This window comes from Dipteris shenzhenensis, chromosome 1 (genome assembly GCF_047967505.1).
Source record: "Dipteris shenzhenensis isolate YYH24624 ecotype China chromosome 1, Dip_SZ_1.0, whole genome shotgun sequence".
Taxonomy (NCBI): domain Eukaryota; kingdom Viridiplantae; phylum Streptophyta; class Polypodiopsida; order Gleicheniales; family Dipteridaceae; genus Dipteris; species Dipteris shenzhenensis.
Genome location: NC_141596.1, coordinates 23,536,253 through 23,608,341, shown reverse-complemented (window position 1 = coordinate 23,608,341; position 72,089 = coordinate 23,536,253). Strand labels below are relative to the sequence as shown.

Here is a 72,089-nt window from a genome sequence, read left to right as displayed (position 1 = left end):
GGCTTGCAGGTCAGATTTAATCCTCATGGATGCTTTGTTGAGGATATGAAAAATAATGGTCGCTTGATAGCAAAAGGAAAGAAGAAGGGCAGGATGTTTACGTTGGATGTAGACATGCTTGAATTGAGTGCAGCAATGTTTGCACATGGGACCGGTGTAGTTGCAGATATTGATATCTGGCACAAACGCATTGGTCATGTTCATATACAATGACTTAAATCAATGCAAGCCCAAAATATTGTTGCAGGATTGCCTAAATTCAAGGTTGCAGAAATGCACAAGGTTTGTGAAGCCTGTCAATTTGGGAAACAGGCAAGGAAACCTTTTCCTAGGCATGCTCAAGAGAGTAAAAAGCCATTGGAATTAATCCACTCTGATGAGTGGACTACTAAAGCTACATCTATTGGAGGCTGTCACTATTTTGTCACATTTATTGATGACTTCAGCAGAAAACTTTGGGTGTATTTTATGAAAAAGAAAAGTGAAGTGTTTGGGCACTTCAAAGCTTTCAAAGCTATGGTTGAAAAAGAAACAAGCCTGCAAATAAAATGCCTAAGGTCAGATGGAGGGGGAGAGTACCTCTCAAATGAGTTTGCAAGGTTCTAGCAGGAGCATGGTATAAAGCAGCAATATTCATGCAGTCATACCCCACAGCAAAATGGAATTGCAGAAAGGAAAAACAGGCATATTGGAGAGGTATCTCGGGCTATGCTAAATGAAAAAAATCTACCAGATTATTATTGGGCTGAAGCAGTTGCTACAGCAGTTTATATAATGAACAGGACTCCCACTGCAGCAATACATGGCATGACGCCAGAGGAGATGTATACTGGTAGGAAACCAGATATTTCTCATTTGAAAATTTTTGGTTGCATTGCCTATGTCCATGTGCCAGATGAGTTGAGGTCCAAGTTGGATCCAAAAGCTGAGAAGTGCGTCTTTATTGGTGATTCTCTGTAGCAGAAAGGGTATAGATGCTATAACCCTTCTACACGAAAGTTCACAGTGAGCAGAGTTGTTGTTTTTTATGAGATGAGCAGCTGGTATAAACCAGTAAATGTAATGATTGATGTAGATGCACAAAATGGTAATGCTGCACAGAATTCACAACAGCAATCACAAAATATTAGTGGACCTGGAGTGTCCTCTAGTAGTGGTTCACATACTTCGCCATGGACAGGCAGATTGAGATCAGGAGAATCTCCTCAAAGCAATGCAGAGAGTGGTATGTAGGTATCATGAAAAGGAAAAGAGAAGGTAGATCAGCCCATGTTTGATGTGAATGCAGGTCACTCTTATGTGGATGGTGAATCCAGTGGCTCAGAACAGAGCATTGATGATGAGTTGGGTATTCCTTCTGTTGTTACACCTGGAGTAAGGAAGACCAGGGATGTTTTGAGAGCACCTGGAAGTGAGCCTATTTTGCGCAGGTCTACCAGGGTTAGGTATCCTGTGGATAGGCTGAAATATGATGGATTTACAGCCATTCACTATGCCTATATGGTCAAAGTGATACAGGAACCAAAACCCACTTCTTTTGAGCAAGCCATGGGAAATGAAAAATGGGAGAAAGCCATGGATGAAGAAATGGATGCCTTGGATGCTAATGCTACATGGGAATTGGTGCCTTTGCCTAAAGACAAGAATGCAATTGGCTGTAAGTGGGTTTATAAGATCAAGCACAATGCAGATGGTTCTGTGAATAGATACAAGGCAAGATTAGTTGTCAAGGGGTATGCACAGACATATGGCATTGATTATGAAGAAACTTTTAGCCCGGTTGCAAGGATGGCAACCGTAAGAGCAGCCATTGCTATGGCTGCATCAAAAGGATGGTCTTTACATCAGATGGATGTAAAGAATGCCTTCTTGCATGGTGATTTGCAAGAAGAGGTCTTTATGGAGCAGCCAGCAGGTTATGTTCATGCTATTCATCCTGAGTTTGTTTGCAGGTTAAAGAAAGCCTTGTATGGCTTGAAGCAAGCACCTAGAGCATGGTCTGACAAGATAGGATAGTATCTTGTCACTATTGGCTTTCAGATTTCCAAGGCAGATTTCTCACTCTATGTGAGAAAAACAGAGAAAGGGATTATGTTGCTTGTCATTTATGTTGATGATTTGATCATCACAGGTGATAGTGATGAAGATATCCTTCATGTGAAAATGCTATTGAGGCAGAAGTTTGAGATGAAGGATTTGGGAGAGCTGTGTTATTTCTTGGGCATTGAGGTGATTAGATCACCAAGTGGGATACAGCTCTTGCAGAGGCACTATGGATTGGACATGCTGTCCAAATATGGATGATAGGCTGTAAGCCTATTTCAGTTCCTTTGGAGCAGAATGTGAAGCTGAGCGTAGATGCAGGTGAGCTTCTGGAAGACCCTACTATGTACAGATGCATAGTAGGAAGTTTGATTTACATGACTATTACCAAGCCAGATTTGAGCTATGTTGTTGGGTTGGTAAGTCAGTTTATGCAGGCTCCAAGGAAACCGCATTTGGATGCAGCTAGACGCATACTCAAGTATGTGAAGTCCACATTGCAGTATGGACTATTTTATGAGGCTGGGGTTCAGATACAGTTGCATGGATACACTGATGCTGATTGGGCTAGTAGTATTTTTGATAGACGATCTACCAGTGGATATGTGTTCTCTTTTGGGAGTGCTGCAGTCACTTGGAGCAGCAAGAAACAACCTACAGTTGCCTTGTCGAGCACAGAGGCTAAGTACAGGGGTGCAACAATGGCTGCATGTGAGGTAGCTTGGTTGCATAAGCTACTCTATGATATGCATTAGTCTACAGATGGGCCAGTTGTCATTTATTGTGACAACATGAGCAGCATACACTTGGCAAAGAACCCAGTCTTTCATGCTACAACAAAGCACATTGAGGTGCATTATCACTATGTGCAGGAGAAGGTTTTACTAGGTCTTATTGATCTAGTTTATGTCAGCACAGAGGATCAGGTAGCTGACATATTCATGAAAGCATTGGGCGCAGAGAAGCTGCGCAAGTTCAGAGACCTGCTTGGTGTGTGCATGAATTGGGATTGAGCTCGAGGGGGAGTGTTGAGATATTGAGCTCCACTCGCGATATGCCAGGGTGACCGTTGTGTATTTATGTCACTGACTTGTTAGCTGGAGATGCGGTTGGTACACCACCCACAAATAATAGCTAGATGACAGCTATCCTTATCTACTCTAGTTTGTGGCTCAGTTAGTAAGCCACCTTAGTTAGTTGAGTTTGGTTTGAGACCCACATATAGGGTTCTTCTATTTCTTTGTACTAGAGTTCTTTTGGCTTTCACAACTAAGAGGAAAACTGTTTTCAGCCTCCACCTTTGTGTGTATTCCCCCATTGTGCATGTGAGAAAGCCGCAAGTGAGACTCCTTCCCTCTCTCCCACTATCTTCACAGCGCCATCTATTGTATCAGTTTTATAGTAATCAAATTTTTTATTCTCCATACTATCAGCTTTTCTCCCTTGCATATGAGATCCTGTTATCTATTGAGCACAGACGTTGTATTGTTTTCTTACAAAGAGAGCAACAAGATCAAGACAAGCACAAGAGGGAGGGTAGTATACATGAACTTGATGAATTGCAGAAGCATAAACTTTTAAACAATATTATGTGTTTAATTACAATGAGAATCACTCGCAGAACCTGCAAACGATCGAAAACACAGCCAAAACTATACACACCAATATGCACGATCTTTCAAAACTCACAAACGGAAAATATAACAAGCGTGTTGGGTGCAGTCTACTCCCATAGGAGTGGTGCTCATATTCCACTTCCTATGTGTTTGATTGATTCAATAATTTTGAGCAATAACTGATACAAACTCATCTACATCTCCTCCATGCATGAACTAGAGATAAGCCACACACCTTTCCAAAATAGCTTGCCTTTTTTAGAGATAGAGTTTGCTTTTCCCGCTTTAGATAATATGCTTAGGCTAAGCCTCTAATATTCTAAAAATTAAAATATGTACATGAGTATTTGTAATTTCAAAAACTAGGCTTTTGGAAGTAAGCCTTGTTTATTCACCACATCACTAGTTACGCCTTACGTGCACAAAAATGCTTGCCGCCAATGGCCATCGCCCAAATAGTTACTCTTCCCCTGAATTCATAACATCCATCAATAATGCAAATATTTCAAGCATAAGAGACCTTGGAATCAATCACCAATATTATTCAATCTTTCAGCATTTTAGCGATGCAAAATCAACAAATCATAAATGGATGGTGCACACATGCAACACAGACTATCGCATGGTGCACAAACTGCTACACATGCATAAAATCATACGGATGGTGCACACACGACTACACATACTGTCATCATGTAAGTGGTGCACACACTGCTACACACTCATATGGCCATAGGCATATATATCTAGTCATGGGTACGGATGGTGCACACACTGCTACACATACTGTCGCTTCGTGACAGTGGTGCACACACTGCTACACATACTATTGTTTGTCGTGTAAGTGGAGCACACACTGCTACACACTCATCACATAAGTGGTGCACACATTGCTACACACTCATACGAACAGTGAGCACACACTGCATCAGCTATGCGACAAAATGCTAGATCCCCATAGACCCAATTGTAAGTGTATTTGTGTAATGAAATACTCGAAATGAAATAATTGTTTCTGTCCATGACAAACAGTCTCTTTGTTTTGGTTCAAATATATATCCCTGGCAACCAATGGAGTGCATACTGGGATTCTTTGATGCTTTACATAGTGCTATTGGGGAGCTACAGTACAGAGGTAGAAAATCAACAATGCTAGATGAATCGAGTATATTTTTTTATGATCACTTTTATCAATTGATGGACAATGCTCACTCACATGATTTATTAAAAAAGCAAGATCTCCCAGCATGTAATACAGTTGATTGGCTAGTCCATGATGGTAGCATCACAGAATCATACAGAGCCAAACTATTTTCGAAAGTACAGCATTCCCTGAAACCAAATATTGCTACCAAGATAGTTAAAATCAACGTTTTCATGCCACTTAGAGTTTTTATAGAACTTTTTCAGGATTAACCAGTTAAAGTTTGTAAGACAATGTTGACTTTCAGAGCAAAATGTGGATAATGGTTGGGATAGAATGGTGGCCAACAATGTGTATTGTGAGGTTGCCCATAACTCCATCAACATTAAGTACATGATTGCCTTGCAAAACTTTATTCTCTCTTTTTACTATAAATGCAACAGGATGATAGGCACAAAACTTGTGGCTATGGACCAAGACGAGAGGTCATCAAGTCCAATAATTATTGAAATCAATGTTATTGAGAATGACATCCTTCTAACATCCATCTCACTGGGACAATGCTGCACTCTCTATCAGTTATACAATGACATTATTATGGAGACTGAGAACAACATCCATTAAAAATTTTTATTCATTTTGAAGAATAGGAAAGTAAGTTGGTTTCCACTCTGTGTTTCTCCTAATTTGACCACCCTATGTTTCTCCTAATTGGATTCTCTTTACATTTACATATTGCTAAAACTTTATTTTTGCAGATACTTCAAAGGAGCGAAAGCAAAATTCAATGCAAGGACATTGTAAATAGAACAATTCAAATATTACAAAGCTATTGACTCCAGGTATTACTTGCAACCGACAAAAAAAAAGTTGACATTTGATGTATTAATACAAAATGATAACAAGTATCATCTATTTTTCTATTATTGCTCAAAATCTCTCTCTTGACTTTTTTATAATGGAGACTCCTACTGAGAATCTTCCACATGTTGCTCAGGTTGTTGTTGCGGATCTTGTTATTGTACATCTTGATTCTCTACATCCTGTTGCTGCACATCCTCTGTCGGTATTGCCTCCTCATGCATCGACTCCTCCTGTCGCTTTGGTGTCCCTGCCTCCTCGTCCATGGGCTAGGGCTCGGGGGCTCGACCTCATGCTGCTTTGATGTCCCTGCCTCCTCATGCATAGGATCAAGCTTTTGGAAAAGATCAACTATAGGCTCTCCTTCCACATCCTTAGAGAATTTTTCAAGCAGCTCATCAACACCGACACCTTCTAGAATATCTTCTAGATTGCTAGTGACAAGGACATTCTGAGCCTCTTGTTCAACCCGAAGATCCTTAGGGCCTTTTGAGCCCTCTCCTATATGGACTAGTCGGCGATCTGATGCTGGACAAGGGGAAGAGAGCTCTAGCAGCTTCAAAATTGTATTTTCTCTGAAGCTATGTACATATTCAGAGCCAAAACTATCCTCTTTCATTTGCAATAAAAACAAATAATGTTTTCAATCTTTTTTGTATCAATGCATTGAATTTACAACTTCTCATATAGTATGCAATGAAAGTACTCACAAATTCAGGCTGTTTCTCTGAAAAGTATGTTTCCATCATATATTTTGCACTTATTAGAGTTCTCCATCCATAGGAGAAAGGATCCTCCTGTTGTGGTGTGTATTTTGTCACAATAGAAAGCTAAGATGTATATTGGACTATGAAGAGTGCAAAAATAAGAGGGAGATAAAGATAAGTGACAATGATTACTATACCTGCAATGGCATTGGTTGCATTGAATCTAACATCTTTAACTTTGGATCATGGAGGTCTAGTGCATCCATTAGTCTTTTGAGACAATTGCAATGGGAATGAAGGGCAAAAAAATATAAAATTCATACTTCTGCATGTAAATGCAATATGGCTGACTTTATAGAGCAAAAGTATGGGCAATGACTGACTTACAATTCTAAATCCTGGTGGGTACCCTTTAAGGAGTTGAAGGTATAGCATAACGTTTGCTTTACATGTATATGCACCAAACTCCAATGATTGCCACAAGAGAAACAAATAACATGAGGGGATTAGACCAAGAGAGTGTAAATTTAATTTGAACATATAAGGATTTTGTCAATATAGGGTAGTATTAGAAAAGGTCAGGGAACATACTATGAGCAATATGGGAGGAGAATCATATCAACCACATCCAAGTTACAAAAATGAAACCACTTGGAAATGCTTTTGGTTGATGTCTTATTATCCTTCAACTTGAAAGATATAGCTGGACTCTTCAAAAAACTACAAAAAATAACTTCGCTTAGCTTATGAAAAAGTGAATGCTACAAAGACATAAACACAATTGACATAGAAAGATATACTTACTATAGAGCTGCAAGCATGATTGTGCAAGTGAGATGTGCTAAAGCCATGATGCAATATTCTGCCAAGACCCAGGTTAGGTCATCATCCACAATCTGGATAGCTACTCTGATCCTTGGTCCAAGTTGTAGGAGCTTCTGTTGAATTTACACCATCCTCACTAATGTCTAGGATTGCAAGACAGACACTATTTCTTTGGCTCTTTCCCTAAGGAACTCTTCATAGGCAACCTTACCTCTGGTCTCATGTTGGTGAAAGACCTCTAGGATCTTGACTCCATCATCTTTAGGTTTCTTAGCTGAAGGTATCAACAAGATATCTCTCATTTTGAGATCATCCCAATCCTCTGCATTAAGGATCTTGTCATATTTATACCTGACCCTTACAAGTGTTTGGATGTCTTTCTTCATGATAGTGACCCTGTGTACATGTGATACTACCATCATGGTGCCATGAAAAACTCTATAAGCCACTCTTCAGTAGCTTCTTGGAGAGCAAGTAGTGCAGTCCTTTGCCATCTAAAGTCCACATGCCAGTTGATGCATATTGCCCTCACAAGTCTCTAGAATGGTGCCGACATGGGTACTACATACCCTATGGCTTTCTGAGCCTTCCTAATCTCCATCAGAATAGATTTGCTTTGGCTCACTCTTTTCTTCCTATTCCTTGCTAGCATGTGCACAGGCTCCCCTTTCTTTGAGGATTTTGATCTAGATGGAGCTGTGGTAGCCCCTGTAATGTCAGGTCCTTTGCCTTTCCTTCTGACTGTTGCTTTGGTTCTTGCCATAGTCTATTATGTTCTTCTCCTGGAAAAAATCCCAAACATAACAAGGAAATCAGCCACCCAAGAGTTTGCTTGAAAATGCAATATGGTGCAAAAATATAGAGAAAAGGTTGAAATCGCGTTTTTCAACAAATATTTTTTTACATACTTCAACAACACACACCATGCGAAAAATTTGCTAGAAAATGCAATATGGAGGAGAAATACAAAGAAAAAGCTCAAATTGCGTTTTTCAGCAAATTTAGTCGAAGCCTAATCTAATCAATCAGTTGGACTCCACCATCCTCCTAGACCTTAGAATGCATATGAGATGTGCTCAACAAAAACAACTCATAGAGTGTCTTTGAAGAAAGCTATGGAATGGTCATTTCACCTTAACAACAGGAAAAACCAATGACTGGTGAAAGATTGCTAACCTGGGCTTGTGTGTAGAGCTGGAGTTGGAGTTGGGGAGGTGTGAGATGGATCTGGGGAGGTTGTGGCTAGAGTTCCAATGGGTGGTGGAGCTAGTGAGTTTGGCATTGGAGCTGCAGTGGGACTCTGTGATGGAGGTGGTGAGGTAGTGAGGTTGGAGCTCGAGCTGGTGAGGTATAGTGAGGTTGGAGCTAGAGGTGGTGAGGTTGGAGGCAACTGAACTAGAGATAGGGATGAAATGAAGGGTAACTCTACTTAGAGGTGGTTTTGTCTCAAAATTTGTGCAAGAAATGATGAGGAAATAAATGCACAGGTACCTAGAAGACCATTTTCCACACGTGGCTGACAAGACAGATGTGACATGCATTGAAAACTGTGCCCTTTCCTCTTATCTACACTTTTCTCCATCCCTCTAGTAGTTTTGATCTACACTTTCCTCCATCCCTACACCACATCCTTATTTGCATCACTGCCATCATCCCCCCCCTTACTGCACCTGTGCAAGAGCCATAGACAAGTCACTAGGGCCAACCATGGATAGAAAAAATCCAGGTATTCATACATCCCACTTTGGAATCTACTATATTTGTGGACAATAATGTTTTCTTGATCTATGATTGTATAGACGTCACCTTTCCTTGGGTCCCAGTACTTGCTCCATAGAGGATAATATTTTTTTCTAGAAAATGTGATTTGAGGCTCTTTTCCATAAAAACACCCTATATCATGTTTATTCACAAAACATGCTAGCTGTGCAAGAATTCGATAAAAAATGCGATTTGGAGCAATTTTCTCGAACAAACATGAACATCGCATTTTTTAGCAAATTGTTCTCCAAGAGTTTGTAGAATGTTTGAGAAAGACAAGTTTACAAAATGTACTAACCTTATTAGTATGTAGATAACAAGAGCTTGATGGTGATGGTTGTCAGCTTGATGTATGTTGAGTTGTAGTGGGTCAGTGTGATAGAGCTAGTGAGGTTGTGGATAATAGTTTGATGGGTGTCAGCTTGATGGGTTAAGATAGAGTTGTAGTGGGTCTAGGGGAAGGAGTTAGAGCTGTATTGGGTCAGTGCAATAGAGTTGTTGAGGTTGTCTGTCACAAGCGTGTAGAGAGGAAGATGAAACTAGAGATGGAGATGAAAAAGGGAATGATTAAGTCTGGAAGCTTGGTCTAAAAATAGGTGCATGCAATCACTAGATACTCTAAAAATAGTACCTTGAAGACCATTTTTGGTATGTGTGGCTGACAAGTGTGACTTGAATAGATATATGTGCCATCTCCTCTTATCTTCACTTTTCTCCATCCATTCAATAGTTTTGAATCTTCATCTTCTTCCTCATCTTCATCTAGACAACACTTTAGACCTTGCTTTTCTCCCATCATCATCCCCACCTACCTATACTTGTGAAAAAGCCATGGAGAGAAAGGATACAAGTACTTAAATACACCACAGCCTTGATCTACCTTTCCAACTATCTTCTTGATCTATCTAATTCTTGCATCATCTATTAGGCATTTGCTTCATCTTTTGAATGATCAAGACAACTATCTTAAAGATTTACCTGAATTTGTCTGGACATGATGTTTTATATGAAGCTTGGAGATTAATACTGTGTTGCCATGGAGTTTTCTAAAAAATGTGATTTGAGCCTTCTTTAGCTTAGGAATACCCCATATCACGTTTTTGAGAAAATTTCTCAATTCTACTAGATTTGTTTTTGCATCAATAGGACTTTTTGCTAGAAAACGTGATTTCAATGTATTTAACTATAAATATAGTCACATCGCATTTTTCTACTACAAACTTTCAAAGAGGAGGAACTAACCATCTAGGTGATGCAGGTGATGCACCAAGCCTGTCAGGAAGACCATTGACCTCTCAACTTATGCTATAAGGGAGGAGGAATCTCTTGGTAAGAATTTCTTTATGAGTGCTTCTGTTTCTTTTTAGCTATATGTGCAGGACTCATTTTTTATTTTGTATGATGTAGTCAAGAGAACAAATCCCAATGACAAGGGTCAAGACAAATGTGGATAGTCAATTGCTAAGGGAAAGGAGGAGGAAAAGAAGTCACCCCAACTGTAGCTCTTTGAATTTTTATAGAAGTCAGAATGCCAAATGCACTGTCACAAATCCCATGAGATGTTCAATAGGGAGATGGATTTGCGGTCTCTTCTGACACAGCACAAGGATTTTCTTTGAGAGGTGTATGAATCCTTCCACAAGCTGACAGTTGAAGGATCAAAAGTTGTCAACAATAAGACTTTTGTACATGTCAAGGACATTGCTGCAAATGACAGGATGAGGTATCAAATGCACAAGCTACTTGACAGTTTTAAAGATTGCCACAAGGGAATCTGCACTGTACACAAGGGCGATTGTATGATACTTGAAGAGTCACTTGCATTTGCCATGTATGTACACTATGCTGATGGGTCAGTTCAGGACTCAAAGGATAGCAATGAGGAAGAGGAAATAGAAAATAAGTTTAACCTACCAGAAGTGGAAGACAAGATCAGCCCAACACAAGAGGAGCTTGTAGTTGCAGCATTAGACCTAGTGGCCTTAAAAATGAGACCCTAAGAGATGTTGTCATAGTGGATGATGTCAAGGCTGAGAGCTCCGACCTCACTGTGCCCATTATTCCCTCATCCAATATTGAGGGAAAAGAGTATGTCTTGTTCCTGTTTAATTTGAGAGAAGATTATGCAATTGCCCTTATTGCACAATCTTGTAGGGTTGAAAAGGAAGTAAGGATGCAATCCTTTGTTAGAGCTAGAGGACAAATTCAACCCTTTGGAAGCATTGCCATCTATTTTGAGCAAGCCAAAATGTATGAAGAGATGGATGAGACAATCTTTGAGGAAACCCAAGCACCAATGAACCTCACAACAAGCTTGGATATCAGTCACAGTGTCGAGGGGAAGGAGGAGATGGGTATCTCCTTGTTTAATAATGATATACTAGAGAAAGATGAGAATATTGAGGTAAGGAACCTACCTTTCTTAAATTTGGAGTTTAGATATGCAATTTGATGGTTTTTTTTAAATCTTAGTGTGTTTTGTGTATGGCAATTGTTCGTTGAAGATGACACATTCCTCCTGAGGACAATTGGAAGTAGAATCCCTGGGCTTGGTAAACTATCAAGCCTTTCTCCATGCAAATCCAATATATAGGAAAACTAGTTTCTCAATGATCCTACATAATGCATGCAATGTACAAATGTGAACATTGCATAATGGGATCTCAATAAATGCTTTGAAATTTTTATCTACTTTATCTCTATTGGGTGCTCTTTTCCACCATTTAGAATCTAGGACATGCGCTGGTTTGTTGCAGTACAAGCAAGGAGATTTTGAGTTACCCCCTTTGCTTATATTGAACATACACTTCAGTTTCTTCAGGTCACCTGCCATATGCCATTCAATTTGAAAATTACCCTTCCTTGGAGCATGAAGATGGTGTCCTTGGACTTGACTCTTGATAATTGATGGTATATCTATTTGATGAAATACCCAACCAATAAAGTATTGCATGATCCTTAGTCTTCACCTATAATTTAAAACCACAGGTTTGCAAGATATATGATATAAAATTTATTACATTTCGAGTAAAGACTAATTTGGAAGGCGATAGTTTACATACCTCAAATGCACCCAACCACCATATGTGCTTTTTTGATTGGACACTGAAGTACTTTGAGCTGGACTTTGTGATCGATTAATCAAGTGCTCAATTCATCAAAGTGATAGAAACTCTCTCTATCTTTTTTTCCTTGAGAATTTCACACTCATCGAGCTTCACAACAAACTTCAAAACTCTTTTACATTCTTCAAATGTGATACTGTAAACTCAACCATAAGTCTCTACAATTGTTCAGGATCTACAAAAATATTATTCCAAGCACTATATGTAGTGCTTCCCTTTTCACTTTCATATACACTTTCGATATGAAAGCACTGTCCAATAAACTTATCAATTTCTTGGTTGAGATGACCTCGTTCCTTCCACACTTGTGCTGGTGTTGGTAACAACAGATCTTTCAATGATGACAGAACTCTAAATATTGAAGCATATCCCTTTTTTCTTACTCCACTCACATCAAGAGCCTCTTGAATTTTTGTGACATTAGCTTTACTTTCCAATACAAAGTCTTCAAGAACTTCACGTTTTACCTTCTTAAACTTCTTTTCCTCCATCATGTTCTTTGCAACAACAGTGGAGAGACTAAACCCTTCATTTGTTTGACGGGATCAATGTTTTCTTTTTGAGGTCCTAAAATTTCCCTGCAACAAGTACACTTTGCAATATTACACATTTTCTTGCAAGACAGACACACATATACAAATACAATGGCTAAACAAGATGTACTCTTACCTTGCTTTCTGTACTTGCCCTTACATCCTCTAGTGCCAGCTTTCAACTCCGCAATGTTTCGAATTCTCTTGCTTCATTGTCTCTCTCCAAGAACCGTTCTCTTCATTCTTGCTCTCCGTACCTCATTTTTTGTCTTTGAATGCTCTTCGATTTCCCTTTGCCCAGTTGCTCTTTCAAGTCTGGATTTATCGACATTTCTTGTGCCTTCTCCATTCTTTCTCGGACATACAATATCTTGTACATTTTTGCAGTTGAATGTTGAGTCGAAATGTATCCATACATTCCATTGTTCCCGTTACCCACAAACCTCAATAACGTTGTCGGATTAGAAAATGGAGGGCTAGAATTTCTCAATGGACATTTTGGGTAAATCTGTCCATCGCACCATAAGTCGAGATGTTGGGAGCCTGCTGCTCTTCTCATGTTTTCCTTTTTCTCATCATTTACAAGTGGAACCTTTCCTCTTTTCTGTAGCGGTACATATTTTTCTTCTAAATCAATGTGCAAATGGTGTAGTCGCTTCTTTTGAGGTTCTTCTTCAACAGCCATTTCGTGAGGGTTGGTTCTTCATCTTGTCTTCTTTATATAAAACTCATCTAATCTTTCATAGTAACCATTCAAATATTTGAAAAAAAATGGATTAGTGATGGCATGATGGGTTCTTTATTAGAGGCCACCCTCGAAAGAGATGCGGAATCTATATGGAGAGTTTAATGCAGCGTCTTCTTAATTATTTGAAAGAAATTTTTCATTCCTCCCTGGACTGACACACTTTTGGTCTTGAACTAACAAATATCCGTATTTTATTGCTTTTTCCACATTTTAGAAGAGAGATAAAAGAGAAAATAGTGAATTTCTTACAGGGCCCCAAAATGAGCTCCCTTTTTTCCTAATGGTCTGAGAACTAGTGGTCTCAAATATGTAAGCTCTAGATACTAGGTCCAATTTCTTTTGATTTCTACATTGGGGTTAAATATATTCTTTACTAGTTCCACGCAAGTCTATGATGAGTAAATTCTAGCATTGGTAGGTTTCAATTTTTGGGTCATGACTAGCTTGTTACTACATTAGCTAACTACCACAATCATGTCTATCAAGATAAAGGCTAGGAGTTACACTAGTTGAGATGAACTACCCAACCATAGAGCTCATCATGCTCGCTTCAAGCATATAAAGGCCACAAGTTCCATGGAATGAGTAGAGATCTGCATGCCCTAACACCATTGGCACATTGAGCTAACTAACTAGACTCCCATACCTATGGACAAGTAGTAATTTGTATCTTCCTAAGGAGGGCCCATGGCCTCAACTCCCACGCCAATATAAATCTGATAATTAAGACTCACAATCTAGTTAGTACTTAGTGGGAATGTGCATGGCCCAAGCACTCATGCCAATACCCACGGCCCAAGCACTCATGCAAATATATGGAATTAGGCCATGGCTACATATATCATGATTGTTTTCTAGAAAAAGTATTGAACTATTTTTATAGCAAGAGTCCAAAGCTCACCTAGATAGGCTAACTTGGCTCCCAAAGTAAGACTTCTAACCTCATATAAAGGTTAAAACCAACCATATGGTAATTATTAAGGCAATTACAATAGTAGGGGCAATTTTAAACAATAAAAACCATTAAACCACTAAAATTTTCATATAAGTCCTTGGAAAAATAGAGGAGAAGATAAAGGAAATGAAAACATCTACAAGAACAATGGAAACACTCTAAGGGGATTGTGGTATACATGATCCTAGGAATCAAAACGCCCATAGATCTATTACAAGGACATAGATCCACGTATTTAAGACATTACAATTATCTTGATGATGAGAATAAATCATGAACCTAAGCAACATGAACTACTAGAATGGCTAGTAGATTCTAGTGGCACTGCACATATGACAGCCATGAAGAGTGGCTTTCAATACTGCAAATTAATCAAAATCTCGAGGAGCATATGTTTGTCACTAATGGTCTTATTCAAAGTATTTTGGCCAAATCAGGGTCATTAGTGACGTTTTGCATGTTATGGACTTGACTCAGAATGCATTGTCAATGATGGTTTGATAATAACTATGACATCTTATTCAATAAGAAAAGGAGTCTTGACTAGTGAAGTTAGTCTCAAAAAAAAATGACCTTGTTGCCGAAGGATTGATTTTCCCTCACACCAAAAAACATTGCACTATCTAGTAATCAAACTACAATAATCATTCTTTGGTAAAAATAGTATAAACACTCTATGTCATGAAGCTGGATAATATAGTCCAAGGACTATCACAATTGTAGTGTCTAGATCAAGATATATGAATCTTCTTTTTACATGGATAGAAATCCTTTTCCTCAATCCAAAGAATTGATCATAGATGTCCTTATATTAGTGCACAATAACATTTGGGGGGCTAAGCCTAGTATCAATCACTTGGCAAAAAAATTTACTATATCACTTTCATTGATGGCTTCTTTAGGAAAACCTAGATTTATTTCTTGGAAGAATTTTCAAAGTTTCAATTTTTTAAACTCCTTATCAAGAAATGAATTGGCAAACATATCAACATTAAGTTGTGACAATGATGGTAAGTATGAATCTCACAAGCTTAACAATTTATATGGATATCACGACATCAAAAGAGAATTAACATGCAAGTGCATCAATCAAGAGAATGGCATTGTAAAATGCAACAACAGAGTTCCCAAGCTCCCCATTATACAATTCAAAAGAGCCTATCAAATTCTTATTTGAACAAGCTTGCTACAATGCAATTTATATACACACTATAGAATATGACATCAAAATGGGTCACAAGAAAAGATGAATATTTCAAATGTAGAAATTCGCAAATTTCTTTTTAAAGCATGTGTGTTGTACATCTACATCTCAAGTCACAAAGAGCTACTACACCTGAAATCCAATCCCTCCCATTAAAGAACTCCTTAGCATAGTCCAAAATTTGATATTGTGAACAGTGTACTTCAAGTGTATCTACACATCAAAAGCAAGACTATAGACAACAGTGATGCTTACAAGGGAGAAAGCCTATCAAAAAGGTCATCAAAGGAAGCTCCGCTCGTGGGGGGGGCTCAAGTCACAAATAGCTTCAGCACCTAAAAGGCAATCACACCATCAAAAAAAATCCTCGACATAGTTGAAATATTGATATTGTGAACATTGAACTTCAAGTATCTGCATATAAGTGGAAAAGTATGAGGCTATATTATTTCCACATATGAATCAATTGGGGACTTTGAAATTAGGGGAAGTTTTAGTGTTGGAACACATCTTTAATCGAGTTATAATACTTGAATGCCTTTATTATCTTTGTTGCAATAGGAAGATAGATGTTGTTTAAATAAGGGCATGAATGAGGTCCATTGACCCATTTTGCTCCTAGTATGCATCAATCATCAGACATATCATTTGCTTTTTTATCTAGGCACATTTTGAAATTGTTGGCTTTTGGTGCTACATAAAATTTTGTAATAAGCCCAATGTTGTTACAATTGTAATATTTCCTATCATTGAATTTTCCTTAGAGAATGCTACGAAGTATGATTAGGGACATGAAGTACATCCACACAACAACTATATCAAAAGCAAATGGAGACCACAGACAACATTGATTATTACAAGGAAGAAAGACTATCCAAAAGGTTGTTAAAGGAAGCTCCTTATAAGATTGTGTAGAAAAGGCTCTAAGTTTCATCATTTGTTTTTGGCTCCCCTTCAAACGCCACCCATTACTTTATCACAATTGGGTGGACAATTGTAAATGATGTACTAGATGTCGAGCTAGCTGCCATGTCAGAGGTTGCATCAATGTTGAGTTGGTTGCCAAGTCACCAACCACCATAACTCTTAATAAGCAAACATAAACCATATGACATGGTGAGTTGCATCAAATGATGACTTGGTTGCCTTGTCACCAACCACTAGAATTCGTAATAAGCAAACTTAATCTATAAATGACATGGTGTGAATAGGGTTTTTAAACAAATTCATGATGGTAAATATCATAATGTTTGATTACATATGGACTCTATGTCATTTTCAATCCTCAATCACTTCATAGTCTTTTCTCCCACAAAACCATTGGCCTCAAGAGCTCTCTAGTTTTGTGGGGAAAAAATGCGGGAAAAAAGGCAAGGGGCCACATGCCACCTTGGAATTGAAATTCCCATTTGCAACAAAACTGCCACAATGTCATAAGGCCTTAGCATACAAGAATGCCAGATGTTTGACAGATCTCAAGAAATTCACCACATGTTAGACAAAACTACCACAATGCCGTAAGGTCTTTATCGGAAAAAGTATTTTGACCCCATGAGATGTGTAGCAAAAATCCACCATCCTTCAAAGTTCAAAATACACACGTTGTCATGCTCAGGATGCGTCTAACGTCCAATACACATGGTTTCATTAACTATCCCAAACAACAAGCTTCAACTCTTGAACAGTCACACTCATTACTAATAGAAATATTACAAGAGATATATTTTCTCTATCATAGAATGATAAGATTCAAACTATAATCAATAGTGTGGCAATGACCGGTTAGTAGTTTCTTGAGCAAGTCCCAACAGTACTTTTAATATGAGTAATAGTACTGTGCTTACCCCACAAGTGTGATCCTTTTTATAGCATCCATTTTCAGTGCACACAACCAACATCACAATAAATTCATGCAATGTACCAAGGGTCTAAATACTATGTCATGCAAGGTAGAGAAAATTTTGACTGCTGAATGTTTGCAGTCTATCTCAAAAGTTGAGTTTTTGCGGACTTTGTAATAAACACGGATAGCTTGCATTTCAAAAAGATTGCAACCATAGCTTTTAGGATTTGACAGTATGCTCTTCTCTCTTTCCAAGCGCACCATGATCATTGTGTTCTCCCATCTTCTAAAGAGACCTATCCGGATCCAATGCTCAACATGAAAGAAGCCTTTTCCATCATAAAACCTTGACAAAAAGACAAAGTTTGCAATTTTTTCAAGTAGAGTATTTTGACAATACAACCAAAAAGAGTCAACCACTCAAAACGGACAACTCTCCTTTTCCCACTTCCTTTCACTTAGTAGACTTACTCTAATAGGATTGAGACAATTTCAATCTGAGTCAACTAACAATAATTGTCTACAAAAAAGAAACAATCCATATAAAACACCTCACCACCCAACCATAGAGCCCCTATCCCCAAGCATAAGAGGTCACTAAAATCCATGGCCTGATCTTAGCTCAATAGATATTATGTTCCATACCATAGATACCGCCTTCGCACAAGGAAGGCATGCCATGCCTATGGACAAGCTCCAAAATATCCAAGCATAATGATCATTCAATGTGCATATCCCAAATTCCTAATGCCAATATATAGCCTTAGGTCATGTCTTTACATCCCTTAAGCCTCTATTCTATATTATAGTTAAGGTTGTAATAGTGTTCTACTTTCTTGTTCGAAGGCATAAGCATTGCCCCTTATGATATCCCCACCCCCCATAACTCAATCATACAACTTTGCTTGTGTTCCGACAACCTAGATTTAGTGAGTATAGTGCCCCCAAGGAAAGAAACCATACCTTTCTTGCCTCAGTGGGTTCAAATCTCAGGGCTTCCATGGTCCCTCCTAGCTAGGAGAGCAAAGAATCCCCATCCTCACACTATAAAATTTGAAGGCATTAACATATTATGCTAGTATACAAGGTTGGTAGCCCTAAAAGCTTGTGTTCATGTAGATGTGGCAACAATATGTCCTTCATTAAGTGCCCTGCTATAGTATCTAGGTGTGCTGGTTATTCCCATGCAGAGGAACCCCTATCTAAGAGGAATATGGAATCAATTGACCAGCTGGCTCAAGGGTGCAAGGTTCAATGTCATGAGCTCTTGGAGACATGGAATTTCAAAAGATGTGTGGCATGTCCTCAAATTCAAAAACTATTTGGTCTGTTGTTGGAGGATATGTATGGCAAGTGAGAAATAATACATCCTTATGCAAGAAAGGTGTTGCTCTCAACCCAAATGGAAGCCAAGTCCTTTTACAGTCTCAAACTTACCAAGGCAAACCCATCATTTGTAACGTGTTCTAAGTTTAATGAACATAAGGGTGATAAGCTAGGTTGTGTCTCTTACAATTGTCCTAAATTCTCCTAGGAGATTGCTACTATGTCTAATTTGTACGCAGCTTTACTTCATTCAAAATATTTTTTATTTTTATTGTATAGGTCTCAATACATGACTCATTTGACTAGATGCTTTAAGACACTCACAAATGCTTAGGGTACTACAATATGCTAGCACATACATTTTTCATGGATATAAAATACTTCCAAAAAAATTGCCACTTTTTGTTTGTGAACCTGTGAGTGACTAATGCCCAAAAGAACAGGAAATATCGAGCGTGAGGTAATTCTATCATGAGGGCCATAAAAGTGAAGAACGAATACAACTATGATTCAACCAAAATCACATGGAACCAATTCGATTCGCTTTCAGTATCTAATTGAAAGTACGCATGATGTCCAAGTTTAATTTTCTCCCTTGCTGGAAATATTTAACTAATTTTTTGTTAGAGTTAATGGATGAGAAGTGGAGAGCTCAAGGCGGGCAGAATGTGAAGAACATAGTAGCACACAAGAAGGGTAGTAGAAAAGCCTTATATAGAAAGTACAAAAGCTCTTGAGATCAGCTAGTACAACTCTCCACCGTCCATTGACTATGACTTATCAAATCTAGATACACACACGTCCACATACACACTCATATGTCCCATATCCTAATTACATCAATTTGCCCAACATACCCCCCTCAAATTGATGGCTTAAACCCTAGCAATAGTCCATGGGAAACTTCATGGCTTGCCCACCTGTAGTGACAACACTCATGATCCCAACTTGGCACTCACTCTAGTTGCATCGCCAGTAGACTTATTTGGGCGTCCTCACCCCAATATGATCTCAATCTGAATTTGGTATCTTGGTTTCCAATACCCTTGGGGTTTCTTTGGCAAGATGACTAGGAGTAGCCCTAGACACTTTGAATTACTCAAAACAAGACAAACTCACACTCTTACCCAAAGCAATACAATCATTTTAGGGGGACTACCCAAGGCAGAGAACCATTATTCCAACACACTCAGCTTTCAAAAGCCCATTCATGTTCGATAAAATTGGCCCCCTATGTAGCCTCAATACCTTTTCTTCTTCATCTTCATTGTCTTCAACAAGGTTTGCAAAAAGCCTTTTTTTAAGTTAAGCAATCCTTCTCAAAATGGCCTAGTTTTCCACAATAACGACCCTTGCTTTTATCCTTGGAGAAGACCTTCGATGTTGATCCTTTGGATGTCTTCTCGGTGAAATAAGCTTCATTATAATGATATCCTTGCTATTGCTTGATCTTCTTTTCTTTTTCCATGAGTGAGCCAACAATATCCATGAGCTTTGGAGCAAGGAGATTAGTAAGTGTTGTAAAATGTTACATAGTCTTCCTGCGGTAGACTCTTTAATAAAATTGATATACACTCATCTTTATCCATATTTACTTTGACTCTTGCGAGTTGAGTAGTCAAACTCTTCATTTGATTGAGATATGTAGCAAGAGATTCACCTTTGTTTAAGTTCAATTCAAAGAACTGCATGAGGCTAATCTTGAAACTTTTGGCTTGTGTGTCAAAAAATTTCTCCAATTCTTCCCAGGCCTCGAAGGACGTGTCTTTTTCATCGATGTGATGGATGAATTCTTCACTTAATCCAAAAGCAATAATTCCAAGAGCCTTCTCATCTTTCCCTATCCATATTTCTTTTGCTCTCGTGTGGCTAGTTTCTACTCTTTGCCATTTGTAATGTTCCAAAGTCCCTTCCTCAAGAGTGAACTTTACCTTGGTCTGCCAATTGTGAAAAGGATTCCCATCAAATTTGCCTAGCTTTGTTGAATTCGCCATAGGGGAAGATCTTACTGTAATACAGCAATGTCTAATCCCTTACAAACTGATTTTCTGATGCAGAAATGTTGGGGCTGAGTGGTCAAGAAAATGCTCCTCTTGAAAATAGTAAAAATATGTATAGTCAAAGAAAGTCATCGATTTGCATCTTCAATGCAAAAAGAGGAAGCCATGAGAGGATCTAGTCTCTTGAAATGTTTCCATGCTTTTAAAACTGCAAGCTTAAAGTTAATGCATAATCCTTAACACATATTTTCACTCATTGCAAGCATTACACTTCCCAAAGCTATAAAAAATCTTCACCAAAATAGTAGAAAGTTGGAGGACTGATTTCTCCACAATATGAGAACCATTCAAGGGGCTTTTTATGCCAAAAGAAAGCCTTTTCAGCAGAGAATAAGCACAGCAAAGGAGAGGTGAAATGCCGTGTTAGGTCGCCATAGCCAGGCTCATGAAGGGCAACATGTTTTTCATCCATTTCTCCTCAACCCGTGAGCCATTTGAGCTCAAATTGGGATATAAGCTAGCTCTTAGTAAGCTCCATGCATGGCTAAAAGGAATTAGACTGATTCGTTGTGTACAGCCCAAAATATTGAAAAAGTTGTCAGAGACAAAGTGAGGCAGCGCACACAGTAGAGGATATCTCTCTAATTCCTCTGAATGGTAAAGTTGCCTATTGGAGGGTAAAAGCCTGCCTAAGTTTGGTGGGCAATGGAGCTCCGAGGTGGGAGAACTAGCTCAAGCAAGAAAGGGGAGAAATTGCAAGAAGAAGAGGGCAGTGGAGAAGAAGATGTCCACGTGGGCTCAAGGGGGATGCACAAGCTCTGATATCAACTGTTGGAGTTGGTGGGTGAGGAGTGGGAGAGCTCAAGGTGGGTAGAATATGAAGAACATCGTAGCACACAAGAATGATATCTTTATTCAAATAGAAGAGCCTTTTATAGAGGCAAGTACAAAAGCTCTTGACATCATGGATGAGATCAGCTGTTAGACTTAGCCAACTCTCCAGCATCCATTGACTATGACTTATCAACTCTAGATACACACGTCCACATACACACTCATGTGTTCCATAGTTACATTCAATTTGCCCACAACAATTTTCCCCTTTGCAAAGGTTTACATCAAGTTGCCCATAATAACCACTTTAAACATTACAACTTTTCTCGCAAAATGAAACCCTTTAAAATCTGTTCTTCAAAAAGTTACAATATTATACAAGTACACGACAAATAAGACAAGGAAAGTTTGTACAGGCCATCCCATCACCATGTTATACATTTAACTAGAATGCTTGGCCAGCTGCTAAGTATATTGTAAGTAGCTAATAATAGGCCAGTTGATCTAACGACTTAGATGGTGCCACATGGCTTCGTAGGATTTTAGAGTTTCATAAAACTCTCTAGTGCTGGCCAAGTAAAAAGGATATAAATTCAAGTGACATATTTGGATACCCAGATGGAAGGCTCCTCTCAGTAAAAAAGGAAAGGCATTTATGAGCCCTCTGTATCACCGTCTTCTTCTGGCATCACATAAAATTCAATGTACGACACACGGCTTTGCTGCTGGTTGTTAGCAGGATCCATCTGCTGTTGCTGCGCAGGTGTAAGTCGAACAGGAATCAAATGCTGAACTTTCAACAAGCCCATTCGTCCTATAGTCAGCTTGCTTCCCCGGTTATCCTTCAGTATGTTTCCAGGAATACTTGCAGTTGTTGCTCGTAAAAATTTGTATTTGTATCTAGTGACATACAAAGGTTCAAAGAAACAATGATTTAAGAATGCCAGATAAATCCAGAGTATACAGATCTCCGGTCGCTTTTTCCTATGCCCTTTATTGAGATTGTAAACTCCCCAATATCAAACTTTGCGATTCAAACCCCTCTAAAAGCCCTAAAAGTTTAGCAGGCATGCCCCTTCTTTATTTCTTTTTGTTCTTTCTATTTTCACAAGCATGCCCTTAATGAGTCCACCTAGAAAAAAAATGTACCAGATTCAAGAGCTATAACTCACTTGTAAGAGATACGGCGATCACATTGAAATGCAATGAACAAATCCGCTTGTGCATTGTAAAGGAAATCGATCTGTTTGAAAGACAGAAAACCTAGAACAAAATTAACTGTTTCGCATACAGAAAATGTATTGTTTCTCTGAAATAAAGGCTAGAGCATCAACAGAGTACAATTACCAAAGCTGCTTGCCTACCTGCAGATCTCCATGCCCCTCGCCCCTAAACATCACACTTGGGGGTTCGGGACATATGGTAATTTGAATGCTTGATCCTGGCCATTCTAAATCATCGATGGCTTCTTTGAGAGCAATAGACTGCAGCAAGTTTTTTTAATTCAAAGAATGCTAAAGCAAAAAACAGCCAATGCTTGACACATGAAACAATGCTCCACAAATAACCAAGGCATGACAGTTTCAATAGCCAAGTCAGAGAATGAGGAAAGAAGCATGAGACATGAGATGTTGTCCATGATTTCTACCTTTACTGCAAAACTTGGAGGAACCCCAGCACTCTCATCTTCTACGCTGTAGTCCCTTGGGATTGTATCAGGAATTCTTGTTCGGATTTCTGCATATATACATGTGTCATGTGCATCAATCAACCTGCCAGGAATAATTTTTTGCAAGGTTACAATCAAAACATAAGACACAGCGCAATGCTTTCAGTTGTCTCAACAGCGATAAGGTAAGTGGTAAACCAGTTGCAAACTGATGGAGTCCTCTCAGCATTGTAACATTTGGTTTGACTAAAAGCTATTTAGATATCATAGCTTGGACAGAAGTTAATGTAAACAGGGAAACATGACATTTGGAGAAACAAAGTTTGAGATTTCATCACAGGATCTAGCATGTGGAAATTTTTTAGGCAAACTTCATTAGTGCTTCCACCAGCCTTAAGATATAACACTCCATTACAGAGGAATTAACAAAGAAATGTCTTCAAGCATGCAACTGGAGCTCCAGATAACATTGAAGGCCAACTTTCTGAGATACTGAAACAAAAAATTTTGATAGATCGTGCACTCCTCATGTCTCTCAAGGATGCTGGACCTGATAAGCCTTCATAAAGAACTTCATCTCGGGAAAGAGAAAAAAAGAGAGTCCAGGACAGTGCTCACAGAACAGGAAAGAATAGACATGGAAAAATGATTTGAGACAGCAGGTTATAGAAACATTGTTATGTCAGTTAAGTCTTACAGAATGAAAATGATTCTTAGATTACTCCTATACCGGCCACACCAACGATTCCTGTATCTCAGAAGGGATATTTATCAACTAAAATCCTCTAAGAACAAGTTTCTTGATGGATTGGTCCACCTGTCATCAGCAAAGGAAACCAAGAAGTAATTTAGGAGAAGGAAGGTGGCTCTTTCTTGATCAGTTCCAGATCTCAACAAAAATCAAAAAAATACATTGTCCTATAAACTGGATGAATTCCTCCTTGTTGAGCAGAAAGAATTAAGTCGTTTACTGCATTCAAAAGACTGCAAGTGATGTTTCCATAAAAAATGATCACATGAATGTTCAAGTTTTGGTGCAGATCCACCTTCAGCCTCCAAGAGTCCGAATCTCAATAGGTGAGCTTGAAGAAATTCAATCTCAAGTCGACCTCAGGCTAAGGAAGCCTTCACTTGCTCTGATGTGCTCTAAATTGATGAAATTGAGACTGTCGTTCCTCAATATCGAAGTTATTGGTGTGCACAATGACGTGGTTGCTGCTAATGCACCAGGAAGTTAGTTTGGTTTCTCTGATAGGAGAGGCTTCCCAAGGCAGGCTTCTCAGGCATTGAAAGATAGCTTCACCCTCAGGCTCACAAGTCTTCATATATGTGGACCCATTACAGCTAGGATGCAAGACTTTGGTAAATATTGATGAATTTAGAAAACAACATAAAGAGGCTTTTCAAAATAGAAGGTACTTATGCCTGAGAAACAAAAACTTTATCATTCTACATACACCTTTTTTGAGTCTCTTTCTCAATCATCCCGTCTTGGTAGCCTACAAGGTTTACACAAAAGATGTACTCTTTTGGAAGCCTTTTGGAGGGGGCTTTTTAGAGTTAATTGTCTACAGAGGAAAAACCAAAAACATAACAATCATTGTTAGAGGCATTCAGTCTGGTGTCCCTATGATTCTTAAATTTTAGGAGTGTTCTAGGCATTAAAGAAAATTCTTATATGAAAATGATATATAGCTTGTCATCATTACATATATGATGTTTAGGAAACTTTATTCGAATAGAAGATCTTGATATTATAGAAAACTTTTTGCATAGAAAAGAGCATTCAAACTCCCTTAATTACGTAAGGGTTAGTACATTTAGAGGCCGGAGAGGCATTAAAAAGTATATAGCTGAACTTTACAGGTGCGTACTTATCTTCGTATGGTAGTGATAGTCACAAAGGTTCTGGACTTCTATTTTGCTTAAAGTGCTTCTTGTTGGTGACTTGAGGGAGGTTGCATGGGATAGGCTTAGTATCCCTACACGACTACAAGTTAACAGGACAGGTGCTATACATGATTAATGGCATGGAACACCATGATCCTATGACCATCAGAGAGAGGACTTTGTCGTAAAGATCCACAGATGCATACCACTCATGTGCAAGCTAGTTGTATGTAATTTCTTACCACAAGATCAGTCCTGCAAGCAGCTTATGCATTAAACTATCTGCCATTGTACTCCTTGTCTGGGTATCTATTGGACCCCTTGCTTTCGATGGGTTTTCATTGATATTCACACTTGACCATCAGTCTTACCTAGCCCATCATTAAGTCTCTCCAAAGATTCAAATATTAGATTGATCTCAATCTTCATCCGCAATCCAAGATGGCCTAGTTTGTAGTCAGTTGCCATCAAATATTAGGTAAAGCGAGATGGGAGCATGGTCCAGGAATGTCAACTCGTACAAATATCATAGAATGATAGGGTGATTCCTACAGCATGGTTGTGGATGTTTGGCATAGTTAGCTTTTAACTTTGGTTATCCCACATCGTCCAGCATAGATTATTATTTCTAGTTGGCACTGTTTCGCAGACAGTCGTATATTACATCATCAAGAAATTATCATCCCCAATTTGCCGTTTCAACAGCTGCCTAACCTCTGTTCGCATCTCAAGTGATCATAACGCAACTTTGGCACGCAGGTCAAGTGTTTCACCGAGGGGATTACAGCCTGGCTCACAAAAGCTGCAAGCAAAAAGTCCTAGAAAAGGTAGGCCATAGGGCAACACACAGCCAATGATATTCAACAAGCCACTAAGAAAAAAATGGATCCTCTCTTTCCTTCAAAGAAGAGAACGTGACAATGCATATAAGGCTAACAGCTTGCTGAGGATGCCCTTTCGCTCACATTTCAAATTTGAAAGTTATCATGCACAACAAGAGCTGCATTCCAACATGATGGCTCAGACAACCAATATCCTAGGAATAATGCTAGATGGCATGACCCCAAGAAATCTCACAAAAAATGGGGATTTTCACAAACTTACGGCACCTTCAAGCATGAAATAGGGTTGAGAGTAGAAAGAAAATTTATGGTCGCATGACTCGAATCACTACCCAAGCAATATATTCCATCTAGATTTTTTACTAGATTACTAAGTCTCTTGGGTAAACTCGATGCATACTAGGCCAAAGATCCAACCCACCCAAATGCAAGGCAAAGAAGAAGAACTAAGGAACTAGAGAAATAGAAAGAGAAGCAAAAATAAAGGGGTGTGGTGGCAGTGGGTTGTGGGGTGTTGTGTGGGAAAAGACGGGTACAGGAGAGAGAGAGAGAGAGAGAAGAAGAAGAAAGTTTATTAAAGTCTTTGAAGGACCGAAGGGTCTATGAGACTGAAAAATAATGAGCTGAATGGAAGTGGGCATCTGCACCCAAGACAAATACAAGAGAGAACATTAATACAAAGTATTTGAACCTATGGAGAGGATAGAAAAATCTGCAATGTAATATTACTATCACGGTCCTCTACATGTTGTCAGAGGGACCAAGTCCACCAGGTGACTAAGAATGGGTAAAGAGACTCCTGTCGTGATCAATGCTGCGGTGGCATGAAACCTGTGGTAGGGCACTCCTATCGGTCAATCTCTATGATCTGCCATGGTCTACACCATGATACCTTAGAGTTTGCCGAAAAGTGCCAATAACACCCCCATCGGCTGTGTTCCAAGTCTAGCGAACGTGGAGGGAAGATCCTCAACCCCTCATCTATGCATCGACACAGTGACGAGCCTATCATATCTCTCGCTTCAGGCCTCTGCTACGCTATCTACCTAGGGGCTGCTGGTTCATGCTATTTGGCTAGAAAAACTCGGTGATCAAGCTCTAGGTGGAGTCTGGCTGATCTCCCTATCTATGTGTCCTAAGCAACTGGTCTCTGTGTTGTACAGCCTCATGAATGAAGATTGCCAAACATCTCTAATCTGGGTGAACCAAAATATTGGAAAGGGGTCCAAATCCATCTCTAAAGAGACAGAGATGATGGCCTCGGATTACATAGTACAGGTAACACAAGGCATTCGAAAGCAAAGTATTCTTGGGACTCTATCTCTTGTAGATCACATAGGGTGCAGATGCCTCCCTCTTTAGGTATGCCCTCAGTCTGTCTAGTCTCAATGCATAATCAATGTGAGGAAACACAAAACTGCCCGAGCAAAATTCTCAAAGAGAGGAGATGGTGGATTTGTGTGTAGCCTAGTGGATTGAAAAAGCCCTTCTCTGATATCCGTAGACAGTGATATCTGTCCAAGCTGAGCTTCACACCAAGCTCGCTAGGGGCTAATCAATCCTATATGTGTGTAGCTGTATGAGATCCTCTCGAATGACCTGGTTAGCCTTATAATAGGTGAGAGGAATAGAGGGGCCTCAACGACATACTAAAAGGGGGCAATCTGACCACGTGGAGTCCCAGGCTCGAAAACCATCTGTATGTACGAGCATACCAATACCTCAACTACTAATGTCATGGATGCAAATAAGTCCAACCAAGGTAACATGCATCAACCTGAGGTCAATGAGCCAAAATCCCTGACACAGTGCGAATAAGAGAACTTGAAGTCTCTCCTTTCGGGCCCAATCCACCTTTGATAGATCAAGCTGCATGCAGTGCCATACATGCCGGCTAAGCGGATCAAACAAGGGGGGGGGGGGAGAGAGAGAGAGAGAGAGAGGTTTATTAACATCCATGGAAGGACAAGGAGGCCATCATTTGTCGAGGGAAAGGGGGCAATATTAATGTATGTGGAAGGCCAAGGGGGGCTATGAGACCACATCGAATAACATCATGTGACCGCCCCTTCCCCTCCCCCTGATAGGGAGTTTAGAGGTATCTAGAGCACCATGAGACCAAATCAAGGGTGCCCCTTACAAAAAAAATACCCCTAATAGGAAATCCAGAAGCATCTCATCTAAGAATTTAATGTCACAACTAGAAGTCGAGGCAAGAATACACTCCATGTTTATTTGGGAATTGATTCCTATCATCTCATCTCATGTTGGTCCAACTAGGATCCACTAGGAGGCCTAAGTCTCTTCAACACGACCAACATATGTTGTTGTTGGAGGTCAACATCCCTGATGTCACCTTAGAGAGAGAGGGCCTTGATTGGGGGTGTGCCCGCCTAGTGATTGAGGCCAGGGTCGAGAGTGAGGGCCTCTGTTGTGGGTGCACCCCCACAGTGAGAGTAGGTTAGTCTGGCTTTCTAGTGCCTCGTGTTGCCACATAGGGCACAGAGGTTCCCAAGAGGGGTGCAGGGCTGTGTGGGGAGGTATGCCTCGCTGCTCTTAGGCGCCTTAATGGGCCTTTTGTCTGGGCTGTGAAGCAGAGGGTGGGACGACCTGTAGGTCGGCCACCTTGCTAGCGATGAGCTGTGGGGCTTGATCCCTCCTTATAGGGCAGTAGGCAGCCCTTTAGGTGGGTCAGCCCACCTGGCCTGGTCGGCCCATATGCTGCAAGGCCTCGGCCCCCTAGGTGCCCTTTTATAGGGCTGTGTGCCCAGCCCTATGAGCTGGAGTTGGCCCACATAGGGGCAATGAGTCGGCCTGCATGGTGTAGCTGACTGGAGCAGGGTGAGGGGCTATATATAGGCCCCCCCTCACTCCTTGTTAGAGCATCTTTTGGAGCTGGAGCAGTTCTTCAGCAGTGCATCCAGTGGAGCAGTTCGGTCTGGGCTGTCAGCCCCTTCATCCTCATCTTAAACCTTCTCCTTTCTTCAAGCCTCAGTTCCTTCCATCCCATCCACCTTCTCTTTCAGTTCATCGTCCTCTTCACTCCGACATGGTGACTTTGATTGAGATGGCTGAGAACAAGACTAGAATTCCAGTGTTGCCCACAATTCCGGTTGACCGGCAGTTGGATGGGCACACTTCAAGAAGCATAAAACCTGCAAACAAGCTTGCCAATAATTCTCTCAGAGTTTTGATGAGAATTGGAAAATTAGTCCCACTAAGAATCAAATGTTGGGATGAGTGTTTTGTGAGGTAGAGTAAGCTCATCCACAACTTGTCAATACTTGGTCGAATACACCAGCGTAGAAACATCATATTTGCTGAGTTCGCTCCCGACTTCCATGAGTATCACTCCCTCCTTGCAGTTTTCCATTTGGAAACGTTTTAGACTCTCGCAGTACTTCTTGAAGAATGAAAGAAAGTCTTCTCTTCCTCCTCCAAAAAGTAATGCAACAGACCAAGGTCCAATATTCTTCATACAAGAGAGTATTTGCATTCCCTATCTTGTTGTTGGGATCCCTTCTCAAGATAAGATCATCCACATAGAGTATCACCATCATTCTCATGTCCCCCTCTAAATGGAGGTACAGGTTTGCATCCAATGGACTTTGAGAAAGACCAATATGTGGGAAGTAGTCATCAAAGAAAACTTGGGGAGCCTGTTTCAGCCCATAGAGTGCCTTATTCAATCTACACACCATGGTGTTGAGAGTTCACGGTCAACATCATGTGATCATGTGTGCATAGCACCATCACGTGATCATATGTGCATAGCACTAACCTTATAGAGTGCTATAAAGGAAAGGGTTAGATCCCCTAACCCTAACCCTAAAAGGGTTTGTATATATTCTATTTTTTCAACTAAATCTAGTGTACAGTTAGTCATTTGTGGTGTGCTCTCTAGTTGTGCCCTCTCTCCTCATCTCCACTCTTCTCCTCTCCCCTCTTCATATTTTGTCATGGTATCAGAGCTTCCTTGCCTTCCGCTGAGGCATTGCGATTCTTGAGAGTGTGAGAGAGATTGTGAGATTGAGAGTTCTCTTGAGTGTTCTCCGTGAGAGTCCACTTCCGGTAAGAGACCACCTTTCATTTCTTTGATAGAAATTTCCGTTCATTGAGAGAGATTTCCGTCTATGTGAGATTGAGTGATTCCTTGTATTGTTCTTCGATTTCAGTTGAGGGAGAGAGATCCTTTGTGAGAAAAATAGGGAGAGTTCTTCATAATCCATTGAGAGAAATAGAGGAGGTAGATTGAGGGCTCCTCGGCCTTGTCCTTCCACTCAGACATCGTCTTCATACGGTCTTCAAGGCCTCTCAAGGAGACCTCCACATCAAGACTAAAGCTCCTCCAAAGTGCTACAACCACTTCAGCACCATAGCCTACAACTCGTAGTAGCAGCGCTCTAACAACCCATGTACAGCATATATAGGCTCCTACGACTCCAACGCTCCTAGCTCACAATAGCTCGCCGGCTCCTTCAATACACTGACTGCCAGTGCCGACGACGTCCACCAGCTCAAGAAGCTTCTCCAACAGTCATCTTCCAGCCGACTACTCCAGCCCTACTCCAGCCCAACAACGATAGCCTCTACACTAAGAAAAGCCTCCTACAACGACCGGCTGCTCTAACATTGCACGCATCATCGGCGACTCAGCACGCTCCAGAAGCTCGCAACGTCAACGGGCCTCCCGCCAGCCATCAGCACTGCAACACCAAGCGCCACGGACGAGTAGCCAAGCCGCACCAACCCACACGCCTCCAGCTACGAACTCTACAGCCAACCGGACTTCGACTCCAAGAACAGCCAACGGGCGCTCGTGGGAGTGTTCAGCCGGTGCATCTACAACCAGCAACGGCCAAGCCACAGTTCTCCGCACCGCTGCAAGCCTAAGAGGCCTTGCGACGAACGAGCTCCTAGAGATGCACAACGACTAGCCTCCATCATCAATAGCTGCCCCAGACAGCACCTGTGCAACAATGCATCCGCTTCAAACGACAGGCTTCCATCGACACGGACGAAATCTTCAACCCTGCAACAAGGCTCCATGGACCCTCTCAAAGCCGCCTCAAACAAAGCTTCACGAGAAGCAACAGCAACGACGCCACAACAGCAGACTCCAAACGGCGTTCCGTCGATGGAATCTTGAAGATTCCGTCAGGACCTTGCAAGATTCCGGTCGACCTCCTTCCAAGCAACACGTGGCAAATAGCTACTCGACACGTGGCATCTTCCCAAGCTCTTATCCTCCGCGTGGCATCTTATCTGCCACGTCAACAGTCCACGTCACCGATTGCCATGTCACCACCGACTGCCACGTCAACAAACACGTCATCTTGCCACGTCATCACTGCCACGTCACCTCTGCCACCTCAACAGTGCCACCTCAGCAGTCCAGTCAGCATTGACCTTTGCAGGCACACACAGTGCTTCACAGTCACTTCATGTGACCACTCCTGCCACCTCAGCACAGGACTCCACTGGCACATCTCTTGCTAGGCACAGTGCCACATCATCACTGCATGTGACTCACAGTGATACATCACCATTGAGCACCATTTGCACTCCTTTTGCCCCTCCACCTAGATCAAGTCATATCTCTTGATCCAGGAAGAATTTGAGGGCGTTCCAAAAAGAAAAGTCGCTCGTTTTTTCGTGCTCTACGCGCTCGTCACATCACGCACACATTTCGACGCAAGTTACACTCACATTTGAGCCTCACCGACAAAACCACTTCCTTCACGCACATTTGCCTCTACATCGACGCATCTGACCCAGCACTTAAAAAGAACAAAAGAAAAGGAATTATTTGCTATTCTTTCATCGATCGACGGTTGGTTTAGATCTAGATCAAAGTAGACTAGATCGCCATAGAGGGGATGCTTTGAATTTCCCCAAGTTGCCAATCTAAGCCATGCCCGAAATTCCCGACTAGTACCTACTCGGAGTCAGTCCATACGCTCACATACGGTTTCACATCATTACATTACCTGAAACCTTACGTTCATCAGTTCAGTGAGCAGACTTCAGAGTTCAGAGGCATTGCAGATTGATTCAGTGGGCAAACAGCATTTGATTTCACACACAACATGCCACCATTGTAAAGCCTATTCGGCTATCTCACGACATCGTGCACATCATTTCAGCCTTGTAAAGCCTCTTGGCTATTCCCGGCATCATTGCCACAAGCCTTGTAATACATATCAAATTTCATATACTGCAGTTCTATCTTCACCGACAATTCAGAGATTTCACTTGGCATAGACAGTGTATTTGCAGTTGATTCATACAGAGATCTTCCATCACTTTTGAGTACATTTCTTGCACCATGTCGACTAGCAACCTCAATCTGGAGGCATCTGCTAAGTTAGACAACTCCAATTACGGTACATGGAAATACCAAATGGAGACCATTCTTGTGCTTTAGGACAAATGGGAGTATGTCGATGGGTCTACACCTAGACCATTGGACAATCCAGCCACCAGTAGCTCTACTCCATCTGTTGTCACACCACCAGCAACGGAATCTACATCGGGATCTACATCTACACAAACAATTTCCGCACCAGTAGCAGATCCTTCCATTGCCCGAGCTCAAGCAGAATGGGATAAGAAAGACAAGTATGCCTATCACCTAATCAAGCAAAATGTGCAAGATGTCATGCTAGGACAACTCAACACGGTCAAGACATCAAAAGAAGCATGGGATATGTTCGCGGCTCTCTACGAGTCCAAGAACACATCCAGGATTCTCACCCTGAGAAACCAGATCAACTAGAGTTTCCGCAATAGCAATGAAACCGGTCATGCTTATGTACTCCGCATAAAAGACTACAACAATCAACTTGCAGCAGCAGGAGAGACTATGAATCCCGCACAAATGGTTCAAGTAATCCTGAATGGACTAGGAGAGGGATATGAGAATCTAGTCCAGAGTATTGCCATCCCAACGGCAAATTCCAACACTGGAAGAACTTCAATCAGTTCTACTTGGTGAAGAACTCAGGACTCCGGCAATTCAAGCACGTAAAGGTCATTCTAATGATCAGGTATTCACAGCTTCAGAAGAAGCAGAGATAGATCATACCAGAAAAGTGGTCATCAGCAACAAAATCAAAGTCAGAATCAGCATCAGCAACATCAGAATCAGCAAAGAGGAAATCATTCCAATCGAGGAAGATTCCAAGGACGAGGGAATGCATTCACCAATGTGTCAAACATTCAATGCAACTACTGTCACAAGTTTGGACACTATGAAAGAGATTGCCGCAAGAAGCAGTACGACCAAGGCGGTCAATCCAACAGTAATCGAGGGAATTCCCGAGGCAGAGGAAATCATCGTGGTGGACATTCTAGTCACAGTCATTTTGCAAATGAACATGGAAATATGTTTCTTGCAAGCGAGAAATTGCATCAGACCGATACAGTGTACCTAGACACTGATTTCAATCCCAAAGAGGATTGCATCAGACCGATACAGTGTACCTAAACACTGATTTCAATCCCAAAGAGGATTACAGCTATCAAGTCGACTAAGTGAAACGGGATCCTTGGTATATCGACAGCGGTGCATCATCTCATATGACAAATCATCAGGAATGGTTCACAGAAATGAAGCCATTAGAAGGTCATAAAAATGTCATCTACACAGCAGATAATACACCGAATCCAGTTCAAGGGACAGGTGTTATCCCTATGAACAATTTCACTGGTACAAAAGGATAAGTCAAAGATGTGCTCTATGTTCCAAAGCTCAGCAAGAACCTTTTGTCAGTAGGTCAAATGACAGAACACAATTACAAAGTCATCTTCAACGGTGATGAATGCAGTATCAGAGACAAATCCAAAAGATGTCAGCTGGTAGCAAAAGGTGTCAAGGAAGGACGCTTATACAGAATGCTAGTTACAGTACCAGATAAGCATGCCATGTCAGCTCAAATGCAACAGATGCCACTACCTGCAAAATGGCACAAGAGATATGGTTATGTCAACTTCAAGTACTTGTTAGATCTCAAGAATCAGAATATGGCAATTGGGATTCCGAAGCTACAGTTTCTTGGAAAAGTTTGCGAAGCATGCTGCTTTGGCAAACAAAAGCGAACCAACTTTGTCAGAAGTACCTCTCGTGCACGAGGTATTCTTGATTTGATACATACAGATGTATGGGGTTATGCCCAGACCCGCAGCATCAGTGGTTCACTTTACTGCTTGACTTTCATCGACGACTATAGCAGATATTGTTGGGTCTACTTTCTGAAAGAGAAGTCTGAAGTGTTTTCCAGATTTCAAGAATTCAAAGCCATGGTAGAAAACCAAACAGGCAGAAAGATCGAGGTCATGAGATCAGACAGAGGTGTCTTCAACATACATGAACTTTTGCAGAAATCATGGCATTCGAAGACAATTCACATGTGCAGATACTCCTTAGCAGAATGCAAGAGCTGAAAGGAAGAATGGGACTTTAGCAGACAGTGCTAGAGCAATGGTTAGTGAAAAGCATCTTCTAAATCAGTATTGGGCAGAAGCAATAGCTACAGCTAACTACTTGCTTAATCGGCTTCCTACCGAACCGATACAAGGTATGACTCCTTATGAAGCATTCACTGGACACAAGCCACGCATTGGGCATCTCCGCATATTTGGTTGCATAGCATATGCTCACATACATGATCATCGCAGGAAATTGGATGCGAAGTCACGAAAATGCATCATGGTTGGCTACAGTGAAGAAAGCAAAGCATACAAATTGTATGATCCCATCAACCACAAGGTCATTATCTCCAGAGATGTAATCTTTGATGAGGAATCAGAATGGAAAACCTCACCTACACAGGAGATAGAAGCATCGACTTCACAGTCATCTACAGAACACTTTGATGAAGAAGAGCAAGAATTGCCAGCAACACCCCAAGCAGAGCCACAACAGCTCAGACGGTCTACTAGGGAAAGCAGACCTCCAGTCAGATTGACATATGCTCAGAAAGGCATAGCAATTCAGGTGGAAACCACCAACTATGCTCTTATGACTACCATCATGGCTACAGAAGAGCCAGTGTACTTTGAAGACGCAGTAGACAAGCCAGAATGGCAAACTGCTATGAATGAAGAAATGGATGCTTTGTATAAGAATAATACTTGGGAATTGTGCGACCTTCCACTAGGAAATAAGGCCATAGCAAACAAATGGGTATACAAAGTGAAGTACAATCCAGATGGCAGTATTCAGAGATATAAAGCCAGATTAGTTGCAAAAGGATTTGCACAACAATATGGTCAAGACTATGATGAGACTTATGCTCCAGTAGCAAAGATGGATTCCATACGATTCTTGATATCACTAGCGACACTTAGCAAATGGAATGTGTATCAGCTTAATGTCAAGAATGCATTTCTCAATGGTTGTCTAGACGAGGAAGTCTACATGCAACAACCAGAGGTTATGTTGAACCAGGAAAGGAGAATAAGGTTTGCCATCTCAAGAAAAGTCTCTACCGCTTAAAACAAGCACCCAGAAGTTGGTACAGCAGAATTGACAAGTATTTTGCTGATCTGGGATACATGAAATCCAATGCAGATCATACTCTCTACTACAAAGTTCAAGGGGAAGACATTACTATTACACTTTTGTACGTAGATGATCTGATTGTGACAGGAAGCAAGGATAGCTTCATCAGAAAATTGAAACAAGACTTATCTGCAGCGTTCGACATGAAAGATCTTGGACTTATGCACTATTGTCTTGGAATTGAGTTCTGGAGAGATTCAGATAGCACATTCATGAGTCAGCTCAAGTATGTTGACAGTCTCCTGAAGAAGTTTCATATGGCAGATTGCAAGATTGCAACCACTCCCATGGAACAGAGTTTGAAACTTACTAAAGATTCAAAAAAGCCTACAGTCAATGACAGATACTACAGGCAACTCATTGGATCTCTTATATATCTGACAATCACACAGCCACATATTTGTTATGCAGTAAGCTCACTAGCACAGTTTATGGCAAATCCAAAACAGTCTCATTGGAATGCAGCCAAAAGAGTCTTGAGATACATCAGAGATACAAGACAGTTTGGGATAGAATACAAAGGAAGTCATCCACGGTTGCATGGATACTGTGACAGTGACTATGCTGGAGATCATGAGACCAGGAGATCGACACAAGGATATGCATTTTTCCTTGGTCACGGTGCTATATCATGGTTGTCAAACAAACAACCAACTGTTTCTTTGTCTTCGACTGAAGCAGAATATAGAGCACTCACTATAGGTGCATGTGAGGTTATATGGCTCAGAAGACTATTGTCAGAAACAGATTACTTTGATGAGTCAAAGCCAACAACAATATACTATGATAATCAATCGGCTCAAGCATTGGCCAAAAATCCAATATATCACTCTAACAAAGCACATTGATGTCAGAGAGCACTTCATCAGAGAAAGAGTGTTACTTGGTGACATCACACTGCAGCATTGTGATAGCAAAGAAAATGTTGCAAACATCTTTACCAAACCACTCGGTAAAGAGCTATTCGAGAAACACCGATTAGCTCTTGGTTTGACGCAGAGGAAGGACATTCCCATTAAAGTGTGTGATGGAATATAATGCTCAGTCCTTCTTCGATTCCCCAGAATCATCGTCTTGAGGGAAGGCCTACTTCATGATGTTGATCTTGAGGGAAGGTGTTGAGAGTTCACGCTCAACATCATGTGATCATGTGTGCATAGCACCATCACGTGATCATATGTGCATAGCACTAACCTTATAGAGTGCTATAAAGGAAAGGGTTAGATCCCCTAACCCTAACCCTAAAAAGGTTTGTATATATTCTATTTTTTCAACTAAATCTAGTGTACAGTTAGTCATTTGTGGTGTGCTCTCTAGTTGTGCCCTCTCTCCTCATCTCCACTCTTCTCCTCTCCCCTCTTCATATTTTGTCACATGGTTCTCTTAGTCTGAAATTGTTGCGGCTGCTCCACATAGACTTCATCTTCCAAGTCTCCATTGAGAGAAACAAACTACTTATAGTTGGGCCACTTATAGTTGGCAGCTACTGCTTTCAATGTCTGAACCATAATATCATTCCCATCCGAGTTGTTCGTGCAAATGTCTGTACTTGTCAACTGTTATTGTATGCTTGTACTTGGCTTAATAATCTTAGCTTCCGTCATAAGCTAATTGAGGGGAATGCATGGCTCGGGAGGTACACATGCATAAGACGCCTCTCTGCACTGATGAGATGGAATTGGAGACTAGTTGCTTCTTTTGCATTCTGAACTCACCACCTTTGCTCCAAAGGGGGGTTTGTTGGGTATTTCATAGTGAAGTGTTAGAACTAGGTCTCCAGTTTGAGTGCAAGTGTGAAAGGGGTTTGGGTTTGTCCCTTTAGAGTTTGAAAGGATACTTGACCTTTGGGAGTAGATTAGATTTGATATGATTGTGTGACATCATCTCACTGACATCATCCATATGGTATGTGTGGAAGAAAAGGCTATTTTTGTCTACAAAAGGAGGTAACTCTTGTACTTTGATATCAACTAAGTATTTTTGCCTCCATATGTCTCCACCTTTCACTGTAGGCCATCATCTACTGGTCGTATTGATGCCCTCTGGGCCCTGGTATGTGCCATGTAGCTTTAGTTATTGGCACTTATGTCACCTAGTACTTTTAGTGTCTTATGACACCTAGTACTAGTGGTACCACTAGACACTGTCCTAGGGTTCTCCTTTATTTTGTACTTTGTACTTTCATTTCACAAGGTTGATGTGACGGCTTTCAGCGTTCTGCTCCACGTTTGTACCTCCCTCCACTTCCCTGAGCCTACAATGGTATCAGAGCAGCTTCTTGCTCCTGGTGCTTCTTCCCCTCCTCTGCTTGCCCACCCTTGCACAGCTCCATGGAGGCTTCGTCCATGATCTACGTTTTGCATCGCCAACTATGAGAACATTTGTACGATTCCTGCAAATCTTCCATACAGCCCTGCGTCAATCTTCCATACAACCCTGCGCTAATCTTCCTTACAAGCCTGCACCAGTTTTCGTTCAACTTGCGTCAGATTTGGGCGTTCATCCGCACAGCTTGCGTAGCGATGTACAACTTGCGAAATTCTTCGTTCACCTTTGCATTCCATTGGCTTAGATTTGCAGGTTTGCAGTTATATTATCAAGGATAGTTGAAATTTGGGGCTCTTGTGTCACATTTGCACGTTTTGCAGTGACATTTGCTCCTTCGGACACATTTTTTGGGCTTTTGCAGTACTTGCCATTTGTTGGCTCAATTTTATCTCCAAAATTGGGGCTTTTGAGTGCTTTGATGTCAGATTGCCAATTTGCAGCAATTTTTGGGACCTTTTCCTTAATTTGGCTTCTTTTGCTACACTTTGCCCTTTAGAAATTAGGACTTTTTAAATTGAGCTTCAATTTTGCAAAGGACAAGGCCTTTGGCAGATTTGCAGGTACTTTTTCTCTCAATTTGAGTGAGAGAATCTGACATTTGCTATCTCTAGCAGTCAGATTGGTCTATTTTGGCATTTTTGCAAGACAGTGCAGTCAGATTGCAGGATATTCTCAGATCTGCAGGTTATTTTGTCACATTTTCTCAAATAGCAGTGACATTTACCTGCTTTAATCTGAAATTGGCAGTTTTTAGTGAAATTGACAAGAAATTGCAAGACATTTAGTCACATTTGCAAAGTTGTAGCTTAATTTGGGGCTTTTCCACATTTGCCCTCTTTTTTGCCATTTTGCCCTTTCAGATTGTGGGGCTTTTGCCTTAGTGATCTTCCTTTGATTCAGCTCTCATTTGGTCACATTTGCAATTGAAAGCCTTGAGGCTAGTTTTGCATCACTTGGTCAGTGCACTTTACTTGTGCTATTTACAATGGCTGGCCACAACAATGATTTGTTTGGCGCTCTCCGTGAGGATGATAAGTTGGATGGCACCAACTATCCTATGTGGTCCTACCTTATGAAGCATATTCTAGTTGCAAGAAACTTTTGGAATATTGTTTCACGTATTGATTTGAGGCCAGCCAATGCTCAAGTGGCTGCCCCTACTACTCGCACTCCTCCAGGGGGGGAATCTTCCTGACTCTTCTTCCTCTAGTACTCATGTCACTACTACTCCTACTCAAGATCAGATCAGATGGGACTCTGGAGATGCAAATGCACACTCATGTATTGCCTTATCATGCAGGAGAATCATTATTCCACACATCCGGTCATGCAGGACAGCAAAGGATGCTTGGGATAAGCTAGCTTCTCTTTATCAGGTTCGCAATGAGGCACGGGTTGCATATTTGAGAAGACAAATTGCAAGAACTCAGCATGCAGGAAAGTGACTCAATGGATACATATTTAACAAAGGTCAAGGACCTCATGGAGCAACTTGCAAATATTGATGAAGTAGTGCCTAATTCTCAGCTTGTTAGCACTACATTGAATGGACTGCCAAACACATATCAAGGGTTTGCTACAACCCTTAACTTGTAGCCAATGGAAATCCTGATCACTACTCATTTGATCAATTAGTCACTTTGCTTTTGCAGGAAGAGCAAAGTCGTGCTAATAGGCAAGCTACTGTTCCTTATCATGCATTTGCTTCACAGCAGAAAGGAAAAGGCAAGGCTTCCAAGCCTATGGGCAAGCCTAAATATGTGCCTAACAGTGGCAATTCCTCCAATGTATCTCAAAATACAGCAGATAAGTCCAAGAAGAAAAGATGCAACTATTGTCGCTAGCCAGGGCATGAAATTTCAGAATGCAGGAAGCGCAGTACTTCAGAGAAGAAGAAAGCAGGATTGACAGTAAATGCCTCACATGCAATTGAATTCCATGAGCCAGCAGATGCCTCACATGCACATGCTCTCCAGGATGATTGGGCATGGCCTGTCCATTGCTCTTTTGATCCCTCCAAAGTTGATGCATTCTTTTTTGCTGATGATGCTCAGTCTTGGTATTTTGATAGTGGTGCTTCCAAGCACATAACCTCTTGCAAACAGTTGTTTCATTCCTTGGCTAATGCACCTCGAGGGGGGACTGTCACATGTGCTAATAATGCTTCCTATGCTGTAAAAGGAATCGGAGATGTGCAGCTCACATCCATTTCAAGCCATCCTATCACTTTGACAAATGTTCTCCTTGTGCCTGGAATTGAAGTTAACTTGATTTCAATGTCAGCAATTGCCACTTTAGGTTTCAAAGTGATATTTGATGGATACAGATGCCTAGTATATGATCTTGGTGATGACAATGCCATAGTTCTCACTGGCACTTTGAAAAAGGGGCTTTATCACCTTGATTATCACTCAGCTGCACTTTCTGTTGAAGCATTTGCTATTTCAGATTCATAGCTTGCTGAAACTCATCTTTGGCATGAGAGAATGGGTCACCTAAATTATAGAGCTCTTGCCAAGTTACATTCACAGGGCATGGCAAATGATGTACCTCAAACTCACACAATTTCCAAACATGTGTGTGAGGGTTGTCTTTTAGGTAAGATGCATCGGTTTCCTTTCAAAAAGATTGTCCAAAATTCTCACAAAGGAAATTGCAGCTAGTGCACATTGATGTCTGTGACCCAATGAGGACAAATGCCATTGGAAGGTACAAATATTTCACGACTCTAATTGATGACTTCACAAGATATTGATGGGTATATGTTTTAAAAGCCAAATCTGAAGTGTTCTCATGCTTTCAGAGGTGGCTGAATATGGTTGAGAATGAATCAGGATGCAAGCTTGTCACTCTCAACACAAATAGGGGGGGAGAGTATATGTCAAAGGAGTTTGATGCATTGTTGTCTTCATGCGGCATTGTTCACTCATGCACTACTCCTTACACTCCTCAGCACAATCATGTTCCTGAAAGAAAGAACAGGTCCACTATGGAGATGGCCAGAAGCATGCTTAAGGCCAAGTCCTTGCCCAATAAATTTTAGCTTGATGTAGTGATGTGTGCCAACTATGTGCTGAATAGATCACCTACAAGGGCAATGAGGACTGTTACACCTTATGAAGCATGGAAAGATAGGAAGCCTTCACTTTCACACATTGGGTCTCTTGCATATGTACATGTACCATCTCAGCTGAGACATAAGCTTGATGATAAGGCAATCAAATGCATATTTATTGGTTACAGCCAAGAGAGCAGAGGGTATCGGTTGTACCAACCAAATACTGGGAATATTATTGTTAGTAGAGATGTAATCTTTGCTGACCATTCAGCTTCTCCTCTTGTGGACTGCAAAGCTAACCCAGAAGTTGACATGTTTGATGCATTTGACTCTTGGTTACCTCTTCTTCCCTCAGGGGGGGACTTTGACCAGCAACATGAGCCTCTTGCAAGCCCTCCAACAAGCAATGATCAGCCAGCAACCCATGCTGATTTGCAGTTTCCTCTTCCAGCACAAAATGATCCCAATATTCATGATGCAATGATTGAAGAAAGAGCTGTCAATAAACAGCAAAGGCAAGTCCCCAGATGGCTTCTTGACATATTGAGGGACAGGAAACAAGATCAACCTCTTGCTGCCCGGACAAGATCAGGGAATAGACACATGCATGGTCACTTTCTTGATTTTGCACTCCTTGATACAGCTTGCAATGAAGAGCCTTTATGCCATAAAGATGCTTTTGACAACAAAGAGTGGATGGATGCAATGAGAGCTGAGCTAAAATCTATTGCCAAAAAGACACATGGAAATTAGTAGATCTACCTCTTGGCAAGCATGCCATTGGTACCCGGTGGGTCTATAAATTAAAAAGGAAATCTGATGGCAGCATAGATCGACATAAAACCCGTCTTGTTGCAAAAGGGTATGCCCAACAACAAGGCATTGACTTTGAGGAGACCTTTGCTCCCACTTCCAGGATTACTACTATCAATGTGTCATTGCCATTGCAGCCCATCACCATTGGCAAGTGCACCAGCTTGACATCAAGACTGCCTTTCTTCATGGGGATCTCCAGGAAGAAGTTTCTGTGACACAACCTCCTGGCTTTGAGGTTGTTGGCTCTAAAAACAAGGTATGCCGGCTGAGAAAAGCCCTTTATGGTTTGAAGCAGGCCCCCAGGGCATGGTATGCTAAAATTCATGCACACTTACTATCCCTCGGTTTTCAGAATAGCCCAACAGAGCCCACTCCTTATGTCCATGGGAGTGGATCTGATTTTTTAGTGCTGATTTTATATGTGGATGACATGCTGATTTTATATGTGGATGACATGCTGATCACTGGCCCTAATACTCAGCATATTGCAGCCTTCAAGGCTGATTTGCAGCAAGCTTTTGAAATGTCAAACATGGGACAGCTGCACTACTATTTGGGCATTCAGTTTGCTCATGTTGAGGGGGGTATTATGATGTCACAGTCCAAGTATATTGGACAGCTCCTTGATTGTTTTCAATTTGAGGATTGCAAGCCAATCTCTACTCCAGTGGACCCTGGCTTCAAATTTTCAACTCATGATGGGAGCCCACCATGTGATATCACTCTTTACCAACAAGCTATTAGATGTCTCATTTACTTGTGCCACACTAGACCTGACTTGCAGTATACAGTATCCCAGCTCAGCAGGTTCATGCACATGCCCAGTTCACACAATTGGCAGGCAGTGAAGAGAGTCTTTAGATATCTCAAAGGCACTCAGGATTTAGCCCTCTTCTATGGTGATCAGGGTTCACTTACCATGCATGCTTACACAGATAGTGACTGGGCAGGTTGTTCCGACACCAGAGTGTCACATACCGGCAACTGTTTTTTGCTTGGCAGTTCATGTATCTCTTGGCTCAGCAAGAAGCAACCAACAGTTGCCACATCCACTTGTGAGGTTGAGTACAGGGCAGCCTTCACCGCTACAGTAGAGTGTCTGGCTTCGACAGTTACTTGCAGATCTTGGTATCCGCCAGACATCCTCCACTATGGTCTACACTAATAGCCAGAGTGCTTTGGCTATTGCACGTAATCCAGTGTTTCATGCGCGTACCAAGCACATTGAGGTTCACTATCATTATGTTCGAGAGCGGTTGTCAGCAAGAGACAGAGAGTTGTCCTACCTTCCCACAGAGGACAACATAGCATATATGTTTACCAAGGCACTTTCTCGTCCCAAGTTTGAAGTCTTTCGACAGGCTTTACACTTGGTTCCCTTTGTTACATGATCTGGGTACCTTGTACATTCATAGGTGGCTATATCCCCCGGGAAGAACATGTGCCACCATAACCAGAAAATACCAAGTATTCTGAGACGTTTCCAGAATGCTTCAGCCCATACCATGGAGGGGGGTTTGCAGGCCATCATCTCCCGATCGTATTGATGCCCACTGGGCCCTGGTGTCTACCATGTAGCTTTATTTATTGGCACTTAGGTCACCTAGTACTTTTAGTGTCTTATGACACCTAGTACTAGTGGTACCACTACAACACTGTCCTAAGGTTCCCCTTTATTTTGTACTTTGTACATTGATGTGACGGCTTTTAGCGTTCTGCTCCACATTTGTACCTCCTTCCACTTCCTTGAGCCTACATTCACCACCATCTTGCATCATCATGAGATCATTCCCTCTCTCTCTCACTCCCCTACCATGGTTTCATACATGTCAGGAGGTGATCCAAGAGAAATGACTGAAGCGTCTCTGAGAATCTATAGTCCAAGCACTCCATTCCTATAGGCTATGACAAAGTGCTGGGCAAAATACAAGGAAAACTGATCAAATTTGAGGTATAGATATGCGAAGGAAGGCACCCTATTCAGCTCATGTGTGTCTTAAAGGAAACGCTTTAGTGGGATGCAAAATAGGGGCTGCTCTGCCCCCTTTACATTGACAATCATCTGTCCTCACTAGCCCAACTTGGTCAGCAAGATCCACCAAACAGATCAGGCCGACCTAGTCAGTGTCTGGTGTTGGAATGGTCACCTCCCCATCTATAAGCCCCCATATGAGGAGAGCATGGGGGAGGGAGACCTAGGGCAAGAGTTGCCACATGGGCATCTGTTTGGATGCCATGTGGGCAGCGTGCCTAGAGGAAATAAAAGGGAGGGGGCTGCCACATGGGCAGCACCTCACAGCCAAGAGAGAAGAGATGGCTGCCACATGGACAGCAGCAAGGTTGTCATGTGGGGCAGCACTGCCCAAGACATACCTGGACATGGCACCACTGTACGGATCAGTACAGACTGCTGCAGGGCAGTGTACAGCAGGTGGCGGGGCAGCACAAGAGCCTGGCAGAGGCACAAAAGGTGGCAGGACAGGCCAGGACCTGTACGGACAGGTACGGCCCCTATACAGCAGCATGGCGGGTGTCTACAGGCAGGGACACGACCTGCAAGCAGAGCTGGCACATGGCGCAGCATAGCAGGAGCAGAGGCGTGCCTTGTGGGCAGGATTGTGACCTGCAGAAGGGCCTGGAAAAGGGCCTGCAGAAGGGCGGGACCAATGGGCTGGACCCTGCACTGGAAGGGGCCAGCAAAAGGGCCCTAATGGGGCTGGTTGGGCTGAGCCAACCAGGTCAGTTGGGCCAGCCAACCAGGTCAGTCCAGTCGGCCTAGTCAGGGCTGGCTGGTCGGTCCATTTGAAAGGGCCTTGTGCCCTATAAAAGGAGAGGCCTTGGGCCTCATAAATCATCCAACTCTCCAGCAAGTTCAAGAGCAGACAGGAGCAGCCAGAAGCCACTCCCTTGGGCCTCACACTGGGGGTGAAGGAGAGTGGAAGGTGAGCTGCAGACTGAGTTCCCTAGAGGCTGGACCTTGGCTGTCTTCTAGGGCAGCAAGGTGTTGTGATCATCATGTCTTCTGGAGCAGCCATTCACAAGCAGGTTGGAGCAGTGGAACAGCTATCTTGGGGCCTACATTCAGGAGGACCAAGGGGACCTCTGTGCTGCAGACAAAGCTTGGCAAGGGCTGCCCACCTAGGCTGATTCACAGGCAGTAAGGTGGAGAAGAAACACTAGACGGAAAGTCTACAGACGCTCGAGGTGGAGCACGCAGGCTCGAGTCTAGAGATAGCCAGCAGATAGGAGAAGTACCTTGTGGTAAGATCAGAGGACCACACCATTGGTAGGACTTTGGATCTATCTCTTTTGTATTGTGTCCATAGTTTTGGACGGAAATATATTATTTTGGTGGTTTCTCTATCTGGCTGGTTCATTGTCTATTGATAAGTCTGCACATCTATTTTATGCACAAGTTTAAGAAGTTTGTGACTCCACATCCCACACGCACACTATGTGGACATTACTATCAATCTTCCGCTGTGCGTACCCTCTGTTGGGTCATTTCTAACATCTGGCCCGCCCAACAGCAGTAAGTCCACTAACTTGCTACCGACCGGTTTTCTAACCTGTTGTTGCTAGTCACACCTATAAATAGGTGCATGTATTGGTGCTGCAATCCTACAGCACTGGCCTACCTACCCACCTTAGTCTACAGTCTGCATCCTGTACAGAATCTGCAGCACTTGCTACAGCATCTACAAACACTGCTTCAAAGTCTTGTGCTCTACCAGAATTCCACACAGCAGTCCGTACAGTAAGGATAATTCCCAGGTAACCTCCAACCCTATCCTAGATTCACTGTACCTATGTCCTCGTATGGGGGCTGACACGTGGATCAGCCACCATTCTAATATGATGCGGTAGAAAAAGGGAACCTCCAGCCAAACAAGCGAAATGAAGCTCAACCTAGCAGCGTCACTGCTGCAGAATCTGCCTCATGAACTTGATGTCGCCCCCTTCAAAAGAATCCTTCTGTAATCCAATGATTGAAAGGAGTGGCAGTATGTCCTCCATTTCGGCAGCCCAGGGCCGATTGGCAAGGAAAAAGCCCCCTGAGTACGAGCATGACAGGCAAGGAAGTCCATGCCGAGCGAGTAGGGCCAGGCGAAAAAGAGAGGAAAAAAGGGAAAGTGGGGGGGCAAGAAGCTCAGCACTGAACAAGCTCGAATAGGATAGGGTGTGGCTGGGAGCAAAGAACAGGGTGGCATGAGCCCTAGACAAAATGAATGAGATCTAGTGTACAAATTATAAAGCTGGAACATATAACATGGATCATTACTTTCCTGGAAGGTTGTATGAGCAGGCAGACACAATAAAACTGCTGAATATCTTTAAGGCGTGCCACAATGCAGCAGTGACCAACAACCAGGGGACAAACAAACAGAAAACTTCAACTCGATTGGTAAGTGGCAACTTACACAAAATCATATTCCACTTCCCAGATAGAATGCATGATATAAATAGTTTAGGGATAATTCCTGCAATCCATGGAGCTGTATTTGTAGAACATGAATAAGTACCAAAGTAGGCAGTCAATACCAATAGCAATTTTAAGGATACCATCAATAACTGGCGAAAAAAAGTTAGACAATTACGCGAGGAAACATTAAATTTCCAATAACATGCACTATGCTATCACAAGCCACTGCTTGGCCTTTCCAATCAAACAATGAAGTATATTATTTGCTCAAGACGTTCAAGAAATCAGTATATTTGCAATCCAAGACCTCCAATTACTTAAATTTTGAAACAAAGTGAAGGAATGAGATGTACTTCAAAAGGAGTTGCATGTCAGAACCCGGGTACCGTATCTCAAGAGCCGTTGTTCCAGTAGAAGAAGTGAACGTACTTAAACTGTCAACCAGTAAGCCCAAACTGACTCCAAATCTTGGCCGCACCTCAGCTCGATACTCGTATGTACGGAAGAGCTGCACAATGCACATGCAAACAACGAGCCTCAAATAGATACCCTGATAAAACTAAATTTCTTCTTTGCCTAAAATGTCAGAGTCACACTACATGCATCAATCAGCTCCAGCGATTAGCTACAGTTGAGCTACTACTTCACGTCAAAACTTTCAATGCATTCCAAATACCGTAGATCCTTATTTCCTAAGCTTATGTGTCTCTCTTTCTTGTCTCTTAAGAAGTGTTTGTGTGTTTCAGGCTCACTCACAGACAAAGCCCTGCATTACCTCTTTCCGAAAGTAAACTCGTGCTTGAAAGCATGCCCATTCCTCGACCATTATCACCATTCCATGCTCTGACAACTCGCATATTGCATCCTGTCACCATATATCAGAGCTTCACTTCATAAGGAACGCAATACATTTTATTTCTGCCAGCTAAATCAGAAAACAGAAGAAAAGAAAAGATTACAAATAATGATACTATAATCTTTTATATACCTTTGTAAGACTAGAATAAGTCCAATCATACAAATTTAGAATTTTTGTTGTTCTAAAGACCAAAAATCTACACAGAAAATAAAAGGGAAAATGAAAGAGAAGAAAAAAGAGGTAAACAAAAAACTTTTATGAGAAACAAAAGGAAGACATACTTAGCAAGCAAAGCAACACTTATGTCGTCATCAGTGCCCAAGCATAAGCAGCTATACTAGGTTTCTAAAGACCCGCGGAGTCTCTTGGACAAACCCAGTGCTTACTAAAGTACGTCAAATAAACAAAAGAGAGAAAACAAGAAAGGAAGAAGGTGACTAAACAAGCAAGTCAAGCAACAAAAAACAAAATCTTTCAAAAAACTGGAATAAACGCTCTCTCTCTCTCTCTCTCTCTCTCTCTCTCTTATTTACAACATAAAAAGCTAAAAGGACCCTTTACACTTACGTATCGCTTCCTACAAAGAGGCAAAATTGCAGTCCTAACTTAGAAAGCACAAGCATACTCAATCAAACTCTCTTTTGAAACTAAAAGAAAAACACACTATTCAGCTCCCTGCTTTTTGTTTTCAGCTTATGTTCAATCATTCTAAACATTACTAAGGCCGATACACCAAAGATAAAAGACTTCATATCTAAGATTGTGCATACTTTTTTCATTATTTTCCTTGGATTATACCTCTTGTGTAATAGTAAAGTGATCAAATTACTAAATTGAGTAATAAAAGACTCCTTAGTTGTACAAAGGCGGGAAAATCTATGAAATTGGGAAAAAATGACTCCATATTTTGCCAAATCAAAAATGTTTGAGTCAATGTGAGGCATTTTTATAATGCGTAAACCACTATATTCAGGTTGTTACATATTAACCTCTAATCCTATGGTAGATTGAGAAAGTCTAAGATCTAAGAAAACACAAGAATCCCCCCTTGAAGTACGGTTCAGTTCACAAGAGTCACGAGGATAGATTCCTTCTCCAAAAGCACAAGTGTCTTTGTACATAAGTCTTGAAAGTTAGGAACATCTAGTACAAATAAATCATCTATAAAACGCCTAACTTGGCTAAGCTTATGTAAAATGATAGGGCAGGTATTGATAGAAATAAGACGTTGCATAAACTCAAATTCATAAGTTGTTGAAACAAAGATGTTGGTAAACTGAAAGGAAAGCATGGAGTGAACACAAACTGAGAATTCTTGCTTATGGAATGAAGAAAGGTGAGGTCCTTAAGTAAGCACCTCTTACATGATCATTGACATCACTGATGACCTCTGAGCTTCACAATCATCTCCTCAATCTGCTCCTAGATTCTCTCAATCATCCTATGTGGCTTCTACCACCACCTAACAGTGCTTATGGGCACCTAACTGTGCCTCTAGCACACACACATAGAAACCAAGGTGTGCCTAGGGCATACACCTTGAGATATCCCATCATACCCCCCCTCAAGGGAATGCCTCAGGCTATGTCAAGGATACATCTAGTCTCATAGTTTCTCATGCCATCTCATGGTGGTCAAGGATAAATCTATGGCTAGGTTCTCATGCTAGCAAGGAGTTCCCAAGGGTGTGAAGTAAACAAAAGGGATACAAAAGACCTTCCAATGGTTATCTCCCCTGCATGTACATGCACACAATGTCTGCAGGAGGTACCATGGAGCAAAAACACATACACATGGCCTACATCATATGGTGACCAGAGGTGTTTACAAAACGCACAATAGTTTATTTCATTCATTTTGAAGGACTATCCAGGGTGAGTACCTTGACTCAACAAAAAAAAAAAGAGGGATCTGGAGCATACATGGAGATGATTCAAAAAGCATAATCTTAATAGGATGCCTCATCTTGTGGAGGCACATCAACTGAAAGTAGATTGGCAGTTTCTAACTTTGAAGTTGCTTCCTTTTTTGCTCTACAAAATTTTTCATGATGATTGGTTTTGCCACAGCGTTTGCATGGATTGATCTTGAAGCAGTCTCTTGAGAGGTGATTAGTCTTCCCACAATGATTGCAAAGGTGAAAACTTGCCCTTCTGGGTTTTTATGGCATAGGCTGTGTCATTGCCTTTCCGGAGTTCCATGTCCCTTTCTTCTTCTTGAAGAGTAGAGATAAGACCTTCAAGATTAGGATTAGGAAGATTTTTCTAAGTAGTAACAACATGATCATAATCTTCAGGCTTACTCTTGAGCAACACTGCCATTGCATCATCTGTAGTGATAGGAGAGTTGATAGAAGCAAGTTAAGCCATGAGACTCCGCATGTAATTGACATGGGTAGCCAAAGGAGTGCCACTAACCATCTTCAATTCAAAGAAAGCAATCTTAAGTGACAATTTTGAGATGTGACAGCTAGCACCAAAAATAATGTCAAGCTTCTGCCAAGCTTCTGAAGGAGACTCTAAGTCAGAGATGTGATGAATATAGTCATCTCCTAAGGCAAGAGCAATGATGCCATAGGCTTTCTCCTCTCTAGCAGGATCTCTTGCCGGGTGTGTCGAAGCTGAGGATTCTCCAGCATTGGAGGCTGTTGAAGAAGAAGTTGAAGCCGGTTTGACAAGCCCCCAGAGGTTTTTCCTCATCAATACAAATTTAACCTTCGTCTGCCATGTGTGAAAGCCCTTACCATTGAACTTATCCATATTCAAGATGGTAGCCATGAGAGGGTCTAACCCAGAATGGACAGTGTCTACTCTCTTACAAGGCTAGAAAGAGTTGAAGAGCTTCAAAATACAAGCATTTAGAGTAGCAAAGGCTTGCAACCAAAATCCATACTACAAATCAATGATGTTTTCACTTGCATGCTTCATAGAGGTGACTAAATGTAAGTATTCCAAGCAAATCCAGGTATAGCAACTTAAAAGAAAGTTGTAGCCATAGTTGTACTAATGCTTTTCAAAACTTTAAAACCTCAGAAATGCTAAAGTAGCATCTAATGTAGCATCACACTCACAACCTTGTCAAAACTGTCCAAAACAGAGGCCTGAACTTGGAGGGCTTGTATCTCACTCTTCAAAGCAAAGAAAAGAGGGCTTTCTGAAGCAAAAGAAAGCTCATATACCAGAGAAGATCCAGCACAGAGGTTGGGCGAAATGGTGCGCGGTATAGCCCGGGGGAGTTGTTGCAGGCTGAACCTGTGTTTTGACGTTTTCTCCTTCGTTACTGAACCAAATGGGCTGCAAAGTGACTCAAAATGTTCGTCTTGAGGTCGCCCATCTACTCCTAAGAGGGCTCGAGCAATGGTGCAGCAGGCAGGGAGTATTTTGCAACAGAAGAATGACAAAAAAATGCGTTGTTTGGAGAATGGAAGCCAGCAGAGACGTTTTTTTTTCAATTGCTTGCAGGTGGAAGTTCGCCCAAACGAGGGGTATCTCCAGCAGGAAGGGCTTGAGAATGACGGAGAACTGAGGGAGAACAAGCTTTAGCAAGATTTGGGAAGAAATGGTGAAGATGAAGAAGAAGAAGATGGAGAAGAAGAAGATGATGTGGCACAAGTGGGCTCAAGGAGGATCAAAGTGCTCTGATACCATGTTGGTAAACTGAAAGGAAAGCATGGAGTGAACACAAACTGAGAATTCTTGCTTATGGAATGAAGAAAGGTGAGGTCCTTAAGTAGGCACCTCTTACATGATCATTGACATCACTGATGACCTCTAAGCTCCACAATCATCTCCTCAATCTGCTCCTAGATTCTCTCAATCATCCTATGTGGCTTCTACTACCACCTAACAGTGCTTATGGGCACCTAACTGTGCCTCTAGCACACACACATAGAAACCAAGGTGCGCCTGGGGCATACACCTTGAGATATCCCATCAAAAGAATCATCTATTGTGATGTAAAGATTATCTAAAAGAAAATCTATCCAAGAGCAAACATCTTCAACACTTACTACCTTTGTGTATCTTTTCTTTTTAGAACCGATGTCATGATCTTTATTTTTTAGCCACATAAAGTCAAAGCATAAGGCTGTTTTCTCAACTTTTAGCACTTTGCATCTATCTTTGTCAAATCTTAGCTTGAAAACTTCAGCCACTAGCTTTTTTATTCTAAACTTCAGGTCTTCCAGCTCGATCTTTGTGTAAAGCGTGGTAAAAACATAGGTTTGAAGGAGAATAGGAGACTCTTTTTTTTGAATGCTTCGGGAGGAATTTAAAAATTTTACAACAAGAATCACTCCTACAGACTCATCTAAAATCCAGCTTGAGTGCGAGGGGACATCTGCCTCCTTTAATAAGTCCCTCCAAAGTTCATGGACATTAGGCAGCATGGCTTTGAAGCAGTAGCTTAGCCATTTAGAGACATCTGTCAAAGTAAGCAGCTGTAATAAATCTTGGCTTTTTTGGAGTTTTGTGGAACTTCCAAGCAGCACAAAGAAAAGGGATACTTGGATTGCAAACAAACACAGAAAACTTGCAAAAACTCTGGTGTTTTGAGATCAAATCCTTTTGAGAAACTAAGGCAAGGGCGTAAGTTTTGGCAGACGAGTTCATTTCTCCCAAAAGAACTTTTTGCAAATAAAAACAAAGTTATTGGAACATTTATCCATATAAGAAATGACAAATTTCCTATGAAATTTTCGAAGAAGAGTTTCATCTTCTTTAGAAAGATGGTTACTTTGCTTTGAGCAATTAACCGAAGGGACTTCTTCTAGTTTCAAAGCAACTTTCTTCAAAATCTTCCCTTTCCATTTTGATAAGATATTTTGAACTCCTAAACATTCTTCTAATTGCAAAACAAACTTTGAGATTCCCTTATCGATAGCTTTTAAAAGGCAAGACTCTTTAAAAGAGTACAATCGAAATTTCGTGCCTTTTATGAAAAGGTCTCTTAAGTTACTAGAAAGCAAATTTTAGGTATCAGCTGTGACTACATGTCCTAAATCAGCATCAATAAAGCTTTGGAGTCTCTTACTTTTACAACAACAAGGTTCTCTAAGGATAGAAGATGTCGAATGCTCTGAAAGCCTTTTACCTATCTCTCCATAGTTGAAAGCCTTTTGTCACATACTTCCAAGCTACTACTGGATGCTTCCAAATTCTTCTCACAAAATGAGGGAGAGAATCCATTGCTTCAGGAGACTTCAAAATTGAGTTTAAGCCTATCTTGTCAAGAGAGGGAGAAGTAAAAATACAAATCAAGAGTTCCTTATTTAGATACACTTCTTTCCTTTGAAAGGAAGCTTTTACTTTTAAGAAGCGATCCGACGAAGTTTTAGGTTGTATATAATGGAGCTTATTTAGATTCAAATCCTCAAAAGAGAAGTTTTCCAAGGTGTATTGAAGTTTAAAAAGAACTTTGACATTATATTTTTCAAAAACTTTTATTGAAAAAAGACCCAGAGACATTAATCTATCTAGGTACAGTAGTCTTCTTTTATAGTCTCGAGAAGTAAAAACTCTTAGACCTAAGGAAGTTAAAGGAGCTAAAGGAGGAGGAAGTGGCAGAAGAGGAAGTGAGGGAGGCAACTCACGAACAACATGTGAGATTGCAGGAGAGATAGGCCAACCCCATAACATAACTTTAGGTTTCCATACGAGGTTAGGAGTATGACTATAATGATAAAGAGGATTGTAAAAGGACTTGATATGAGTTCTCCACATCAAAGGGTTCTTTAATCTATCTAGGTACAGTAGTCTTCTTTTATAGTCTCGAGAAGCAAAAACTCTTAGACCTAAGGAAGTTAAAGGAGCTAAAGGAGGAGGAAGTGGCAGAAGAGAAAGTGAGGGAGGCAACTCACGAACAACATGTGAGATTCCAGGAGAGCTAGGCCAACCCCGTAACATAACTTTAGGTTTCCATACGAGGTTAGGTGTATGACTATAATGGTAAAGAGGATTGTAAAAGGACTTGATATGAGTTCTCCACATCAAAGGGTTCTTTTTAAAGGTTCTTTTATTTTTACGAAGAGTTGATTTTCATTCCAAATTAAAACCTCTTGGGAAGAAAGTGTGTAAAGTTCTCATCCAAAACAATTCACGAGGACGAGCAGCCTTGTAAAAATCCTTGGCATTATTAAAATGGCCCTCTATATGCTCAATGGGAAAGCAACAAAAAGATTCGAACCCAAACTTTGCCATTGCCACATATAAGGGTTTTGAATTCTCAATTAAGGAATTCTTCCTATGAGCTTTTCTAGCTTCCCTAACATGTTCTTGAAAACAAATAAAAGCTGTCCTATAGGTTTGTCCTACATAAAGCATATTACTACTATGTATATTATAGACAACATAAATTACTTGTGTGACATGAATAGAACTAATAGAAACAGAAGTCTTGAGCTGCTTGTTTCTAAGACATCTTAGTTTATTAAGAATTCTTATGTTATTATTAGTATAATGAGTGCTAACTAATAAAGCCTTAAAGTTAGACCAATTAGTGTTACCTTCCCCAAAATCATGGAGATTATTCATGTTTGACCTAGCTAAAAAGTTAAGCCTTTCTCTATATATGTTTCTTCTAAGTTTTTTGTTTTGATTTACCGAGCTAGACCCAACTAAATCACCTACCAAAGAGACAAGACCATCACTAGTATTTCCAATGTTGTTCGGTGAGGTCAAACGATCCAACATTGGGAAACTTGCTTGCACTCTCCCTGCCCATCCGAAAGCAGTTTCTCCCTTGCTATATCCCCTAACACTAGCAAGAGTGAGACTAGTATTTAGAGGGGGGCTTGCTTGCACAATCGTTACTCATCCCAAGGTAACTCCTCCTTTACTTCTACAAGGGAATGTCACAGGAGCCAGATGACATCCTAGGAGATCGCCTTGTTGGTTTCCAAAAGGCGAATTCATCATAGCACGTATCGCTAAGCCAATATACCCCCAAACTGGCAATTACAATTAGGGTTAGCCAGGGCCCCAAGGCCACTGTAAGAGCTTAATCAACCTAGAAGCACAAAAGAAAGAGAAAGAGAAAAGAAAAGTTACCAATAATAAAAATAAATCAATTAAAAAAATAAAAAATAAAGGGATCATTACCATAGACAAGAAAAGAGAAATCAACAATGAAATAAACAAATGAGAGCAACTAAAACAAAACAAAACGCAAAAGCACACTTTTTGTAAAAAACTAAAATAAAAATGACAATAGTAAACTAAAATATTAAGAGAGAGAGAGAGAGAGAGATTTTAAAATAATAATAATAATAATAAATTATTAAACAAAAAGAAAAGAATTAAAATAATAATAAGAATAATTGAGAAGAATTTTAGCTATTGGGGCTTCTGCACCCGTGTAAATCGATGTAGTTGAACAGCTGATCACCACTTGGATAAAAATTCAAAGAATTTGCATGTCCGCTGAGGTGATAGAAAATATACCTTTGTAAAACTAGAATAAGCCCAATCATACAAATTTAGAATTTTTGTTGTTCTAAAGACCAAAAATCTACACAGAATATAAATGAAAGAGAAGAAAAAAGGGTAAACAAAAACTTTTATAAAAAACAAAAGGAAGACACACTTAGCAAGCCAAGTAACAAGTCATCAATGCCCAAGCATAAGCAGCTATACTGGGTTTCTAAGGACCCGCGGAGTCTCTTGGGAAAACCCCTTATGTATCGCTTCCTACAAAGAGGCAAAATTACAGTCCTAACTTAGAAAGCACAAGCATACTCAATCAAACTCTCTTTTGAAACTAAAAGAAAAACAGGCTATTCAGCTCCCCACTTTTTGATGGCACGCATTCCTATTACCTTCTTATCCAAAATGCAATAAACATCCTACCAGCGCATAAGGCTCCATTTGTACTCAGCCCATAATCTGCCCATCCTTTGAAGAGAGGAAAGCACATACATGAGGTTACTCAAGAGCGGCAAGTGTTTTAATTTCTAAATCCAGGCTGGGCTCACTGAACCGCAACAAGTATTCGCATTATGATAAAACCCTCTTAAATAACAGAACAATGCAGCAGACGGCAGCTCAATTGGACATTTATCAGCAACGTCCACGGTGGAAGCTCATATAAGTAAGCACTCAATCCCACTTCCATCATCACTCGGTGGAGCAGCATTTCGGGAGAAGCAATTGGAGGAGCAGCACTTCCACATAAAACTTGGCCTTCCCTCCATGATGGCAGTATGGGCACTTGTGAGTATTTATGCTTTCACTTTGCATGTAATAGAGAAAAACTCCTCTTTTGGGTGGAAGCAGCTTGTCCCAACATGGTGTTGTGGATTGTTGTCTCCTCCCCTGCCATCCTCTTTCACGAATGCAAGTTTTCTGTGGGTGTTAGAAACAATCCGTTCACATTGCATGCATCATATAACAGCCCCAGTCTTGAAGCACACTAATTGGTATCGAGGCTAGCAGAAGGGGCTAACATGTATGGATCACACATACAAGCCCCCATCTTGAAGGACAGTAATTGGTGCCGAAGCTAGCACAAGGCTTCAAGGCTAATAACTTTGGATCACCAACCACAATTTTGTCGTCTTGGCTGGGAACAAACATCACTCCAACTAATCTTCTCAAGCTCAGAATTTTTCTCATTTCCCTACCCCTTTTTTGCTCGGAGATCTCAATGCCTGTCACAGGTCTGGGTCTGAGTACGTTAGCCTATTTCCCACATGAGGAGAGCCACTGCACACATACAATAGCAGATTTTGGGAGGCTTGGCCTCCACCCAACAGGATTGCACACAGGAGCCATCTCACAGGCCACCAAAGAGCCATTCCCCCACCATCACCTGGGCCCTAGCAATGGGCTAACCAAGGCCCTGAAACAGGCCAAGAATTTGGCAAATCAACCAAGTGAAACCAGACCATGTTCAGATTCATTGAGCAGACCAAGTCTGATTGAAGGTGCCACTTCATCTTGGTTGAGGAAGACAATGTGTCTCAGTATAGACGTGCATACAATAGGTCTCTTTTCTTCAAGGTAGAAATGCCAAGCAAACAACTGCATGCTGGTATATGGTTATGGTTGGATTTACTGGTTAGTTTTGTGTTGGAATAGCCCCTGTGATCCCCCATATGAAGACAGGGGGGAAGGGGGATGGAGAGGAGCTCCAATGTGCACAGCAATCCGGCGACCAGATGGGCAGAGGTGTACATCCTTCTCAGATTAGATTTATTGCAGCCACATGGGCCCCCGGTCAGCTTCATTGGCTGACTGTATGCCTCTCTAGGGAAGGCATAAGGGCTGGTAGCAGCCAAGCGAGCAGCTTAAACAGTAGACAGAGGGGCTGAGTAAGACCAGCACATAAGGCCCTTTTATAGGATAGAGGAAGGATCTACTCGGCAGGTAGACAGACTGCAGTTGAGGTTGGATCAGGTACGGGGTCAGGTCAGTCCTGGTCTGTGAAGTTTACAGACTGGCCAGGTCTTCCAGTCCTGGGGCATACGGCCCTTCAAAAAGGAGGGCCTTTTGGGCCTCTCCATGCAGTCCCTTTACAAGCAGCCCAGGCAGTTTTGTCGGCCAGATTTTTGTCCTTCAAACAGAGGCAGATCTACAGCTCGGTAGAAAGCCCTAGAGTGGAAGAGGAGACTCACTATCTGTAGCTACTGAAGCCTATATGAAGGTGTGCGGCAGAGAGGAACTGTCTACCTCAGTATACAGCATACTGAGCTGGTTTTGGTACCTTACCTCAGTGACACTGTGGTACATGTATGGCGGGTTCTTTACTTGGTTCTCTACATCAATACATATTCCTTTGGTTGTAAATCTGAGTATTCTCTCTCTAAATCTGAAGTCTTTTCATACATGCATGTACATGGAGTGAGTTGTTTCTTTCCGCTGCGTGCTAGTTGGCTACGGCAAGCAACTCTTTTGTCTGACATTTTGCTGCCAGACTCCAGCAAATTTTGGCAACTTTTCAACGCAACTCTCACCCAAGGCCATACAAAAGCTGCCTGTCAGGTGGAATCCTCAATGAGCAATTCATCTTGAAGAGTTCGAGGACAGCAAGCCCTTCCATGGGGAGCTAGTGACTCACTGCCCAACTATAGTTTCACTACATGTGAGGTCTAGACTACTGAGAGCTAGTCAAACTATACCATTAGATTCTCACCCTGCAAAGTGGCCTTTGCGTCAAGACCCAACCACTCTAAGGTCATCGTGTCTGTGCTTTAGGGAGCTATGTTATGGAGCTATGTTACCCTTCTACTCTTTAGGACTGAAGTGCAAGATGAGACATGGAGAGGGGGGTAACCTTCAACTTTTCTAGACCTTGAATTGACGTCATGGGCACTAGGAGCCACCTGAATCAACAGGATCGCATCCTGCTAATGTATTTTGGACAGCCATACATAGAACGGATTGGTCACAGCCAGTCATCTGGAGGGTCAGATGGTCTGTCTTTGCTAAGTGGCCATCTCTGCCTGCTTGGCCTGGTCCAGTCAGCCCTGTGCCTCCTAAATTGGACAGGCTTCAAATGAAACTGATGCTGTGATCTCTGAACTTGAAAAGCCTTGTCCCGTACTTTCTTGCAATTTGATGCTACCTAGGACTCTGTTTAAACCACTATGTTCAAAGAAGAGTACGTACCGTTTTAACACAAACGATTCACAGAGCTTGTTTCAGCATAAGCGGGCTATAGGTATACAGTCATGCATTTTGGGATCTCCGATGCCCACCAACGTTTACGACGATTATTAGTGATCCCCGGAACGTCATGACATCCTCGCTTACAGAAGATACGTCTCTAAAGGAAAAAAACTTTGGAAACGAGTGACGAAAGACTCCAAACGGAAGAATTCACATAACGCTCATCTTTCATGTTGCACGGGCTCTGAATTACCTATGGTATGCATTATGATATAATTTTACAAACCATATCCCAAGCTGGCAGGAAATGATAGTCAGTCCAAATGTTTCTGGCTAAAAGGTGCATTGCTGTAGTGTGAAGTTGATAGACTTGAACCTGTCACGCGTACGCGCGTACGTGCTAGTCTCTAGCTGGAACGTCTCGAATGATTAGCAGGTCCATCTACACATCACGGATTCTTGCGGAATTGTGCACTCTCTGACTAATGGCAATTCAGCTCCCAAATGTCTATGGAGAAAGGAAAAGATGTCAAGGCAGACCTGCTGCTTTTTCCATCGAACGGAAGTGAGAGCGTCCACCAGGCCTTGCACATTTTCGAGCAAGCAGATAAGCTCGAGACCGTCAGCCTGAGTTGAGCTCATGGTGAATTTTTGGTTGAACCTTCGAAACGTTTGAATTTTGGGTTGAACCTTCGAAAATTTTTAGTGACAAATTTGACAAAAGTGCATGGGCAAGATTGCCCATCCAAAGCCCACCCAGAGTCGAGATTCATTTATTGCATCGGCCGCGGGCATAGTGTGTACACCAGATTCACTTATTGCATCGGCCGCAGGCATAGTGTGTACACCGCCTTTCTCAGTGCCATTCACATCGCCCTAAGTCATGTTTCCACTCACTTCAAATGCACGCACACAAGTGCTATTTGGCCACCACCGTGCTACTAGTGGGGGCACATTTGGTGTCCATTGACCCTTGCTCTCAGCTTGAACTCTACTGCTCAAAAGCCACTTAGTTAGCACATGGGAGGAAGGCTACTTGGTCACCTTCATTCATGTTGGCATACACCTGCAAAACTCACTAGTATTGATGTACTTGACATCGAATATACCAATGTGGGCACCTCCCAAGGCCCAAAACGTCCTGCAATCGACCCTCCCTAATAGGGCCTCTCGACCACCGCCAAACCCAGCTCGACTTTCTATCATAGAGTAGGTAATTTTCAAAACCCATCATTGTAGCTTCTTGTAACGTATCTAAGAAAAACCTCCCCTGTCACTTTTATCCTTATGAACTTTAACGTGCCTACTCCTCCATGCCTCAATTGTTCAATTGCATCCCCTTAGACCTTGACATCCATGAAAGCCTTAGGCCATTCATGAAAGACCTCCCAAAGGCTTTTTATTCATAACTTCTAGAGTTAGTGGGTTCGATATGTAAGCGATTCATGAAAGACCTCCCAATGGCTTTTTATTCATATCTTCAAGAGTTAGTGGGTTCAATATGTAAGCGATCGCCAAAACAAATGCACATGCCGCCCTCCCCAAAACAAATATCACTCCAAGCATGAACAAATCTTTCACTAATGTGAGTTAACCTCGTAGGTCTAATATATGATTCCTCATTGACAAAGGGTTTTTTGGGAATGGTGTGAATTGCACCATAGACATGGGGCATAGGGGCAAACTCTAATCTTAACGGGTGTACATGTATATATTTTGAATTCTTATAGTACAACATAGTGTACAACTAGTCATCTCTTGTGCGCTTGACTCTCTCTCTTCTTAATCCTCAAGCACAATTAATCAATTTCTATGTCTGCACAAGTTTTTTGAGATTTTGATTTGCTATAATTCCAAATGCAAAATTAGGGGTTGTCCATAGAATTCTCAAAATGGACTTCTTCAAGTGATGGACCATCAATTGATATCCATGGAGGGAATTTGGTCAATTTTGCATGCTAATTGTTATGTGATAAAATTATATGCACCTTCATGATTTGTTTGATTTCCTTGTTGAGTCTTTCAATTAAACCATTCGGCATTGGATGATAAGCCGCTATGAGAAAAGGAATAATGCAAAGGTATTGTGTGCCCATTATGTCAAAATTGACATATCTTGTGATTTAAAGTTTGACTCTTGATTAAAATGAAGATAGTGAGGACGTCCATATCATCAATTACTTTGTAATCAAACATGTGCTATTGTGTTTGTTGAAATATTAGTAGTGGCTTTCATTTACATCAATGTGTGGAATCCTCAATAATTCCTATCAAGATATATTGATTGCAAAATATTCACTATCTAAAATTGCTATAGCATCTCCAAGAACCATGCATATAAAATATTTGTACATTTGAAAATTCATATTTTTTACATAGTATTGACCTCTCTTCTATAAATACATGTTTCAATGTTAAATCTATATATCCCCTTTGTACACCAAATTCCATGTAATTCACTCAATTTGATAATCTTCTTTGAAGAGTATATGCCCTAGTGGAATTGGATTCAAGTTTGATTATGTCTCGTGCCAGCAAGTCAAACTATTGAGTAGAGTGGGTTTTTTAAAACTTAGGTTTTGTCTTATTAGCATTTGTACAAGTTTGAAATGCTCCATGTACATATTGATGTAATTTGGCACAAATGAACTAAGGACATTTGAAAGATCTAAATGACCAAGAAAGATGGGAACATCATCTCCCCACTTGGATGTTTTGATGGAAATTCATGTTGTTGAGACCTTGTACATGAATTCAACTTGTTCAAATTCTTTCCAACAATTAATTTGCATAGGTCGTACTTCTTCTTCCCATTTCTTTTTTCATCATCTAAACGAAGGAAATGATAGGACAATGGAAAGCGCCTTTGGATTGTTGTTGCAGCGAGCATATTTCTATCTGTAGTGTAGTTCGAGAGTCTTTTTAGGACCATGGAAAGAAGCTACACCAGGGGTTTCTTACAGAAGGGCAGTGCTTAGGCGTCCACATTTACCTCGTATGCTAGGTAGCCATGGAAATGAAGACGTGCTATTCAAAAATTTGGGGGCCTTCCGTTGCATAATACAGAGCCAGAAGGCGGATTGTTTAACGGCAGAGTTACCAGGTTCACTTACGATATACAAATATTTGATTCTTGATGTCGTCTCTCTCTCTCTGTATGTAATTGACTATATTGTTATGTAATGAAAGCTCAAACAGATTAACACTTGCATCTTGCAAGCTCAGTAACGAGGGGTTTGGCATTCCTTAGACTTGTCCTCCTTCAACCCAAGTTGTGGCAGATCTGGCTGCAGGTCTAATTCACCGTGCTTGTATGCGATTTCACGACCATGCTGGCAAAACATAAACAAACATCATGCTTGAGAGCTAGGTCTGTGCTTTCCACTATATGCGGAGCTGAAAAGACTTGAGAGGAGTGCGAGAAAACTTGCGCGCTATGAATAGGATGCCTCATTTGTGGCCCCAAGTGCATGCTCATAAAGTATTCCTCCTGAAAGCAACATGGGACCTCTCCAAGAGAGTCTCCAAGAGAGAGGAGGTAGCAGTCAAGGTAGACATTACCTCTTTTCAAACACCGGCAAGGTACATGTGTTGCTTGAAAGGAGAATTTTCAAAGGACAATAAGCTTAGTGGGCTCAAGTCCCATGATTGGCACAAGGTCTTACAGGTATTCTAAGCTGTAGGATTAGTGTACCGATAATCGTGATGCGTTAGTGTAATTATGATTATGTTATATTATTGACATGACTTATTTGTTGCTTGGATAGTTCATCCTCCCAATTACAGTGAAAGGGTGCTTATAAGAAGATGTTAGAAATGCTATATTCAATATCACTAGTATTGTGAGGTATGCTTACTACCAAATCGCATTGATTGCATTTTCTTCAATTTAAGTTGAATAATCTATAGACTGATTATGAATATATCTTACATGGGCATGTGAAATAGGTGGATATCTCAAAAAGAGATCTCCGTATCTCGAGCATCGAGAAGGCTAGGATGGACTCCATCAAAGCCATATTCTTGCTTGAGAAGCACTTTCCCTTGAGAATTATGACAACTCAAGTGCACTTGCTTGTGCACATAGTTGATGAGGTGGCCATTGCAGGTACCATTCATAATCGGTGGATGTTTTTTCTTGAGCAGTTTATGAAAACTTTGAAGGGATTTGTAAGGCAAAGAGCAAGATCGGAAGCAATCATGGCAGAGGGATGGCTTATGCAAGAGTCATTAGTATATATCATGGAGTTTCTTGCATCCATGGATCCCGATATGACACAACACAACTACTATGTTGGTTGTTGATATTTGGGCCGATGTGGGAGCGTTCAACTCGACTGTCCCTGTCTGTTTGCGACGTGTGGGACGAGTCCTTAGTAGATTCATTGGACTCTGCTTTCCTCTCTATTGGCTAATACGGCTTTTTCAGGCATCATCCAGCATTCGAAGGCCAAACAGGAAAAAATCAAGCTTTTGATTGCTTGCACATTATGGATGGACATGCCAGATCAAACTGTGTATGCATGGTCAAAAGCTTCTTCTCACAATGATTGTAAGCATGTCATGGGCACATCATAGACCAAGCCATTGGTCACGCCCCTAAGGGTACCCATCACAATGCATATTCTCCTAAGCAAATGCACATGAATCCAATCAGGCATCCTTTAAACAACTTGCTTCTACAATACTCATGGATGTATGGATCAACACTAGTCATTGAGGAGTAGACTGATGTTGGAATACTGAGAGTACAAGACTCATGCAATGAAAAGAAAGCAACATATCAAATTTCGATTCTTCTAGCATACGTCCTTCACACTTTTCGTCTCAGAAGACTTTCTTCTCCCATAAAATTTTGTTGTACTATTAGACCACTCCTGCTTGCTTATTATGTTGAGAAACTGAGCCATTATGATCCCTTATGCTTAGGCTACAAAATTAGACCACTTCTACTTGCTTATTAGGTTCACACACTGAGCCATTATGATCCTTTATGCTTAGGCTAATAATTTAGGTGCTTGGAGATTGGTGGTGTCATTAATGAGAAAACCTCACTACAATGAGATGATCAAGCCAACTTGTTGAACTTACAAACAAATGTCAAATAGTAAAATCCAAAGACAGATCTTGTACCATCAACAATGATGTAAAATAATATTGATCTCCTACAATATAAATTATCCACAATTAAGAGCGAATCAAGAATGGTTTTAAAAGTGTGCAACTAAATAACAATGGGTAAGGATAGGTATTGCTATATGTGAGAAGTGGAGATGGAGGGGAGAGTAGAAATGTGTGAATTGAAATTGCAAGAATGAAGTGCAAAGAGGATGTCAAAATGATAGAACTCTAAAAGCCTTAGTAAACCCCTTGTAAACCCTAGGGTGAGTTAAAACTGAGCGAACCACTAAGTCAACCACCAACTATGGTTGAGTGGAAAATGTTACAGAGGAAAAGTGTCTCTAACCCTCCTAACTACATAATGCATTGGTCACTGCCTTAAATATTGCAATATTTCCAACACTAAACGTTTGACAAAGTATAACACATCAATGTTGGAGATGCACCTGCACCTTGATGTGATTAAAAGTAGTCGAAATAATGATGGATTCATTAAACATCATATAGCCCACAAATTGAGACTTATAATAGTCTCACATATTGCAAGGGTTTTGAAAACAAATGGACCAAAAATCAACTTTAAAACATAATAAACTCAATTCGTTTTATGTCAATCTTACAATCTCTAAAAGCTCCCTCCTAATCTATTAATAAAATGTTCAATTTTTGTTTTGTATAGAGACCCATATTTAAGCTATTCTTCTCAGTTATGCATAAGAGTAGTGCAAAAATACAACTTATGAGAGTTAAAACCTTGCTACTTGTGCATAATCTAGGTAAAGCATCATGATTGTAAAGGTACTTACTGTTAAAGATCATGGTCTCATACTTCACAATGTATTTAGTTGCGCTTACTGACTTACATTGAATCTATTCTTGGATAAGCTAATAAGTGTTAACTGTGGTGTGTGTTGGTTCCTAAATTCATCATATGGCCCTTAGTCAATCATGTGTGTGAGGCAATTGTGTTTTCCATATGAACAGTGGGGTGTTGCCCTCATTGAGCAATTGGAATTGTCATGAAGCGAAAGTGTAGAGTGAGGGCAAGGGGCAGCACATAACATAGAATGTAATGATGAATTGAAAGAGAGAGAGAGAGAGAGAGAGAGAGAGAGAGAGAGAGAGAGAGAGAGAGAGAGAGACAGAGAGAGAGACAGAGAAAGAGAGAGAGAGAGAGAGAAAGAGAGAGAGAGAGAGAGAGAGAGAGAGAGAGAGAGAGAGAGAGAGAGAAGATATATAGCACCATCTACAGGGGATCGGGCATCCGGGACACAACATTGATAGGAGGATATGGGCTAGTCCTTGCTTCACCCAACCCTTCCATTCACTCCTTGATTGGGAGCTCAGTTCATTTGTTTCACTCTTCATTTGCTTTGCTCTTCATTGGAGCACTCGCTTTCAGTCTTGATTGAATCCTTGAAATGTCACTTTTGGGGTTCAATAGTAAAACTTTGTGCAAGTTTGGTAGCATCCCCTCAATGACATAACTATATGTTTCTTGCTATAATTTTTATATTAACCCACAATTTTGTTGTCCAACAAAACGTTGGTTGAACTACTAGAAGAGAAACACTAGTTTCACTCAAGGTACATGGTCGGTTGATAATATAAGAGATTGAATGGTAATGATAATTATATAAAGGGTGTGGTACTCTCTCTATTTTTCTTTCTAAAATTTTCAATATATTGTCCTCTCGTGGGGCATGTTTGCAAGAGGCATCATAGGTTATGTAATCATAAGTGTCCATGCAAGTTTGTGGACATTGTAAGGGAGAAATGACCACAACTTTGGAGGGACAATCTTACTTTGGTTGGATTCTACATGATGTAACTCAAGCATCATTGGATATTGTGTGCTTTAAAAACACAAAGCCGGTGTTGTCCTAGTTGGGTCAAGAATATCAATTTCACACAATTGACCTTTTGTTTAGTTGTCTTCATTCAAAAGATTCACTACTTGAAATCTCCTTATCTTGGGTACATTGTCTCAGGTACATTCAAAAAAATGCAAAACTTTCAAAACCTTATATTTCTCCACTTTTCATAGTAATAACTGATATTGAGGAGGTAAAATAAAAGCTTAAAAATGTGATGTTTGGAATACACACTAGAAAGTAATGGCAAATTTATAGTGGAAAACTGAACTAACAATGAGTAACTAGACCTAAAAGAATAACACAAGGCTTAAAATGTGATGTTTGGAATGCCCACTAGAAAATCTTGGAGTGGAGAACCAAGCTAGTAAGTATTCAATATATCAATGTATGATAGACTAATCCAAATGTAATCCTTAGAGGTGAATCAAACATTCATGTTAACAAGTTAGGTTATTTATTTCTCTTTAAAAGAAAAAGGTAGAATGGAAAGCTTGTATCATGTATGGAAGCAAAGTTGTTGACTTTACCCCATAATATGTTGGAAAATCATGCATATACTTTTGATGTTTACATAGAGTAATGTTGTGAGTATTAGGTGTTCTGAGAAAAGTTAATGGATGGATTAGGAATTCTCAGAAAAGTTAATGGATATAGTGATAGGGCTAGTGAAAAAGGCCTCCGTGAAGAGGTTTAGAAGAAATATAATTTTAAATAATACTCAAAATAGGACCACGTAACTCCCTTTTACTATGAATAAACATGTTTCTTTCAATTGTCTTGTTAAGGTATGATGTCATCGCTGTGGCCCCCTGAGTTTTAATCTTAGCTTTTTACATTATATAAGCTTGCCCTTTGCCTCGCAAATTGAGCATCTTCTATTTTACCGGCCAAAGTAGTGGGCAAGTGGGGTTCGTCTCATCTAATTGTGTCATACAATGCCATCAAATGATGATTTTCTCCATGTTATAGATCCTTGCTACTAGATGTAATTGGACCACTCTCCCTATTTCATGTAACACTTCCAAAAAATCCTTCAAATTTGTATGCTTGTTCAAATTTCATAAGTTAACATATATTATATCTTTGCTTATTATCCTTTCAAACCATGTCTTTTTGGGTGCTTGTTATGAAAAAGGTAACATCTTGTCCCTCCAAAAGCTTCATTTAATCTCAATCCTCTCATTTAAAGTTGAAATGGGGAATCATTCATTTGACCTTGCATTATGAAAGTAAGAGATAAGTTAGTATCATATGTCACTAACCAAAATATAAAATTCCCTTATGCCATGGTGATATCTCCTATTCAAAGTTCATTTTAAAGACATTAGTTCGAGTCCTCTTGATACATGGACACCTCATTGTGCTCTCTTGCTTTGTAGCCTCTGCTCAGAGGTATGTTGCACTGGCTTGTAATTCCCATGATAGCGATCTTTTTCGGGTGTGCAATTGTTGTGAGTGAAAGAAGTTTGGTTGTGTAGTGTTCGCGAAGAACCGAGGGTTAACGTCAAGCGAATGGTAAATTTTGGTTATTAACCTTCGATTTTGAAAATAAGAGGTTTTAACCTGTGTTCATGAAAAACCGATGGCAAATTTCAGAAATTAACCTCCAAATGTGAGAACAAAAGGTTTTAAAACTTGCAAATTTCAAGGCATTCTACTTATAATTTTTGCTTAAAACTTCAATAAAAACCTTTTAGCTTTTCAATATGAAGATTTTTGTATCTGTTAAGAAAAATGTTGTATGTGAACACTCCTATTGTAATAAATTCTTATTATTTGGTGCCTAACTGCAATCTAATCAACATATTAACCTAAGCCAAATGCATCTAATTAACTTGCTAACCTAGGCTAGAAGTCCTATAATTTCTGCCCCACCTCACATCTATGCCTTGCATCGCATCCATCTCCACCTCGACCTCCACCTTCTCTCTCTGCTCCCCTCCCACCCTGCCTTGACAACTCTCCTCCACTCCCCTCCCTCCTGCCCTTTGCCCCTCTCTCCCTCCCTTTAGACACCACTCACCCACTCCCCTCTCTCCCTCGCTTCCCTCTCAACTGCCACAACTCTTGCCCTCTCTTCCCTCATATATTACTGCCCCCTTGCCCTCTGTTACCCTGGGCACATGGAGGCTTTTTGGCAAAGTTCCGGTAAGGTTGCGGCACAAGGCAGTTGGATGATGCAAACAGATTGCACAATCATGTAAGGTTTGGTAGGAGGGGGTATCCAATAGGAATGCAGGACCATGCAATTAGATTTTAGTCCTCTCATGTGCCCCTAGGGTCGAGCAAGATTTCAACATGCACGTGCTCTGATTCACTCCATCCATGCTAGATTACAATCAGAAACCTCTCATGTGCTTGATCTATCTACCCTCTCCACCTCCACTCACCTCGCACTCAGCCTCCCCTCATCCTTATATAAGCATCTTCACGGGGTGTGGTGAACTTTCCAAAGACCAACCATGAAAATTGTGAAATCGCCATACCCCTTGCATAGTGTGCAAATCATTTGTCATGGATCTCACCATGTTCTAGTGTGGGTTCATGAAAGTGATTATAGGTTGACCCTAAGGAGCGAGGGATGAGAATTGAAAGGAAATTGCAAAATGCACCAATGGTGATGTGACTAACTTCATCTTTTATTGGTTTGCAAGTTAAGGCTAAGATGCTATCGCGGCATCATCCCATTCAACTTGGGGTGATTTGAAGGACAAGTCCCATGTCCGGCAGTGCATCCCCTTTTATAAGAGGCAAGAAGCACCTTGACAGAAGAGGGGCGATAGACCATTCCACAGTGTGGCAGAGTTGAGGGGGCCTAAAGAGAGAGAGAGAGAGAGAGAGAGAGAGAGAGAGAGAGAGTAAGGGGAGTGAAGATAGTGTGGGGGGTGCTGCTTGATTAGTATTTGAGAGTCAAGAGTGACTTTGTCGTAGAGAGAGGAGGGGAGAGAGCTACCAAGGGATGAGAAGGGGAAGGGGGTACTAAGGGGGTTAAAGTGCAGGAGTCGAGTGAGTTCACGAGTGTTTAAAAATTGAAGAGGAGATCATTGTGTGGGGTGAAATCCTGAGGGAGAGAGCGGTGTATGTTCAATGCCCCACCCTCCTGGTAACCACCAGTGGTCCAAGGTGCTCAAGTTGTAAGGCCCCCATATGAGGAGAAGCCATGTGTGAGCCTGGGACACTCGATGGATCCTGACTTGCATGTCAGATGAGGTCTATCAATGAGATCGTTGATGGTAGAAAGGTGATCTATGTGAGTCTAGCCTATGGGCTAGGCAGGGTAGGTAAGCTAGTAGCACAACAAGGTACATTGGCGTGATTGTGTGGGAGCCCCTTGCTCTCACTGGTGAAGGTATAGGGAATATTCCTTGAATATTCCATGGACAACTAGTCGGTTCCATCGACTAGGTTGAATGGTCGCCTCCACCGACAATGTTGATCTGACTACCGCCCTCATAGCTATAAAGAGGCGACCTTCCTAGTCCATTGTATCAGATCAGTTCTTCGTTGTAGTCACTGGAGCAGCCCTACGGGTGTGACCCTAGGAAGGGCTACCCAACTTTTTTGTATTCAAGCTCTGTCTACTAGTAGTACTACTATCTTTGGAACATCTCTTTGTTTATTGTGAGTTAGTTCAATGAATGAAGGAAAGCTTTCTTTCGGATAGTCTGACGTGGGAAGAGTCTGTAGAAGCAATTTGTATAATTTTACTACGTTGCTCGGATCTGCCCATGCTCTGCTACTTTGCTCCACACCCCTCCTCTAGCTCTTTTCCGCCCTTGCTCTACTTTGCTCCATGCTCCCTCCTCCAACTCATCACTCATATGCTCCCCTGCTCATCTACTACTCACCCACTCATCTACTGCTCACCCACTCATCTTCAGCATGCCTACTAGGGGCCTACTACCACCCCCCCTCGAGGCTCTGTGATCGCAATGTTATTTGCCTTCTCATATAAGGCGATTGCATTGCACTCACTTGGAGTAGAAATTCTAGCACTAGTGTAGACCCTTCGTTCCCACAGTCGATTCCCCACAACACTGCATGTCACTACTTTAGATGACATGCTCATAGAGGGCCTCTTTATGGCTGTGTTGTATGGGTTCCCCCTAGATGTCGACGAAGGCCTCAATATTTTCAAAGCAAAGTACTCTCGACTTGTTGGGCGGGCCATAATCTAAGTCCTGGCAATGTGCATGGTCTTTGGCCTCTCCATCGTATCCTGCTTTGGCTCCCTAAAAATTTTTAATGCAACAAGCTAGATTGGCAGAAAACTGAGTTGTATAAAATCCCTCTTGCTCAAACGAGACTCTTAACAATGGCTGGATGTAATCTTTTGGGCTCTCAACAATCTTTTGGCTCACTGGATGTTATGTTTTGGTCTCTAAGGCATTTATGTAATATCTTTTTATTCAGTTTAAGGTTCTCAGTATGCACTGTTGTAACTTGTATATTTGAATGGTTATAGCTACTACCTGTAATCTTTTGGCCTTTAAGGCTCTCAGCAATTGCCGAGTTTTTATAAATGTAAGATCCTCTATTCAATTTTTGCTCGGTATAAGTTGATAATTTTTATATAACCTATTATTGGACGTAGATGTATATTGTAATCTCTTTTGCTCAATTCTCACTCGATAAATTGTACTTTTGCCCTCATTTATATTTACTGCAATAAGGACTAAAATACCAGGAAAGAAGGACTACAATTTCTTTGGTTTATGACCAAAATAGTGCTAAAATAACTCCAACGATCCCACAGTTGTGGTTGCATGGAGATACATCTAGAAAAATACAATTAAACTTTTAGAAAACACAATTGACAATATGGACCTTGAGGGGTCCCCTCTAGGGGCAAGGGCCATATTAACATGCCATTTCTGTCCAGTGGCATCTTGGATATTGTATAATGCACATCGATATGGCCCTTGCCCCTAGAGGGGACCCCTCAAGGGCCATATCGTCAATTGCATTTTGCTTGGTTGCACAATGGAATACATTTTCCTTGGTACACAAATATATGACTCAAAGAACTAGCGCGGTGGCTGTCATAGATCTCCTTCTATTTGCCAACATGCTGGTCATCATAGACCTCCTCCTGTAATACATAAAAATAGGTAACAGAGCTATAACTCCAAGAACCAACATGTGGTCTCTCTAAGACAACCTTGAATTTTGGGCGATGACAAGTCGTTAGGCCAGAGAGTGCACTGAGGCGATGCTCAGAATGATAGATTGCATCTCATTATTATGCCAAAAACTAGCATAGTGGTCTCTCCAAGCCAACCTATGATTTGCATGGGATGCTTGCAAGGATGCATCAAAAGGCTACACGATGATAGGTGGTTAGGCCAGAGATTGTAGTCCGGCGGTGTTTAGAATGATAGATTGCATCTAATTACTACACCAAGAACTACAACGGTGGCCTCTCCAAGCCAACCTTCAATTTTAATGATCTACATGGGTGCGATACCTACGGCAAAAGGTTGCGTGATGATAAGTGATCAGGCAACATAGGCCAGAGACTGTGCTACATGAAGCAATGCAGAGATGCTGTGTGTCGAGCTATGCGACGTTCAGAACAAATAGATTGCATCTCATTATTATGCCAGTGCACCTTCATGATATCGGGAAAATTCCGATGAGACCGTAGGACCACGCACAATTCAAATATTAACCTAGGATTGCACTGTATCGTAGCCCCAAAATGGCCCCAAAAATAGTTCCATGATTGGCTACACCCAAGCAAACATTGAACCATGTGCCAAGGTCGACATTTGCTTGGGTGTAGCCATTCGTAGAACTATTTTCAGAGCCATTTTGGAGCCACGATGTGATGCGCTCCTAGGTGAATATTTGAATTTTATGCAGACTTGTGCTCTCGCTAGAAATTTTTTTGATGTGATGAACGCACACTAGCATAATAATGAGACACAATCTATTTGTTCTAAACATTGCATAGCTTGACACATAGCATATTTACATTGCTTTGGGTAGTGCAATCTCTGGCCTAAGCCGTTTGACCACTTATCATCATGTAGCCTTTTACCGTAGCTTTGCCACACATGTCACTGGGCACCGCACCCATGCATATCATTAAAATTGAAGGTTGGCTTGGAGAGACCACCGCACTGGTTCTTGGCATAATAATTAGATGCAATCTATCATTTTGAACACCACCGTAGTGCAGTCTTTGGCTTGACCACCTATCATCGTGCAACCTTTTGCCACATCTTTGCTGCAGCCTAGGCAAATCATAGGTTGGCTTAGTGAGACCACCATGCTAGTTTCTAGAATAGTAACGAGACACAAGCTATCATTCTAAGAATCACTTCAATGCAGTATCTCGCGTGACGACCTGTCATCGCCCAAAATTCAAGGTTGTCTTAGAGAGACCACCGCACTAGAGTTATAGCTCCGTTACCTATTTTTACATATTCCAAGAGGAGGTCTATGATGACCAACACGTTGGCAAGTAGAAGATCTATGATAGCCACCATTCTTGGAGTTATATATTTGTGTACCAAGGAAAATGTATTCAATTATGCAACTAAGCAAAATTCAATTGATGATATGGCACACTTCTTTAAGAAGCACTAGAAGAGATAGGATATTCTAGATGTATACCCCAATGCTCTGATTAGTAAATATGGTGGAGTCAAGATTTCAAGCTTGCCAAGAGACCTCCAAGATGTGCTGAAGAAGACCATTTACTTCTTTCCATATACGAGAGGAACCTGCAAGTTCTGGTAGGTTCAAGCAGTAGTAGAGCAACAGAAAGGGCATGATGTATCTTTCTCAAGGGCAATCTCCAAGAGCGTGCTAACCAACTTGAAGAATTACGTGGATGGCAAATCCCAATTGTCATCTCAGTCCACTGGAGTTGCAATGCACCTGATGGCATCTATCCTCAAAGGGATTTTTGAGCAATACGATAAGTAGATGTCTCAGAAGGTGACTTTTCTACACCGATGAAGCAAGGCAGTGCAACTTGAGAAAAGTTTGAGGGAAGGTGCAGAAGCCAAGGTAGAGGAGGCATAAGCGAGGGCCTTGCAAGCACAAGAGTAAGCTGAGGCCACTACAAAAATGGTCAACATGGAAAGGCATAGAAGAGAAGAAGTAGAAAAGTGCATGAAGGAGCTCTGAGATAGGCTTGAAGAAGTGAGAAGTGGTGGGGACATGGTGGACACAGAGCTAGAAAAGATGTGAAAGGATCTTGAATATCAGAGAGCCAAAAAGGAGGGTCTTTACAAATGGCTCTGCAACATGCAGAATGCATTGAACATTGAAAAAAACCAGATGATGGAGGAGCTGAAAAGGGAGAATGCAGAAACCAGAAACGTGATGCAAGAATTGCGAATGAGCTTCAAGGCCAGGAAGAATGGGACAGAGAGTAGCCAGGGTAGAGAAGACAATGAGGCAACTCTCTAGGCTAGGAAGGAAGTAGAGAGCAACCACGGTGGAGCAAGTTGTAGCAGGCCACGGTGAGGGTTGTTTTTTCAAAACACTGTTGGAAGT

The 72,089-nt window shown here is 41.2% G+C and overlaps 1 protein-coding gene across 6 annotated transcripts; it reads right to left on the bottom strand.

Annotated features, from left to right (window-relative positions):
* Window positions 1–21,795: 21,795 nt before the first annotated feature.
* Window positions 21,796–58,309, bottom strand: LOC147905567 (PCNA domain-containing protein). Of its 6 annotated transcripts, none has more exons than XM_087380623.1 (7): window positions 58,120–58,309; window positions 46,892–46,981; window positions 46,470–46,624; window positions 23,174–23,297; window positions 22,890–23,009; window positions 22,698–22,768; window positions 21,796–22,425 (listed from the first exon to the last, which is right to left on the bottom strand). In XM_087380623.1, the coding sequence occupies exons 1-7, from the start codon at window positions 58,219–58,221 to the stop codon at window positions 22,179–22,181; spliced, it is 909 nt and encodes a 302-aa protein (XP_087236749.1). In that variant the 5' UTR covers window positions 58,222–58,309; the 3' UTR covers window positions 21,796–22,178. The 6 variants fall into 6 exon arrangements, with proteins under 6 accessions (XP_087236749.1, XP_087236757.1, XP_087236764.1 ...); XM_087380631.1 differs by having other exon boundaries at window positions 46,503–46,624; XM_087380638.1 differs by having other exon boundaries at window positions 23,174–23,262; window positions 46,546–46,624.
* Window positions 58,310–72,089: the final 13,780 nt, after the last annotated feature.

Bases quoted from the DNA above. Each gene is read 5' to 3' on its own strand.
- LOC147905567 (XM_087380623.1), bottom strand. From the start codon at position 58,221: ATGAGCTCAACTCAGGCTGACGGTCTCGAGCTTATCTGCTTGCTCGAA. The intron at 22,769-22,889 runs GTAGGCAAGCAG...TCTTTCAAACAG, and splicing joins AGGGGCATGGAGATCTGCAG to ATCGATTTCCTTTACAATGC. The intron at 22,426-22,697 runs GTGAGTTATAGC...GTATGTCACTAG, and splicing joins GATCGCCGTATCTCTTACAA to ATACAAATACAAATTTTTAC.